General features: G+C 39.1%; 1 protein-coding gene and 3 pseudogenes across 1 annotated transcript; 2 read left to right on the plus strand and 2 right to left on the minus strand.

Annotated features, from left to right (window-relative positions):
- The first annotated feature begins 6,933 nt into the window (after nt 1-6,933).
- LOC102958729 lies at nt 6,934-8,035 on the plus strand (annotated as a pseudogene).
- Nucleotides 8,036-15,001: 6,966 nt separating this feature from the next.
- Nucleotides 15,002-21,875, plus strand: LOC122239491. The gene is given in 6 exon segments (XM_042989205.1): nt 15,002-15,176; nt 16,481-16,552; nt 18,142-18,609; nt 18,612-19,714; nt 19,717-21,271; nt 21,274-21,875. Coding segments are annotated over 6 exon segments (3,975 nt in total).
- A 13,944-nt stretch (nt 21,876-35,819) lies between these two features.
- On the minus strand, nt 35,820-36,572 carry LOC122239203 (annotated as a pseudogene).
- Nucleotides 36,573-39,942: 3,370 nt separating this feature from the next.
- Nucleotides 39,943-41,511, minus strand: LOC122239492 (annotated as a pseudogene).
- Between the last annotated feature and the right edge of the window lie 21,391 nt (nt 41,512-62,902).

Below are 62,902 nucleotides of genomic sequence, written 5' to 3' on the forward strand. Positions count from 1 at the left end.
CTTCATAAACAAATTGAAACATTTATCTTTTCTCCTTACCTCAACCCTCCAGAATTCAGAAAATTTCAGTGAGTGTTCTTATATTTTATGGAAATATATTTTATTACATAAGTTCAATAAGAATATGTCTTCCTCATAACAGTATACATTGGAAATATTGGTTATATTACCAAAACTGGAATGTCATATCTGAGAAAGACTTGCATAGGTTCAGATATAACCAGACAGTTTTAAGGAACTAAGGTTGATTTTATGGGGCAAATAAAGCCACCTTGGAAATATCAGCTTGATACTTTGTTTGCAGAGTTTCAAGCAGTTTTACCATGTGGGTAAAGAAGGTTGCTTCATGGAGGATGCAGGAATCTCAGGGTATTTTGGGGGGTCCTGAGAAGAGAATTCACTCAAATCTATAGGTATTTCAGGCAAAGTCTGATGGCAAATATTGGGCTTGGCTCTGGCCTCAAGAAGTTATTAAAAATTCAATCTAGAGATTCCTCATGAAAAGATACAGCAATGTTTTAAACAGTCTATATAGTCGATCTCTATTCTTTTTTTTTTTAATATGAAATTTATTGTCAAATTAGTTTCCATACAACACCCAGGGCTCATCCTAACAGGTGCCCTTCTCAATACCCATCACCCACCCTCCCCTCCCTCCCACCCCCCATCAACCCTCAGTTTGTTCTCAGTTTTTAAGAGTCTCTTATGTTTTGGATCCCTCACTCGCTAACCTTTTTTCTCTTCCCCTCCCCCATGGACTTTTGTTAAGTTTCTCAGGATCCACATAAGAGTGAAAACATATGGTATCTGTCTTTCTCTGTATGACTTATTTCACTTAGCATAACACTCTCCAGTTCCATCCACATTGCTACAAAAGGCCATATTTCATTCTTTCTCATTGCCATGTAGTATTCCATTGTGTATATAAGCCACAATTTCTTTATCTATTCATCAGCTGATGGACATTTAGGCTCTTTCCATAATTTGGCTATTGTTGAAAGTGCTGCTATAAACATTGGGGTACAAGTGCCCTATGCATAAGCACTCCTGTATCCCTTGGGTAAATCTCTATTCTTTCTATGCCTATGTAAATGATCAGTCCACTTTTTTTTGTTTGTTTGTTTTTAACCAGACTTATTTTGCAAATTAGTGTTAAGTTGGCTATCTTTGGTAAAAAGAGAGGGTGATTATAGAGAGAAATATGTTTCAGTAACATCTTTATAGATATTATAGCTTTTATGTTTATTTTTGAAAGAAAGAGAGAGAGACAGACATAGACCTTGAGCAGGGGAGCAGCAGAGAGTGAGGGAGACACAGGCCCCTCAAAAAACCACCAGAGACATTTGAGCTATAAACAAGGAAGATCTGTCAGATTGCTATTAACTACCATCACTCTCTGAAAATGCTTCAAGTCTGACATCTAGAAGTCTTTGTAACTAGCAGCACTCAGAACTAAGAAACTGGCTATTATTTGACCCAATCATTAGCCATTGATTTTCTTTTGTTTCAGTAGAAAGGCCCCTTATGTAATCCCTAATTACTTGAACCATAGGCCTAACTTTGAAAGTATACCTACATCACTTCCTCCTGAAATGAGTTTCACTAAACTGAACTATTGTCAGGACTACAACCAGATCAATGAGATGAAACAATCTATCAGTTCAACTTTTAATATGTGAAATTTCCAATGAAGTTTCGAATAGAGAAACTGAAGGGTTCAGGACAGGACTACTACCCCCAGAATATGCCACTTAGACGTGTGGATTATTTTGAGCTAAAGGTACTTGAGAGCCTGTGAGAAACTTCCATCTCTTCTTTAATCACAGAGAAAAATCTAACTTGAGGGTCTTTCCCAGAATAGGGTTATTAACAGAGATAAATTTTATCTGATTGACCTGTCTGTATAGTAGAGCAAATATCTCATTACCAAACATCTACTCTCTTATCACCCTGTGAAGTGCATTCTTTCCTCTGAAATCCCAGACCTCTACTCCTTTATTCTTAGTTGAGAATGACATGTATACATCGTTTTGTCTGTGTTTGGAATTTCCATGTCTGTGTGGATTGCCCATATGTACATACACCTATTAAATTCAATTTTCTCCAGTTAATCTGTCTCATATCAACTTGATTCTGAGTCCAGATAGAAGGACCTTTGAGAGGACAGGAATTCTTGCTTCCCAACAAGGGCATATGTGAGACTGGGGATCAAAGCAGTGGGCTATTTTTGATAAGGCAAAAATACTAGTGAATCAGATTAAAGTTCTGGACATATCCCAAGTATGGCTAGCATTTGAGTTAACTATGTCTTTGACTCCAAAAATTATGGGTACCACTACAGCAGAAAAAAAAGAAGGGAAGAATGCCCTTAGGGTTTTAGCCCTAGTTCTGGAATGAGGCCAAAATCTGATCTACTTCCATATAGCAACAGATCCTAGCATTGTACACAGCACTCCACCAGGTAGGGCCTCTCACATAACAGTCAATGCAGAAACCAATGAGCTGATCTCAGAAGCAGTCTGGCTGGTAATTACTCATGAGCCCTTGCAGTTAACCCTTTGCATTGACAACCAGGCTGTTCCAAAGGGATTAATCCTAAGGCTCAGACAATAGAAAGCCAAGAAATGGATGATTACGAATAAGCCCATGTGGGGTCAAGATATGTAGAGAGACATTTGGGCCCATCTGTAAGAACCTACCTAAAGAAGCCCTCACTGTTTTCCATGTTCCAGCTCATGAGTCACTGACACCATGTAGCAATCGGGAAGCTGATACCTTAGGCTTGGATATAAATTTTAGCCATTGACACTTCAGTAGATACAGCAGATGGGTGCAGAGAAGGAATGACCATCTAAGTGCCCTGGTGAGATGGCATATTTCCAAGGATGTCAGATATCCCTTAAGTTTCAGTAATTTGGCTAGTGCAGTTATTCTAAACAACACCCAAAGCAACTGCCAAAAGAATCTGGGGCCATTCTGGCACAAAAACAGACACTTAATTAAATGGAACAGAATAGAGATCCCAGAAATGGATCCACAAACATCTGGCCAACTAATCTTTGACAAAGCAGGAAAGAATATCCAGTGGAATAAAAACAGTCTCTTCAGCAAGTGGTGCTGGGAAAACTGGACAGCAAAATGCAGAAGAATGAACCTGGACCACTTTCTTACACCATACACAAAAATAAACTCAAAATGGATGAAAGACCTAATATAAGACAGGAAGCCATCAAAATCCTTGAGGAGAAAGCAGGAAAAGATATCTTTGACCTCGACTGCAGCAACTTCTTACTCAACACCTCTCCAGAGGCAAGGGAAACAAAAGCAAAAATGAACTATGGGGACTTCAACAAAATAAAAATCTTCTGCACAGTGAAGGAAACAATCAGCAAAACTAAAAGGCAACCAACAGAATGGGAGAAGATATTTGCAAACAACATATCAGATAAAGGGTTAGTATCCAAAATCTATAAAGAACTTACCAAACTCCACACCCAAACAACAAAGAATCCAGTGAAAAAGTGGTCAAAAGACATGAATAGACACTTCTCCAAAGAAGACATCCAGATGGCCAAACGACACATGAAAAAAATGCTCAACATCACTCATCATCAGGGAAATACAAATTAAAAACCACAAGGATATACCACCTCACACCTGTCAGAATGGCTAACATAAACAACTCAGGCAACAACAGATGCTGGTGAGGATGTGGAAAAAGAGGATCCCTTTTGCATTGTTGGTGGCAATGCAAGCTGGTGCAGCCACTCTGGAAAACAGTATGGAGGTTCCTCAAAAACTTAAAAATCGAATTACCCTATGACCCAGCAATTGCACTACTAGGTATTTATCCATGGGATACAGGTGTGGTGGTTCAAAGGGACACATGCACCCCAATGTTAATAGCAGCACTATCAACAATAGCCAAAGTATGGAAAGAGCCAAATGTCAATCAATGGATGAATGGATAAAGAAAATGTGATATATATATATATATATATATGTATATATATACAATGGAGTATTACCCAGCAATCAAAAAGAATTAAATCTTGCCATTTGCAACTATGTGGATGGAGCTAGAGGGTATTATGCTAAGTGAAATTATTCAAAGAAAGATAAATATCATATGACTTCACTCATATGAGGACTTTAATACACAGAACAGCTGAACAAAAGGGAAGGGAAGCAAAAATAATATAAAAACAGGGAGGGGAACGAATCATAAGAGTCTCTTAAAATATGGAGAACAGACAGAGGGTAACTAGAGGGGTTGTGGGAGGAGGGATGGGCTACATGGGTAAGGGGCACTAAGGAATCTACACCTGAAATCACTGTTATGCTATATGCTAACTAACTTGGAAGTAAACTAAAATAAATAAATAAATTAAATTAAATTAAATTAAATTAAATTAAAATATAAAAGTTACACATAGAAAAAAATAAATATAAATAAATAAATAAATAAATAAAAGAATCTGGGGCATTTGCCAGAGCTCCTGACCAGTAAAGAATTAGTAAATTGATTATATTGGCTTCCTGTCCCTGAGTGAGGGTTCTAAATATGCTCTAATCTGTGTGGACACTACATCTGGCCTAACCCAAGCTTTACCTTACTGTTATGTAGACCAGGCTGCCACAATTAGGGGATTGGAGAAATTAAGTACTATGTTTGGATACCCTCATGGCATAGATAGTAATCAGAGTCATATTTCAAAGGTTAGTATATGTAATACTGGGCAAAAAAAAGGCATGACATTAAATAGAGGATTCATCTCCCCTATAACCTACAAGTGACAAGGTTAATAAAAAGAAAAAAAATGGGGCACCTGGGTGGCTCAGTCGGTTAAGCATTCAACCTCAGCTCAGGTCATGATCTCATGGCTTGTGAGTTCAAGCCCTGTGTCAAGCTCTGTGCTGACAACTCACAGCCTGGAGCCTGCTTCAGATTCTGTGTCACCCTCTCTTTGCCCCTCCCCCACTAATGCTCTGTCTCTCTCTCACAAATAAACATTTTTTTAATGTGTATAAATAAATAAATAAATAAATAAAATGTTAAAACAGCAAATTAAATTGTTAACAGGTAAAACCACTTTGGCCAGATGGAGGAAAGTACTGTCCCAGATTTTAATACATTTAAATAATCAGCCATTAGGGCCTGTTGACCCATATGCAGACTGAGGACCCCTGCCAAGGCAACCAACCATGAAAAGGCAGAAGTCATGGGAAATAGCCATTGCCCTGACTCTCACCATGAATCCATGTGCTATGTTGCTGAAAACTCCAAGCCCCATAACACCAGGGAAAGGCATTATTTACTGGAATTTGCAATGGGACATCTTGCCAAGTTGGTAGGTTACTTTACACCATTGTGTGAGGGGGATCTACTCAATCTGCACTGAGTTCCCATTGTCCTGCTGCAATCTGGACTTGTTGAAATGCACTATGCATGATATGGAATATCCACTTTGAGAAAGATGAGAAACTGGGGGTCCTGGTATGGCCTATCCTATCCCCATCTCATCTTCTCATGCCTAATAATGCTTCCTTCCCTGGCCAACGTGCATGATATGTACAACCAAGTAAAGTTCCTAAAGCTGCCAACCTCCCTTTCCTCGAGGCCAAGTAGACATTGCTTTTCCTTGATATAATCATTTGATCACTGCTTTGTTCCCTCCATAGGCCTAGAGGATGCTATAGCACACAAAGAAGCCCTTACTAAATTCACTCAGCAAGCCCTGAATGGTAACCAACAAAGCCCATCCCTACTAAACACTGAAGTTACTCTACTGAGAAAAACTGTCCTCTAAAATAGGATGGCTTTAGACATTATTAGTGCCTCACAAGAAGTCACCTGTACTGTTATCCAAACAGAATACTGTGTGTTCATAACTGATGAGTCTCCTAATGTATTATCTTTATTAAATCGCATGAGGACACAAGTAAACGCCCTGAGTGATTTGACCCCCAGCCTAGGAGATTTAATAAATTAATGTTTGGATCCTTGGATCTTAGTAGAAAAAGTTCTCGCTAATTTAAAAAATTATTCCCTTAATCAGTATTTTCTTTTACATATGACTACTATTGCCATGACATGTGCCTCCAATGCAGCCAGATAGCCACTTCCACACTAATAAAACACCTTGCTGACCACTCATAGCCCATTGCAGAAAAGAGGGGCACATAATATTGTAAGAACCAGTCACAATGGGTGGAATGTTGGGGAATGTGATCAAAAAAGACATGACCACTGATTGACCATGAACTGGACCCAGGAACTTGGAGGCTCCTTCCCATTCCTCTCCCCCTGACCTCAGAATGTGGGTTCCGCTTGCCTTTTCTGCTCCAGAGGCTGCTCCAAGAACATGAGCCTTGAGTTGGTGATATGATGTTGAAAACACCTTCACCTTAAAAGTGACTAAGCCCATAGGGTACCTGGGTGGCTCAGTTTAGCGTCCGACTTCAGCTCAGGTCATGATCTCACAGCTCGTGAATTCAAGCCCACATCAGGCTCTGTGCTGACAGCTCAGACCCTGGAGCCTGCTTCTGCTTCTGTGTCTCCCTCTCTCTCTGCCCCTAACCCACTTGCATTCTGTCTCTGTCTCTCTCAAAAATAAATAAACATTAAAAAAAAAATTTAAGTGACTAAGCCCAGTTAGGGCTCTTTGTAATCTTTTTAAGATTTGGTGAGTGGGTGTGATTATTATATTATTGTTTATTATTATTATTAAATAAAATTACCAGCTGCCAACCTGACGTGGCCTGCATTGTACTTCAGTCTCTCCCTGCCTTCTGCCTATTTCAGTTTCAGATTATACCAGGAAAGCTCCTGAGAGGGTTGTGAACTGATGTGGGAAACAAAGGCAAAAGGAAAAAAATGAAATTTCCTTACTACTTATATCCCATTGACAAATCCTTGAAACAGGCATTCATTTTATCTACACCAGAGAAGGTAGGCAGAATGATGAGGTTTTGTTGAACTTGAATCAGAAGATGATGTAAAAATTGCCCTTACAAAAGATAGGGAAAGCATGGGACACTGGTACATTGAGGTGTTTAAGTCCCACAGAACCGAAATGGATTGGGTGTTGAAGCACAGTGGTCCAAACAGTGCCGACACAGCCATCAATGGCTTTGTTCAGCTTTGAGGACTCCCATTTGGATGCACCATGGAATAAATTGTTCAGTTTTCCTCAGGGTTAAAAATTGTGCCAAATGGAATCACATTGCTTGTGGACTCCGAAGGCAAGACTACAGGGGAAGCCTTTGTGTAGTTTGCCTCACAAGAGTTAGCTGAAAAGGCCCTAGGGAAGCACAAGGACAGAATAGGGCACAGGTATATTGAAGTGTTCAAGAGCCATCAGGAAGAAGTTAGGTCATACCCGGATCCCCCTCTTTAGTTCACGTCTGTACAGCAGCGGGGGCCCTATAACCTCCCCAGCACAACCAGGAGGTATATTGGCACCGTCAAGCAAGCAGGCCTGGAGAGGTTGAGGTCTGGTGCTTACAGTGCAGGCTATGAGGAGTGCAGAGACCTCAGTGATGGCTGCAATTTCACCAATGATCTGCTTGGGAGAGACCTCAGTTATTGTCTCTTGGGCATGTATGGCCACAGAAACGGAGATGGCGAGTTCACTGTCCAGAGTACCACGGACACTGTGTCCACATGAGAGAGCTGCCATACAAAGCCATAGAGAACAACATTTACAACTTCTTCTCTCCAACTTAACCCTGTGAGAGTCCATATTGAGACGAACCCTGATGGAAGAGTGATGGGCAAAGCCAATGTTGAGTTTGCCACTCATGAAGAAGCTGTGGCAGCTATGTCCAAAGACTGGGCCAACATGCAACACAGATAATAGAACTTTTCCTGAATTCCACAACTGGGTCCAGCAATGGGGCGTATAGCAGCCAGATGATGAAATGCATAGGGGTGTCAGCCCAGTCCACTCCCAGAGGCCTCAAGAGCCAGTCTGTGAGTGGCTGTTACAGGGCTAGCTATGGAGGCCAGAACAGCATAGATGGATATGACTAGTTTTGTAGGAGCATTTGGGTTATCGCAATCAAATTTTCACAGGCAGCAACAAGCAGTGAAAGGCAATTATTACTCTAGAGGAAGCTATAGGACCCATGTTACACCAGGAGTTTGTGAAATCTGTATTTAAAAGTTACCTCTTCAGTGTTTTCTCATGCAAACTTTCTTCTATCATGTGATATTGAGAAATTAAAACTATCAGCTTTTCTGAATTAACATTTTGGTAGTGCATATCAGAATGATATTATCCAAGTTAAAGTAGTTCATTAAATGGATCTTTTATACCACATCACTGTGAACACATGGGGAGATGTACTTTTTTGGAAAACTCAAGGTGCTAGATACCTAATTCAAAGAGAAATATTTCTCATGTTTGTTAATTCTAGTTTATTTTCATTTAAAATCTTTCAGGTTGAGTTTAAGCTTTTTTTTAAAAAATAAGTTAGTTTTGAAACTTAAGACACATTACGAATATTGTAGGAATTGGTGAGTCTTTACTTAAAACTTTCTTTGTACTGTGATTTTCTCTTGGGTGTATTTTGCTAAGTGAAACTTGTTAAATTTTTTGTTGTTGTTGTTACCTAAATTTTTCTTAAAATAAAGATTTTTCTACAAAAAAAAAAAAAAGAAAGAAAAGACCGAAAAACTTGATGCCTTCTCCTTTTTCCCATCCTTATACAAAGTTGTCTGTCTTGGGAACAGGACAGAGACTTCAGTGACTAACACAGCTACTGATCCTAACACTCCCATGGGAGGTTTCCTCCTCATTGTTCTAATATTATTCCCTTCACATCTCTGACCTAGGTGCTTCTAGCTGTGAGAACTCCACTGAGAACTGACTGAATTATAACCCAACTAGGGACTTCTTAGGGAAGTTGGCTATAAAAAACATGTGTTACAATGTCACTTAGAGCATGATGGATTTCCAGCTTTTCTGTTTTCTGTCAATGTCCCCTTCTAACCACTTAAACTACAAATTTTCCCCTTATAAAACTATTCTAGTATTTCCCATGGTTAAAAATGACAAGTTCTTCAAGGCAAGGTAAGACATGGAATTCACGGCAGGTGAAAACCCAGGTGAAACAAAATTCATCATTTAAACTAATTTAAATTGGTTTAATCAAAATAGACATGTCTTTAGAGTTATCAGCATTAAATATGAAAATTTTATTCTACCAAGGTTTACTAGAAGTCAAATAAGCTCATGTTATATCTATCTTGCAATTTGTCAGCAAAAACATGACATAAAATGATGGTTAATTTTGTCTCAAAATTTTCATAGGTAATTGTTAAGTTAGCTTTCAAAGTCTTTGGTAACCTGAAACTTTAAAGTTTTGCTTGGAAGATAAATTGGATTGCATTTATCTGGGTCTTTTCCAAATAGGATAAAATACTAAAGCATTTGTTACTAAGCACAAAGTTTATCTGCTTTTGACTTCTTATTGTGAGAAACTAAGGATATTTGGGTCTGTTGGAAACATGCTTTGTGCTTAAATGTATCCATAAATTTGTCACCTAAAGAATTCTGGTGTAACCGTTCACAATTGGCTACTACTTAGTTTTCACTGGGAACTAATGTTTCTAAGAGTTAAAATTCTACTAAGTGTAATTAAGACTAATGGAAATGAGGGAAGGAACTCTGTATGTGTAAGAAAGATATAAGGAATGGACATACATTTTTGTTGAAGGTAAAAGAAGGTAATTTTGTCCTAAATGAGACTGGTAGTTTGGAGAGTAATGGCTTGGGACAAAATATTAAGCAAAGGAATGTTGAAGAAGGTTTGTGAAGGGAAATCTGTGGAAAGGAATTTTATGTGTGGTCAGGATGGACTAAGATTAAAATGAATGGATTTTAAAAGTACACTGGTATATAAGATTGAAATTCTGCTTTCTCTTTGTTAAAAAAGACAAGATTTCTTGGATTGTTGGTCTGCTTTTGATAAGAAAATGTAAACAAAGTTATTTTCTCTTTTCTTTGTCTAGAAAAACCAGTTTCTATGTTTTGCCTTTATCAGGTCTTTGGTAATCTGTAATCCTATTTAGGCATGTGTTTTAAAACTTTCTAAGGTTTTAACAAAATTCCTCAAGATTCAAATCATAAAGAGACCTCTTTGACAAATTAGGCTTGATGATTTGGTATGTTACCTTCTGGTATAAGGCTGTAGAAGGTTTGGTATAAGGTCATCACTTGTTACTATTGAAGTGTTATGTGCCACAGAAATAACTGAATTTCCAACTCTCATATTATATCTTTAACAATGTTCATTTCTGAGTTTTTGTCATTTATAATTGTCCTTATTCTATTGTGAAATGTGTTTTGTCTTCAAGGAGATTAATTAAAAGGACTTTTTTGACAAATACTGGTATTTGATATCTTTAAGATTAAAACTGAAATGGGTAAGAATTTCTAGAACCAAAAAGGTGCATGCAAACTGAGCAAGGGGCACCTGGGTGGCTCAGTTGGTTTAGTGTCCAACTCTTAATTTCAGTTCAGGTCATGATCTCATGCTTCATGAGTTCAAGCCCCATGTAGGGCTTTGCACTGACAGCCCTGAGCCTGCTTGGGATTCTCTGTCTCACTCACTCTCTGTCCCTCCCCCTAGTGCTCTCTCACTCAAAAATGAATAAATAAACATTTGCAAAAAACTGAACAAGAATTAGTAACATGGGACTAAATGAACTGAGAAAAATGATTATAGTTTTTGAGACTCTTGTTTGAAACATTGCTGGTTCTCTAATGTTTGCTCTTCAAGATAAAGAAAACTTCCTATGACTTACAGAAATGTGATAAAGTATTCATTTGTGAACACACTGAAGTGTTTAACTTTTCTCTCTTACCTGAAACCTGTGAAATTCAAAAAGCTCGCTGAGTATTATTTCTTCCACGGCAATCATAACTATTTTTCACAAGTTCAAGAAGAATCTTTTCTCCTTGTAACAGGACACCATTGGAACATTGGTTATTTTACCAAGGATTTCATTCAAATGTCATATTTGAGAGAGACGTGCATCGACTCAGATATGACCAAATACCTTTAATAAACTAAGATTGACTTTATAAAACATGGAGACATTACAGCCCCTTGGTACTGTTGGCCTGATACCTTGCTGACAGAGTTCCATAGCTTTACCAAGGGAGTAAAGAATGTCACTTCCTGACAGGTGCAGAAACTTCAGGATACTTTCAGGAACTCAGGAAGAGGAATTTGCCCAAATCTACAGGTATTGTAGTCATGTCTGATGGCAAGTACTTGGCTTGGCTTCAGAACTGGAAAGGCTACTAAATGATCAATTTAGATTCCTTTTGAAGAGTTCCAGCAAACCTGATTTTGAAAGATATATATGATCAATCACTGTTCTTGCTGAGCTTATGTAAATAATTAGGCCAAGTTTGTTAAAATTGGACCTGTTTTGCAAATTAGTTAGTCTTGATTTGGCTATAAGGGCAATTAGGCTTGATTTGGAAATAAGGGTAATTATAGAGAGAAAAATTGTTTCAACAGCACATCTTTGTGGATGTTAAATTCTAGTTATGATTGTCTTTGAATGTTGTTTGCCTAAGCTAGATAACTTGAGGTAAACTTCGGACATTGACACATTATCTCATGTATAGACAATATTTTTTCTTGTTGTTGTGTGGGGACAATAGCAGGACCCCATGGGCATATGATTATTTGAACAACTGGAAAATAGGATGAATTCTCCAACAATTGTACAACTCAGCTATCACCTTGACCAATTCTGTGTGGCTGGGATGACAAAATTGCAGAGTACTCCACTCCATGAAGTTAACTATGGACTTGTGAAGTTAATGAATAGCTCCACTTACCTTATGCTATCAGGTTGGATGCACTTGGGAATGCTTTTATCTCCTGAGACAAGCCTTCCCCCACTTGCCAGTGATTCCTTGTATTTAGATTAGGCTAAACCTAGACAAAGAGGGTTTCTTGATGGTTTTATTAGACATATCTGTCCCAGGAGCCACTTCTATTGTTGTAAAATTGCAAATAGAGGCTTTGACCAAGCATATAACAGCCATCTTTAACCAGTAACCCAAATATTCAAAAGGTGGCCCTCCATAACCAAATAGCTCTTGATATCCTGACTGTAATGCAAGGAGGTCCAGAATTAGATGACTGGCTCCTAACAAGATCCAATGGCTATGCGGCTCTAACTTGTGTCCATAGTTTCCCCCAGGCTGGATAGGCTCCTATACTCTGGGTTTTGCCTGGATGCATGGACACATTATTAAAACCATTACCAGCCTAGCCAACCTTCCAAATTTAAAACAATAGTGGACATGTCCTATGTTTCATTGGCATGACCACCTAGCATCCATCTTTATTCCCTCTTTAGGAATGGAGGATATAGTTAGGTGCATGGAAGTTCTTACTAAGCACACGGTGAAAGGCTTAAATGACACTTAAAATAGCATTTCTCTATTAAATACTGAAGTAACACAAATATGTAAAGCAGTTTTACAAACTAGAATGGCATTACATGTTTTAACTGTTGCACAAGGTGGAACTTGAGCTATCATAAAAACAGAATGCTGTGTATACATTCTAGATTATCATAAAAATATTTCTGGATTTCTAAATAACATGAATACTCAAATTGGTGCTTTAAATAGTCTCTTTCCTTTAATAATAGGTTAAACTCTTGGATTAGAAGAGGATTTTTGTCAACTGTCAAAAGACTTTTATCTGGGCTTCTTTTTCTTTTTTTTGTCCTAATTATGTTTTGTTGTTTTCTCTCATGTCTCTACACCTGATGCAGAGACTCCTTCACTACCATAGCATCAAGCCTACAGATGACCCTTTCCATTCTGGAAGATCCATACATGCACTCTCTCTTGGATTCAACTACCTCTCAACCCCAAGTGATCAATGTTGACCCATAAGTAAGTAAGGACATCTCTATGCCCCTATTCAGCAGGAAGAAGTTAACAGAAGATAAGACCTTCCACCTTCAGCAACCTTAAATATTTAAGGGTCAAAATTGTTCAGGGGAGAATTATGTGGGGAACAAAGGGAAAAAATGAAATTCCCTTAATACTTGCAGCCCATTGACACATCCTTGAGACTGGCAGAGTAAATTTCCTCTAGGAACTAAACTGTCTCAAGCTGAAACTTTGATGAGGGCAAAAGGCAATCTTAGCCCAACTCCCCAGGATCCTGTGAGTCTACTTTAAACATAAATAATTTCCTTTGGAAGCTTCCTTTATCTCTTCCCACCAAGATGTATGTTAGCAATCATACTCCAAGCCTATGGCCCACTGATATATATCTGAAGGGTCTCATTATAATAGGGAAAAATAGGATAAAATAGGCAGAGAGATAAGGTAGGAAGAGAGGGAAAGGTTAGGACCTGAGGTCCCTGGGTGGGGAAAACACATATTTAAAACAACACTGGGAGTATCTGACCAGGAGCAAACTCCCTCAGGCATAAGGTTTCTCTTAAGAATGTAACAGACACCACCTGCTCCCCCTCAGGTTCCCCTAAGGAATTTGACAATCAAAATACCTAACTAAAATAAATAAACCATAAAACTTATGTTATACAAGGGACAGTACAATCAAAGTCTGACTCCTCACACAATGGAATCAGGCCATTCAGAAATGGACAACCCAGTACCTAGAATTACCAAGCCAATAAGGGTAGAGCCTGAGAAGGAACATGGGGGAAGATTGGGGGTCAACCAAAATTCTATAAAACAAAGTCCCTTGCCTATAGTCCCCAGCATTCACTTTTGAATACCCCCTCTCTGCAATGAGAGCTTTCATACTATTCTTACTTTCTAATCTTATACTCTAAGAAACTTTTGACTGCTGCTCATTTTATTTTGTGTCCACCTCTTCATTCTTCAAAGTGGTGAGACACATAATCCCAGGTATTGAGGCAAAAAAAAAAAAATCCTGCAACATCATGGCTGAGTTTTTACTAAACAGTAATAAATTACCTTTTCCTAACAATATCTAGCCCCACCATGATCCTGGGAACCTTGTTTCCAAAATTCCTTGGAGGCTTGCACTGTCTCTATCCTCCTCCCAACTCAAGAGTACATAATAGTCACCCATCACAACCCCATTACTGTTCTTTCTGCCCACAGGTCTTATCCCTGTGCTTTAATAAAACCTCCTTTTTGCACTGATTAAGACATGTCAAGAATTGTTTCTTGGCCATAGGCTCTGGACTCCAACATATCCACACCATGAACCAACACTTCATCATTGATTTTGAATTAATTAAAATGGAGATTATGTTTTGTGAGCTTTTTCTAATCAGATGAGCCCTTTAAAGGGGATACTAGGCCTTCTCTGATACTACTGCATGTTTGGAGGTGGATTCTAAGGTTGTTATATCAAAGAGGCTAAAATATAACACCTAATTGGGTTGAATTCATGATATCATTACAACTACCAGGGAATCAAGATTTATTGTGTTGTCTTATGCAGCTCGTGAATGGTTAAACAGTTTGTACTTGTGAGAGCTTAATGGCCAAAGAAATCGTGTATGATTTACCCTAAAGTGTGGATATACCAGTAATAAAAATGTTTTAGCACACAGGGATCTATGATCGAGCTGATCAGAGTGTCCCTAGAACTAGTTGGAAAGCCTACTGGAGTATTGCTTGAACTATATGAGTTCAACCACAAAGTTCAACCACAAAGGATTCCTAGCTTCCAGACTTAAGTCAATTCACAGATTCAGAGTGGCACTAAATATACCATGAAAAGAACACTTGAACGTGCCACAAATATTGATTTTGGTGTCACAAATAAATATTAGTAAGTAAATTGGCAAATATTGAATCCACACGTAATGAGGATCAACTTGTACATTAAAATAACAAAAGATGTGAACATTGGTTTCAACACTTCCATTGTGACTCCAATATATTATATATTCTTTACAGAATCAGTTTTAACTTGTTCAGCTATTATTTCTAAGGAGTGGCAAGATATGACTGTTGGTGATGTCATTGGTACTTTGACTGGCTTCTTTACAATCATTGTGGGAGTATTCTTATTGCATGCCTCTAAAGATGTCAGCTTTACTCTAGCAAGTCTCCCTGTGTCTTTTCGACAAGATGAAAAAGCAATGAATGGCAATCTCTCTAACATGTATGAAGTTCTTAGTAATAATGAAGAAAGCTTAACCTGTGGAATTTAACAACACAGTGCTGAAAATATCTCCCAAAGAAATGGAAATCTCACAGCTTTTTAAGAAAAATGTAATTAAAAAGTTAATCTATAAAAAAAATTGTATATAGCGACAGGGCTCAGGATACCACCCTAAAATATGGCACCTTGGCATATTATTTTAAGCTGAAGGAATTTGAGAAAAAGTAGTTGCTAAAAGGACTCCCTAACCTTCTTTCCTGAAGCAAGTGTTAAGACACTCGTGTGAGAGGCGCCCTCCCTATACTTGGAGGAAAGGAGCATACTTGTCTCCTAAGACAAATACCAAGATAAATCTGAATAAACAGACCTTGCCAAATTTCCTCCAGTTTACTATACTTAGGCCCATACCCTTTTGTCCTATTACATTTTTCTATGGTGTTCCATTGTTACCAAACCTTGTATAAAAAACATACAGGTTTAATGTTCCTGTAGGTCCTCTCATTTCGTAATGAAGGCTCCTGTATTACATAAAACTTAAGTAAATTTGTACACTTTTTTCTTGTTAATCTGGCTTTTGTTACAGAATCACAGTGGAGAATGTAGAATGGCAAAAAGAAAATCTTTTTTTTTTTCCCTTTCCTATTGTAGAAAGCTGTGATTTCAGTACTGAAGGATTTCAGAGGTATAGATGAGCATGTAGTTTAGATTTAATTGGTCAGAGAAGGCTCCCTGGAGGAAGTAAATGATGACTAGAGACATAAAAAGTAAGTAGTAGAAACTCAAGGAAAATAGAACAGGGAATACAAAAATAGGATTTCTGTTCCAGGTAGGAAATAGGATATGAACAGATGACAATCTATTTGAGGCACCACAGGTAGAGAATATTTCATCTACCTGAATCAAGTGGAATATACATGTAGAGGCTAAATTTTAAAGGAATGACACTTTGATTACTTGATCGTATGCTGTTCTTTTCTTATACATTGATTACCTACATCTGACATCTTCTCAATAGGAATGCTGTTGGTGTGCCTATAAATTTAAAATTTTGGTTTCTTGTTATCTAAAGGCTTGCTAATGCAAACCCTTGGTTTTAGAGAGAGAGTCTATGCAGGCAAAAGGATAGCATTTAGCAGAGAGAAAAAAAAAATCCTGAAGTCCAAGGGAGAGCTCACAAGGAATTATCCCACCATTTTTTTCATCTACTTAGGCTTTCCTGTGTGAGACTCCAAACCAGTCTGTGAATATTCCATGCACAAATTATTTGCATGCCTTTATTGCTCATGTTTCAGGAATAGAAACTTAATTTCATTTCTAGGATTCAGGATTGCAGCGCCATCTGGCATCAAGAAAATGAGAAGTCAAAGTCAGTCTCATTCAAAAGCTCACAGTAAGTTACCAGCAGCTTCTGGGGATAATGCTGAGTTGTTATGGAAGGGACAAAGTCTCACAAGGCTGAACAGAGAAAGAGTCATAAGGAGGAAAACAGGGACCCAAGAACCAAAAATAACTTCATTCATTTGAGTAGGAACCTTTTTAAAATCTTTATTTCAAAATTGAAACATAATGCTATGTTTTGCTTCCAGGGAAACAACACAACTCAGAATTATTTACAGAAAAAACACAGGGAAACCTGGCTCCATATCTACTTTTTAATGCCACTTTCTATAGTTAACCGTTGTTCAGGTTGGTCTAACCCTATTAGACTGATGGATTTCATTTACAAACATGGATTACAGGAGTGTGCTTCCATGGACACACATACATAGCTGTATTTTATTATAAAACCTGTTCAGTTGTGTTTGTTCTGTGTCAAATTCATCCTTCCATAAATGTGGGTGTGTGTCATTTTCCTAATCATTTGCAATGTTCTTAAGATGGTTCATTAGATGAATGTAATTTCACAGACTAAATCCTTGGTAGGTTGTTTTTAAAAAGTATTCCAGTATGACTGAGAAAAAATTATCACTTTATTTTCACCTTGTTGGAGTTTCTCTAGGTGCATCATATTATTTCTTCTTTTGCCAATTTTTCATTTTAAGGAGTCCAGTTACTAATTTTGAATTTTTCTATTCTTCAAACAAGAAGAAAAAAAATGGATTCTTTATCCACTTTTTTCTATAGTGAGAGGCTAAGAGAAAAATTACCAGGTGTACTCACAACTGCAAAGAAATGATCTTTCCCCTCCCCCCGCCGTTTCTGAAACCAGCCAGGGCGCGCCCAGTCGTAGTCTGACATAAAGGCGGGAACCAATCAAGTTCTGCTGAATGGTTTGAAATAAAGGCGGGAACCAATCAAGTTCTGCTGAGCGTTCAAATTTAAATTTCAACCTATAACAGCTCTGTAACCTCAAAAAAATCCCTAACTTGTTTGTGCCTATCTATAAAAGAAGCTGTAAGATCCTTGCTTGGGGCCTCCTAGCGTCACCGGCAACGAGTGCGCAGAGGACCAGTTTCGAACCTGCAGTAAACGACCCTTGCCGCTTGGCTTTGACTCTGGACACTGGTGGTTTGTTTTCGGGGGGTCTCTCGAATCGGGGCATATCATTTGGGGGCTCGTCCGGGATCCCCCCCAAACCCACCAGACCCCAAGTCAATGGGTCGTCCCTGAGACCGATCGGTAAGTGAGCCGGCTCTGTCCGTTTCTGTTTGTCTGTTCGTTTCTGGCTCTCTCGCACGGGATCTGTATCAATGACTGACACGGCCCTGGCGGACGCACTATAGGGCAGATGGTCGGGTCCAGTAGGAGACGTCCACTGGCACCCGTCTGGGGCACCTTTTTGGGCCCATCGGAATTTTTCTGTTCGGGTGGCAGACACTCAAAACGCGCTAGCGATCTAAGTGTTGTGTTCTCTATTCTATAATCTTTAAGTGTTAAACTCCTTCTCTTTCACAGGTGACCTGGCCTGGCCCAGCCAGAAATCCTCATAACTTTACTGTTTCTCCTTTTAATCCTTTCCTCCACCCCTGCGGGAAATAGGACCCTCCGATGAAACAGGCAACCCCCGACTCCAGTATTGGCCCTTTTCCACCAGTGACCTTTACAACTGGAAAACGCAGAACGCTCGATTCTCTGATAACCCTAAAGATCTAATAGCTCTTTTAGACAGTGTCATGTTCACCCATCAGCCCACCTGGGACTACTGTCAGCAGCTCCTCCGCATCCTATTCACTACAGAGGAGCGAGAGAGGATCCAATTAGAAGCAAGAAAGCTGGTTCCCGGAGACGACGGTCAGCCAACATCTAACACTGATCTCATTAATGCGGCTTTCCCCCTAACCAGACCTCCACAGGATGAATGGGACTACAACACAGCAGAAGGTAGGGGAAGGCTACTCATTTATCGCCAGACTCTAATGGCGGGTCTCCGGGCTGCAGCTCGCAAGCCCACCAATTTGGCTAAGGTATATTCGGTCGTACAGGGAAAGGCAGAGAGTCCAGCTGCTTACTTAGATTAATGGAAGACTTTAGGCAGTTTACCCCCATGGATCCAGAAGTCCCTGAGAACCAGGCTGCTGTCGTTATGTCCTTTGTAAATCAAGCAGCTCCTGACATTAAAAGGAAACTCCAAAGGCTAGAGGATTTAGAAGGTAAACAGATCCAGGATCTACTCCGTATAGCACAATGGGTCTACAACAACAGGGACGCCCCAGAAGAGAGACAGATTAAAGCCACAGAGAAAATGACTAAAGTCCTGGCCGCTATAGTCCAGAAAGAACAGCCACCCCCAGAAGGCATTCAAACAATGCGCCCTCCCAGGCGGCACTTAGATAAAGATCAATGCGCCTATTGTAAAGAGAAAGGCCATTGGATATGAGAATGCCCCAAGAAGAAACAACACCGCCCCAGCCAAGGGCAATGGCAGCCTAAAATAGCCCCCATACTGTTTACCCAAGATACAGAATAGGGAGGACAGGGTTCGGATCCCCTCCCTGAACCTAGGGTAACGTTGCAAGTGGAGGGGACCCCGGTCCAGTTCCTAGTTGATACCGGGGCACAGCACTCAGTTCTGGTCAAGCCCCATGGAAAAGTATCTGAAAAATCATCCTGGGTACAAGGGGCCACCAGAATAAAGAAGTACCCCTGGACAACTCAGAGGACTGTGGACTTAGGAACTGGGAAGGTAACCCACTCCTTCCTGGTCATACCCGACAGCCCCTGGCTCCTGTTGGGGAGGGATTTGCTTACCAAAATGGGGGCCCAAATTCATTTCCAACCGGGGGGGCCCACAGTGACTGACGTCCACAACCAACCCATATCTGTACTTACTGTGAAACTAGAAGATGAATATAGGCTCCATCAGGAACCCACTCCTCGGGATCAGGGCATCGAGCCTTGGCTTCAACGCTTCCCAGATGCGTGGGCAGAAACAGGTGGTATGGGGTTAGCAAAACATTGCCCAGCCCTATTTATAGAGGTTAAGCCTGGGACGGACCCCATCTGCGTGCGCCAATACCCTATGCCCACGGAAGCCAAAAATGGCATCACACCGCACATCCGCCGCCTCCTTGACTTCAGGGTCCTACGCACCTGCCACTCAGCATGGAATACCCCCCCCTGCTGCCCGTGCGCAAACCCAATAGCGGGGAATACAGACCAGTGCAGGACCTGAGAGAAGTCAATAAGCGGGTGATGGACACACATCCAACCATTCCTAACCCCTATACTCTCCTGAGAGCCCTCAGCCCAGAAAAACAATGGTATACTGTTCTGGATCTAAAAGATGCTTTTTTCAGCCTACCACTAGCACCTAAAAGTCAAGAGCTATTTGCATTCGAGTGGACAGATCCAGACAGGGGCATAAATGGCCAGCTCACTTGGACCAGACTGCCACAAGGATTCAAGAACTCTCCGACCCTGTTCGACGAGGCTCTACATGAAGATTTAAGTGAGTACAGACAACAACACCCTAATATAACTCTCCTACAGTATGTTGATGATCTCTTAATAGCTCCCGAGACACCCGAAACCTGCATCCAGGGAACCGAAGGTCTCCTGCGAACTCTGGGAACCTTAGGCTACCGCGCCTCAGCAAAGAAGGTTCAAATCTGCAAGTCAGAGGTAACTTACCTGGGTTACTTACTGAGAGGGGGGCAACACTGGCTAACGGATGCCGGGAAGGAGACTGTCCTTCATATTCCCAGACCGCAGACACCATGACAGGTGAGGGAATTCCTAGGGTCTGCTGGGTTCTGCAGATGATGGATACCAGGGTTTGCTGAATTAGCAAAACCTTTATACCAGGCAACAAAAGATCAACAGCCCTTTAGTTGGACGGAAGAAGCTGAACAGGCCTTCCAACAAATCAAAACTGCTCTGCTATCAGCACCTGCCCTGGGACTCCCCGATGTCTCCAAACCCTTCCACCTATATGTAGATGAAAACCGGGGCATAGCCAAGGCGGTGCTAACCCAGCATTTGGGCCCTTGGCACAGGCCAGTAGCCTATCTGTCTAGAAAGCTAGATCCATTGGCCGCCGGATGGACACCCTGTCTCCGGATGATTGCAGCCACTGCCCTAATGGTAAAGGACACTGATAAGCTGACCATGGGCCAAGAGCTACAAGTCACCACCCCACATGTCATCGAGGGCATCCTCAAGCAGCCGCCTGACTGATGGCTGAGCAATGCCCGACTCACTCATTACCAGGGACTGCTGTTGAACCCCCTCAGGGTCATCTTCACCCCCCCAACGGCCCTGAACCCAGCATCACTGCTGCCAGACCCAGACATGGGAACCCCACTTCATGACTGCGCCAACATACTGGCTCAAGTTTTTGGGGTCCGGGAAGACTTGCAGGATCAGCCATTATCGGACGCAGACGCCATCTGGTTTACCGACGGAAGCAGCTTCGTTCACCAAGGACAAAGGTATGCAGGGGCGGCCGTGACTTCAGAGACCGAGGTGGTGTGGGCAGAAGCTTTATGCCCCGGAACCTCGGCCCAGAAGGCTGAGCTAATAGCCTTAACCCAGGCCCTAAAGTTAGGAAGAGATCGCAAGCTAACCGTGTACACTGATAGCCGATATGCCTTCACCACCGCTCATGTACATGGGGCGATATACAGAGAACGGGGGCTCCTCACAGCTGAAGGGAAAGACATCAGAAATAAGAGATTCTAGCCCTGCTAGCAGCCTTATGGGAACCCAAAAAGCTAGCAATTGTGCATTGCCCAGGACACCAGAAGACAACCGACCCAATTTCCCGGGGCAACAATTTGGCCGATCAGACTGCAAAAAACATAGCTCGGCCCCCAGCGCAATTGCTGACCCTACAGCTGCCAGACCCCGGACCCCGGGAATTGCCCCCCAGCCCTGAGTATTCAGAAAGCGACATTCAATGGATGAGTAAACTTCCTATGACCAGAATCAAAGATGGCTGGTGGAGAGACTCTAAAAGCAGCATTATACTCCCAGATAAACTAGGATGGCAAGTTCTAGACCGGATCCATCGCAGCACCCACTTAGGTTCCCAGCGAATGTTGGACTTACTGAGACAGACTGGACTAAAAATCAGAAATGTCTCTGATAAGGTCGATCAAGTAGTCACTAAATGTACAGTGTGCCAACTCAACAATGCGAGTAGCAATCCTCAGACAACAGGGGTAAGACAAAGAGGGAGCAGACCGGGTACCTATTGGGAAGTAGATTTCACTGAGGTAAAACCAGGAAAATATGGATATAAGTATTTGCTAGTTTTTGTAGATACCTTTTAAGGTATCTGAAAATGGACTGAATGGATATGAAAATATCTGAAATGGACTGAAGCCTTTCCAACCAAGAATGAAACAGATTGTAGCCAAAAAGATCCTAGAAGAAATCTTGCCCAGGTATGGTTTTCCAGTAATGATAGGGTCAGACAATGGACCTGCATTCATCTCTAAGGTAAGTCAGGGACTGGCTTCCATACTTGGGGCTGATTGGAAATTACATTGTGCATACCAACCCCAAAGCTCAGGACAGGTAGAGAGAATGAACAGAACCTTAAAGGAGACCCTAACCAAATTGACCATGGAGACTGGCGCTAATTGGGTGGTCCTTCTTCCCTACGCTCTGTTCAGCGTGCGTAATTCCCCATACAAACTGGGACTCACACCCTATGAAATAATACATGGTAGACCACCCCCCATCATCCCTAACCTAAAAGATAACCTTATCAAAGCTGAAAACGATAATAGTCTTGAATTCTTGTTCTCCCTACAAGCCTTGCAGAGGGTCCATGAAGATGTATGGCCCAAATTAAAAGAACTCTATGAGACTGGACCCCCACCTATTCCACATCAATTCCGGCCGGGGGATTGGGTCCTCGTCAAATGTCATTGGCAGGGAACTCTGGAGCCCAGGTGGAAAGACCCTTGCAGGTCATCCTGACAACACCTACTGCCATCAAAGTAGACAGAATCGCCACCTGGATCCATTTCAGCCACGCCAAACCAGTGGACCCTTCTCAGACCTCATCGACCTTCAAAGACAACCTGGACTGTTGATCGGACTAAGGACAATCCTTTAAAATTGACCCCTATGCTGCCAACGGACTGAGCTGTAACTACGGTACTTACCCTTCTCTTGATTGTTCTGCAAGTTCTGTCTGTAAATTCAAACCCCCAGGACCCCTATAATTTGACATGGGAAATTACTAATTTAGAGACTCATGAAGTCTACAACAAAACCCTAGGAACTGCCCCATTAAATACCTGGTGGCCAGATTTATATTTTAATTTAGAAAAAATTAGTCCATTAAAAGAAATGGAAGGAGGTAAATGGAGGCAACTGCAAAGGACGGTATCAATAAGTAGAAATGGATTTTATGCATGTCCGAGATTTAGGACGGGGGCGATGAGGCACACATGTGGGGGGTTTGAAAACCTCTATTGCGCAGCCTGGAGTTGTGTCACCTCCAATGATGGGGAATGGAAGTGGGAAGTAAAACCCCAATTTATTGAAATGTCCTATGTCCAACCATGTACCCGCACCAGGTATGATGAAAACTGTAACCTTATTCGTGTGAGATTTACAGAGGAGGGAAAAAAAGGACAGGCGGTGGGTCTTAGGACTCACTTGGGGACTCTACTTATATCAATATCCCCTCTTTGGGACTGCCATTCAAATAAAATTAAAAGTCTCCCCTCGTGTACAACCGGTAGGGCCAAATCACGTATTAAAAAAAATAAGGAAAAAAAGAGACGAGTCTATCCCAGAAGGTATAGACTCCCTATGGAAATTGCTAACAGCAGCGTATGAGGCCTTAAACCGATCAGACCCTGAGGCAACAAGGGCCTGCTGGCTATGTTATGATATAAAACCCCCCTTCTACGAAGCCGTAGGACTAGCTGCCCCTTTTTCACAGTCAGACGAAGATTCGCCAGCAGCTTGCAAGTGGAATCGAAAGGGCCCCAGCCTCACACTGCAAGCGGTCACTGGCAATGGGACTTGTATAGGAAAGGTCCCCTCTAGCCATATCCAGCTTTGTGCCCAGACTAGTCGCCCTATAGGTGAATCTAAATGGATGATTCCAGCTCCTGACAGCTGGTGGATTTGTTCTAAGACAGGGATCACCCCATGTGTTAGCAGGGATGTTTTTAATTTGTCACCCGAATATTGTATCATGATATTAATATTTCCAAGGTTTATTTACCACCTAGAAAATGTTATATATGATCTGTGGAAAGAAGGGACGGAAGCAAGAGAGTCAATAAGAACAAAATGGGAACCCTTTACGGCCATAACCTTGGCCACCTTATTTGGCCTCGGTACCATAGGGGCAGGAACAGGGATCTCATCACTAGCCATTCAGCACCGAGGGTTCAATAGCCTAAGGGCAGCCATTGATGAGGATATAGCCAGACTTGAGGACTCAATCTCGCACCTCGAAAAATCTCTGACCTCCCTTTCTGAAGTGGTCCTACAGAACCGAAGGGGGCTAGATCTAGTCTTCCTCCAACAGGGAGGTTTATGTGCAGCCTTAAGAGAAGCATGTTGTTTTTATGCTGACCACACCAGAGTAGTCCCAGAGTCCATGGCTAAAGTTAGAGAAGGCCTGGCCAAACAGAAGCATGAACGAGAACAACAACAAGGCTGGTTTGAGTCTTGGTTCAATCAGTCCCCATGGCTAGCCACCCTGCTTTCTGCTCTAGCTGGGCCCCTTATACTCCTCCTTCTCCTCCTCACCCTCAGGCCTTATATTATTAATAAACTAGTTGCCTTTATCAAAGACTGAGTTAACACGATCCAACTGATGGTCCTTAGGACCCAATACCAACCCGTCATTACCGAAACATTTGAGTCAGACACATAAGATCCAAGATTGGCTCTTAAGGCACCAAAGAGAGGGGGGAATGAGAGGCTAAGAGAAAAATTACCAGGTGTACTCACAACTGCAAAGAAATGATCTTTCCCCTCCCCCCCCCCGCCATTTCTGAAACCAGCCAGGGCGCGCCCGGTCGTAGTCTGACATAAAGGCGGGAACCAATCAAGTTCTGCTGAGCGTTCAAATTTAAATGTCAACCTATAACAGCTCTGTAACCTCAAAAAAATCCCTAACTTGTTTGTGCCTGTCTATAAAACAAGCTGTAAGATCCTTGCTCGTGGCCTCTTAGCATCACCGGCAACGAGTGCACAGAGGACCGGGTTCGAACCTGCAATAAACGACCCTTGCCGCTTGGCTTTGACTCTGGACTCTGGTGGTTTGTTTTCGGGGGGTCTCTCGAATTGGGGCATATCAATAGCTCTTTGAAATCATCGTTATATAGTCAAAATGATCTTGATATCCTATCATGTTTGAAAATGTACTGTTAGGTTAGAATATATTGTCTGTGTATTGGAATTATAACATTAGATTTAAGTTAGCTATTTTATTCTCTAAGAAATAAGTCAGATTTTTTTTTATCCTCCATCCAACCAAATAGACTCCTATACTGAAAATTAGTTGGGATTTAAATTAAAACCTGTTAATATCAAGTCAATTTACCAAGCATTTGAAATTTTAAAACAGGACAAAACTGTCTTGAAGTCTGTGGTTTCCTGATAGAATGTTGCTACATATTGCGTTTTGATTTCTAATGCTTTTTCTGGGGCACCCCTGGGTGGTTCGGTCAGTTAAGTATCGGACTTCAGCTCAGGTCATCTCACAGCTCCTGAGTTTGATCCCTATGTTTAGCTCTGTGCTGACACCTCAGAGCCTGGAGCTGTCCTAAGATTCTGTCCTCTCTTTCTGCCTCTCACCTGGTCACGTGCTTCTCTTTCCTTCAAAATAAATAAACATTAAAATAAATTTTATAATGCTTCTCTGGAAGATTAAATTTTATGGTATGCCAATTTTGAATTTTCTGTATTAATCAGAAGATCTTACTTGTGGACCATCTACAGGGAAGCCGATAGTGGGAAACCAGAAACAATGCCGCCATTGTCCCAAATCCCAGAGTCCAGAAGTTTGTTGTTCCAGGTTCCACCAGTGTGCCAGGACTGGGACCTCCAGCAGAAAATGCGCCACCTTTCCACCCTGTAGAGTTTCTCACAGGGCGCCAGGGATGGTCCAGAATGGAAGGGAGGGCAGTGGCCCACAAGGGAGGATCCCATGAGCAGCTGTATTGCATAGGGGAGAGGCATCCCACGTGACTTCCTTCTGCCTCCTCACTTCTGTCTTCCTGGCTTCTGTTGTATTCTTACCTTAGGGGAATTTCCATCAGTAGTTTACTCCATGGAGAAAAAGACCATCTATGAAGGGGGGGGGAGGGGGGAAGAAGCGGTTTTTCTTGTGTTTTGATTTTGGAATTTATGCATATTGAGGTTATTAGCCTCCAAAAATTAATTCTATGGCTACAGAAAAATAAAGTGGTGTTTTTAGGTCCATAGAATTTTTGTTTTATGATAATCATCTGTAAAACGTGACTTAGAAACATTTATGTTTTTACTTCTCTTTTATCTAATTCCATTGGTCTGAATTTTCAAATACTTTTAAAATTATATTGAAGCTATTATGCTTCATTCATTTATTTAAATGGGAATACCATATTTACTAAAGTGAAATTTTAGGTTTTGTCTTGCATTCTTTGGTACTTTCCTTAAAAAAAAAAATCAAATTAACTCAAGAACATTTGCTTGACTAGGACAAAATTTCATCTATCTTTCAAGATTTCTGTTAAAAATAACAAAATTTTGACTTTTAAAAATGTTCTTTGACAATTTTTTGTGTGTTCTGCAAACTTTTGAAATAAGTAACTCTGAATTCCCTTAAAAGTAGCTACTGAACTTTGTTTATTTTCACCCTTGCTGAATGCATCACTCCTCCCTTTCCTTCCTCTCACTAGCTTGCACTGGAACTCACTTTTCTGCCTTAACATTATTGTCCAATGGACCCATTTCCACAGTACTGGTCTTCACTTTACCATTTCAATATATATTACAAAAATATAGCAGAAACTTTTATCTATTGCATTCCACAATTTTAGCAAATTAATACTCCAAATTACTCTAAAACTATGATTTCTTATTTCCTTTACTCTTAATTATTTGGAAGTTGACTTTTAACTTTTTTAATTCTATTATTTATTTATTAATTTTTATTTATTTTTTAATGTAATGATAGAAAATTTAGGACTACAGAAAAGCTAAGGGGAGGAAGAGAATAATTACAACAGGATAAAACTCCTAGTATCATATTTAGGAATGATCCTCAATTATTTCCAGGGTTTTTTTTTAATTATATATATATATATGTGTATATATATATATATATATATATGATTATATATATACATATATATAAGATTATATAAGATTATATATATACATATATATATAAGATTATATATATATATATATAATAAGGATATATATATGTATATATATGTATATATACATATATATATAATCTTACTTTATATATAAAGCCATGTTGACTTTATTTTTTTAAGAAGGTATGTGCTAGGGCACCTGGGTGGCTCAGTCGGTTGAGTGTCTGACTTTGGCTCAGGTTGTGATCTCGCAGTTTGTGGGTTTGAGCCCAGCATTGGGCTCTGTGCTGACAGTTCAGAGCCTGGAGTCTGCTTCTGTGTCTCCCTCTCTCTCTCTGCCTTTCCCTCATTCATTTTCTGTCTCTCTCAAAAATAAAAATAACCATTAAATAAAAAAAAGAAGGAATGTGTGCTAATGTAAGAAATTGAAACAATAATCAATTCAAAAATTGGTAAATAAAGGTCCACCTCAGTGTTCTGAGTTGTGCAGTTACACCTTGCAACATCGCATTTTGGTTTCTTTCTATTCAGATATCCACTTAAGAAATACAACTTGTGCTTCTATATGTGCTTCACTGTATGTGTGCATATGTATTATATAGGTCATATAATGTTAATATTGTTAAATTTAGTCAGTAGCAGCATGTATTTGTTCAGTATGTAATATATGCCAAGATCGAAATTTTAATTAAGAGCACATTTTTTAAGGTAACAAATCTCTGAAAAATAGGAATGTATAAAAATGAAGGATAATTTCATTTGAAAAAATATGGTGTCCTTTTTTTTGTCAATGAGTTAATTTCTCTGAATCAAACACTTTTTAAAGGAACATATGTTGTATGGTGGTGTGGTGTTATGTTCTCTTAATTACTTAAAACTTGTACTTTCAGAGCATCTTGAGGGAATGAACTTAAGTAGTAATTTTGAAGTTTTTTTTTTCAGACCAATGTAGCCTATTTTGAACATTAAAATCATTTAAAAGTTATGATTATTATACAAATCATTATATTATAAAATATTACTAAAAGTTTCTCTAGGGGTTCCACTACTAAGCTCTTGTGATGCACATTGTTTTCAGCAAACCATTCCAGGACAATCTGCCTGAGGAAAAAAGCCTGCACAGCCAGCTGGTCTCCGCCCCCCATCCCTGAGCACTGCAGGAAGATGACTTAGCCGTTGGAGGCCCATGGGGGTCAATCCTGCCTGCGTCTGTGCTCTTCCACTGCCTGTTTTCCTTTCTGCAACCCTGGGAAACCTACCTGTTTCATATTTGCGTGTTTTCGTGCTTTCGTCATTATGTTTAGGATTTAGATTTCTAAAACATGAGCTTGCAGGGGTGTCTGGGTGGCTCAGTTGGTTAGGCGACTGACTTCAGCTCAGGCCGTGATCTCACAGTTAGTGAGTTTGAGACCCAAGTCGGTCTAGGTACTGACAGCTCAGAGCCTGGAGCCTACTTCAGATTCTGTGTTTCCCCTCTCTCTACCCCTCCCCTGCTCATGCTCTGTCTCTCAATAATAAATAAATGTTAAAAAAAAATTTTAAACATGAATTTGCAGCGACACTCCAAAGAGGTCCCCTATATAATACACACTTTAAATGATCTAATTTTACCCATTTATCTTTTATCTTTTTCATTTAGTTTTAGTTTTACAAATGTGGCCTAAAGAGAGCTTTGAATTTTACACAAAACAATATGAAACTATTTTTGCATTAATTCTATGGCTACAGAAATCATCTGAGAGCAAATTTGTTTAGGTGCCTTCCTTTCAAAACAATTTTTTTGGTTTGGTTCTTAATATATTTCTCAAAATGTTTGGGATATTTTTCAGTAAGTGATGGTAGAATTAATTTTGTTTTTAGTTTAATAAGACTCCGATTATAAGAAATACTCAGTTTTCATTTGATTTCATCACTCTATCACTTTTCTATGAAGTCTGTCTCCTCACATAGGGCAGAAATAGGGGCTTCTTGGAGCAAATTTGCCAAAGTGCCACTTGCTTTATCTTAAAAGATTATGTGGGTATTACACAACATATCAGTATATATTTGTTTGTTTCAGTTTTTTTTGTGTGTGTATGCAGGAAATCAAGTTTTGTGAGTTTTTTAAAGTAATCTCTACACCCAATGTGGGGCTCAAACTCACAACCCCAATATCAAGAGTCACATGCTCTACCAACTGAGCCAGCCATGCACCCTGGATATCAAGTTTTTAATAAAATGTTCCCTCTCTCCCATATGTATCTCCCCCTTCCAAGGGATACAAATCATATTTATGCATTATCTTCAGACTCATATACTTGTATTTTGAACAATATGATACAGCTTTTCTCTTTGTAATTCTCAACTTCAGCCTATATGTAGCTGTCTTAGAATTTGCTGCCCCTTTATCCAGTCACTGAAGGTAATTTCTCTTATGTGAGTAGAAATCTTACATCTTTAGCTTATCACTCTTTACCCTCCACTTGCATGCATACCCTGTCTAGTTCACCACCTCCTGTATCAGTTAGAGATCCTTAGAAAATTTTTCTTAATATCAGAAACATTTTTCATATCAATAAAGTAATTATCTCAATTATAATTTGACCTCATAATTTAGCTCTTTCCTCATTTTTGGATATTTTGTTTTTTCCAGTGGTTCTGCTTGACTCTGCTATATCCCTCTGGCAAAGGCAATGGTTCTCCTACTTGAGTGTTCATGAGCATAATCTGAGGGCTTGTTAAGACACAGGGTGAAACCCCCGCCCAGGTTTCTAATTTACTAGGTCTGCTTTGGGGCATGAGAATTTGTTTCTTACAAGTGCCAGGATTGATCTGAGGACCACACTCTGAGAGAAATGATAGTGTAAGCAGTGCAACTGAAGGTTCACTAACTGGGATAGGGAAAATCACTGAAATGTACCAAATATGAGAGTGCAGAACTGAAGCTCAGTCTAATATGTAAATGAGTGCTTTATACTCAAACTTTATCAAGGCAAATGTGGGAGGGGGGTTAGTCATAAACTCACCTCTGGAGGGAAAGGACTTGTTCAAGATCCCACATAAGTTTAGTTAAAATTAGGATTCTATCGGGGTGCCTGGGTGGCTTGGTCGGTTAAGCGTCCGACTTCGGCTCAGGTCATGATCTCACGGTCCGTGAGTTCGAGCCCCGCGTCGGGCTCTGTGCTGACTGCTCAGAGCCTGCAGCCTGTTTCAGATTCTGTGTCTCCCTCTCTCTCTGCCCCTCCCCTGTTCATGCTCTGTCTCTCTCTGTCTCAAAAATAAATAAACGTTAAAAAAAATAAAAAAAAATTAGGATTCTATCAACATACATGTCCCTGACAAGTACAACCTTAAGCAGGATGCTAAACCTTTGTTACTCTAAGTGAACAAACACCATTGGCATCAGCTGGAGTCTTGTTAGAAATGCAAATCTGAGCTCTCATCCCAGACCTACTGAATCAGAATCCAAATGGTAATATTGTCTCCAGCGATTCCTATGCTCCTTATAGTTTGAAAAACACTGGACTAGGCTCTCCTCCAAAGCTCAAGTCTCTGAAGCAGAGCTCAGCTCAGAGAGCATTTAGATAGCAAATGCTTTGTGGTTATGTTGTAAGTCAGCTGCTGTTTAAGATTTGTTTGGGAGTATTACCCAGGTGTGGCACCCTTCCAGGTAGGGATTTAACAAGCATGCCCTAAAGGTATACTATCTTCCCTTCCTATCTCAGAACAGCTTCTAACTGACAGCAGATACATCCCACAAGTTGGCTGGTGGGGACATTCACAAGTTCTGGGATTGGCATAGATACAAAGACAGTTACAGTATTACAACTGTCAACTATTAGTCTCTTCTGACAGGATTGCCTTAGTGCAGGACTGGATGTGATCCAAAGTCAATGGAACTGGAACTACAAGTTCAGCTTGTGAAGGTTCCTGATGCAGCCATGTTTAAGAAGATTGACATTAGCAGGTGATCAGAGTTTTTCCCTGAGGCTTATATAGGGAATTAAAAAGAAGCAGGTGAATGTTTTTATATGCTTTAAAAACACTGATCCTAGAGGAGTTGTATTCCCTTCCAGAAAGTATTGCTCCAGAGCAAGCTGGGAATCACTTCTATTTGCACTCAAGAAGAGTCTTTTTTCTATTAGTCTGAGGAGAACCCAGCTAAGTTTCCAGGTAAGGGAGTGAGAGAGTAACTTGATGTAGAATCTTAAGGCATGGTGTTTATTGCAACAGGCAACAAGCAGGGTCAATTTCTCCAAGTCATGCTGTGGTTAAAGACCTCCAGCCAGAGATATGAGTTGAATGCCAAGGTAAGTGAACAGCCTAGGACTTGGTAAACGACGTTTATGTTCTGCCCTGGTCCTGTCAGCATGTCAGAAGGAGGGTTCAAGACTTGCTTCGTGCTTTGCATTTCTAAGTGGCCAGTGCAGAAAAGGGGACAGCCATTCAGGCCAACTCACAACAGTTCTCTTTCATCAATTAAAAGAATTTTGCTTTTGAACAGAACCTAGGATTGTCAGGCGTTGCATTTAACAGATGATGTGAATATAACCACTATCAGCCAGCGTCTATAGAATACTTTTCTTTATTGGCCAGTGTTCTTCTTGCTTTCCATAGAATATTCCGTTTTAAAGGTAAAAATATCATAGAGGCTTATTCAGGCTCATAACCAAGTGAAGGAAGATCCCTGGCTTTCTCATAACTATTGGGTATCCCTTCTTTTTTTTTTTTAAATATATGAAATTTATTGTCAAATTAGTTTCCATACAACACCCAGTGCTCATCCCAAAAGGTGCCCTCCTCAATATCCATCACCCACCCCCCCATTAGCCCGCAGTTTGTTCTCAATTTTTAAGAGTCTCTTATGCTTTGGCTCTCTCCCACTTTAACCTCTTTTTTTTTTCCTTCCCCTCCCCCATGGGTTCCTGTTAAGTTTCTCAGGATCCACATAAGGGTGAACACATATGGTATCTGTCTTTCTCTGTATGGCTTATTTCACTTAGCATAACACTCTCCAGTTCCATACACGTAGCTACAAAGGGCCATATTTCATTCTTTCTCATTGCTGCGTAGTACTCCATTGTGTATATAAACCACAATTTCTTTATCCATTCATCAGTTGATGGACATTTAGGCTCTTTCCATAATTTGGCTATTGTTGAAAGTGCTGCTCTAAACATTGGAGTACAAGTGCCCCTATGCATCAGTACTCTTGTATCCCTTGGGTAAATTCCTAGCAGTGCTATTGCTGGGTCATAGGGTAGGTCTATTTTTAATTTTTTGAGGAACCTCCACACTGCTTTCCAGAGCGGCTGCACCAATTTGCATTCCCACCAACAGTGCAAGAGGGTTCCTGTTTCTCCACATCCTCGCCAGCATCTATAGTCTCCTGATTTGTTCATTTTGGCCACTCTGACTGGCGGGGGGTGGTATCTGAGTGTGGTTTTGATTTGTATTTCCCTGATGAGGAGCGACGTTGAGCATCTATGGGTATCCCTTCTTTTTTGTTTTTGTTTTTGTTTTTATTTTTGTTTTTGCAGGGTGGGGAGGAACAATTTACAGCATTTATTGAAGATCTGTATATAGTATGAAACAGTAAAAACATGATATAAATGCAAAGCAAGATTTTTCAGCAAAAGTTCTCTGATATTTCTTATGAGGACTAGGAAATTTCCAAGACTATTTAGAACACATTTGTTAAAACATTAACAATTGTGGTACATGTAGGGAAATTTCTCCTCATAAAAAGATTTATTGCATTCTTCCTCCTTCCCTTCCCAATCTTGATGTCATCTTCCAATGGAGATGAATCCTCCAAGCTGCTCTTTATAGTTTTATTCCTTGTGATTACATATATAAGCTATACAGTTTATAGAGTTTACTTGCTCTTAACTGCCTGTTTTATTGGTTTGTTTTTAGCTTAATATAAGTATACTACATTTTATTGTGCCTCACAGACACTGCATTTTTTAAAAGTTTATTTTATTTATTTATTTTTAAATGTTTGTTTGTTTGTTTTGAGAGAGAGTGTGTAAGCTGGGGAGGGACAAAGAGAGGGGGAGAGAAAATCTGACAGTGCAGAGCCTGACGTGGGGCTCAAATTCATGAACCATGAGATCATGACCTGAGCCAAAATCAAGAGTTGGACGCTTAACCAACTGAGCCACCCAGGTGCCCCTTTTTATTTATTTATTTGTTTTTAGTAATCTACATCCCTGGAGCTTGAACTCACAACGCCAAGATCAAGAGTCACATGCTCTTCTAAGCCAGACAGGAGCCCCAAATATTGCATTTTTTTACAGTATGAATGTTTACAACAATCCTGAATTAACCAAGTGTACCTGTGCCATTTTCTGACAGCACTTGCTTATTTCATGTCTCTGTGTCACATCCACAATATTTTAAACTTTTAAATTTATTTATTATAAAGATTTATAACAGTGATAATGATTCACCAAAAGCTAAGATGATGGGTAGCATTTTTTAGCAATAAAGTATGTTTAAAATAAGGTATGTTCTTTTTTTTTTTTTAAGACATAATGCTATTGCACACATAATAAACTACAGTAGCACAGTAGAGTGTAAACATGACTTGTATATGCACTGGAAAACCAAAAAATTCATTTGACTCACTTTGTTGCAATAGTCACTTTATTGCAGTATTCTGGAACTGAACCCACAGTATCTCCAGAATATGGCTGTGTTATGTTTTCAATATTTATCTATGCTGTATGTATGTAGTTCCAGTTGTTCATTTTCATCTCCAGATAATTCTATTAATCTCTATGTCTATCACTACTGTATATCTAATACTAACACTTGTGCATACTTGTGTACATTAAATATATGTACATATGTATGAGTGATACCATTTTATATGGTATACAAAAAAATCCACAAGATAGGGCCCTTCTATACCTGATGATTGTCTGAGTCATGTGTAGTGTTCAATTATCACCAACACTGCTGCCATGAACTTTTAAGTGTGTATATCCTTAGATCCTTACACTTAAAAGTAGGAGTAAACCAGATTCTTATATTCAGCAATATGAAAAGTGATAAATGGATATTGTGAATAGATATGTGCATGTCTAGCTAGAGGTTTGGGTGGGGAATGAGGGACTAAGACCTCTTGTTTATCTGTAGTTATTTTCTTACTACTTAAATCCAAATTTCAGTGGTGCCTGAATGGTTTAGTCACCACTGGACCTAAGAGTCTGACTTCAGCTTAGGTCATGATCTCACGGTTCATGGATTCAAGACCCGCATTGGGCTCTGTGCTGACATCTTGGAGCCTGGAGCCTGATTTGGATTCTGTTTCTCCCTCTCCCTCTCTCTCTGCCTGTCCCCTGCTTGTGCTCGCTCACTTGCTAGCTCGCTCACTCTCTCTCTCTCTCTCAAAAATAAATAAACAAGAAAATTTTAATTCCATTAAATAGTTCTAATTCTTTATTGGACTGTGAACATGATAAGGGAAAAATCCACATGATTATTCCTTTTATTGACTTACATGGAATTGTGTATGAAGGCTTGCACTGAAGTTATTCAGGAGTGAGGTAGGAAAAATTAAAATTTCAGTCATTTATTTATTTAGGCCTATGCTACCATGGTGTATGTGTTAGTCATTAAGTTTATAAAGGGCTGCTGGGAGAAAGGATATTTTCAGTGTTTTATGTCAATCACAGATAAGTCAGGAGGTACATAGATGCTTTTGTAATTCTTTGATTCTCAAAATTAGGATTGCAAGCCTTCCTTATGTGCCCCCACCCCCCACTCTACTGCTTTAACACTCCCTTTCCTCTTCTATCATTTCTGCCAGTGTCCTACTCCATAAAGTTTTCAATATTATCCTCTTGGAGTTTTCTTTTGTGTATTAATTTTCCCAAATAATTTAAAAGGTTGAGAAAGGAAGGGGCTGGAAACTGCAATCCAGGTGAAAATGATAGTAGCTCAAAACGTGACAAACCAAATATGGCAAAATATTTAAAATTAGTGAGTTGCCATTTCTATATACTATGTAAATTTGCTTCAAAATAAAGTTAACAGTAGCCATTTCTTTAAAATATATATATACATATATATATATATACACATATATATATATACATATATATATTTATATATGTATTTACTTATATATGCATAAAATTCTTCCAGAAGTATACATAGACACTGATAACACAGGTGATTCTGTATGTCTTAGAGTGACAGCATGGCAAAGGAAGAGGGATCCAACTAGAGTGTCTATATAACTTATCCAAAATAACATACTTCTGAGAGGAAGAAGGGACTATTCATCATCATGCCAGGACAGTGGTTGTAAACTGAGTCTTCACCAGGCAAATACAGCTATATGGCCATCAGGGATGGAAGGCAGACTTGCCATTACATGTCATTTTGTACATTATGATTTTTCAACATGTGAATATATTAACCATTCAAATTCATAAATTAAAAATAGGCATGGGGAAAGGTGTTTAGAAATCAAGGTCTTGGTGCTATTAAAATTGATTTTAGGTCCTTTCAGATAAAAAAAAGTATAGATATTGGGGCACCTGAGTGGCTCAGTTGACTCTTGATTTCAGCTCATGATTCATGAGATAGATAGAGCCCTGTATCAGGCCCTGCACTGACAGTGTGAAGCCTGCTTGGGATTTTATCTCTCCCTCTCTCTCTCTCTGCCTCTTCCTCACTTGTGCTCTCTCTCTCTCTAAATAAATAAACTTAAAAAATATGTAGTTCTATATAACTATGATAGTCCCCAATTTATAATGGTTCAAGTTATGATTTTTCAGCTTTACAATGGTGCAAATGCAATACTCATTTCGTAGAAATTATGCTTCAAATTTTTTTTAAGTATAAACTCCATGTTTGTTTGTTTGTTTGTTTGTTTGTTTGTTTGTTTTTTCCAGAGAACAATTTCTCTTCAGTACTTAAGGACTTACTTCCTTACATGGACTTCAGTGGAGGTTGTAGGGAAGCACCAGCTGGTCTAAATGTAGGGTTTGGGGATATTTGGGAGCCTCAGTTGGTTAAGCATCTAACCCTTGATTTTGGCTCAGGTCATGATCTCATGGTTTGTGGGATGGAACTCCATGTCCAGCTCTGGGCTGAGCATGGAGCCTGCTTAAGATTCTTTCTCTTTCTCTGCTCCTCTCCCATGCACACACACATTCTCTCTCTCCCTCTCTAAAAGAAAAATAGAAAAGAAAATTTTAATCTGGGTAGGGGTGTTTGGTCTTTTTGTGCTTCACCAGAGCAATTCCTGACCATTTTTCTATGAATGGCACAACTCCCACAGTAATGTAGCTTCACATACAGCTTGGGAAGCACATAGGCAACTAAGATATTCACTTTGGAAATGTCCCTGGCAGTGTTGGCCTCTACTATGTTCTGAATAAAAGGAACTTTTTTTGTTTTAATGTTTTTTTTTCTTTTTCTTTTTGAGAGAGTGTGTATGTGAACAGGGGAGGGGAAGAGAGGAAGATACAGGATTTGAAGTGGGCTATGCGCTGACAGCCTGATCTGGGGCTGCAACTCATGAACCATGAGAACATGACCTGAGCCAACAGAGCCACCCACATAAAAGGAACTTCTTAATGGCCCTGTCCTTGGGCATGCAGTGGGCATAGCTGGTGCCACAAATAGGCTACATGTGACCCTTTTTGCAACATGGCCATTATTTCTTCTTTTCTTGGTCATCTTGGAAGCAAGGACCCAAGAGAGCAATACTGCAAATTTAATTTTTTTTTTTTATGTTTTCTCAGGCTAGTGATCTGAGGCATGATACTCTTTCTTGATGCTGGACAATAGCAGGGTGCCACAGCTACCAGTCAGCCATGCAGTCTGTGCCCATGCAACCATTATATTTTTCACTTTCAGTACAGTATTCAATAAATTGCATGAGATATTCAACACTTTATTATAAGATAGGCTTTGTGTTTGATTTTGCCCAACTGTAGGCTAATGTAAGATTTCTGAACATATTTAAGGTAGGCTAGGCTAAGCTATGATGTTTGGTAGGTTAGGTGTATTAAACATTTTTGACTTTTAATATTTTCAACTCAGGCTTATCAGAACATAACTCCATCATAAGTTGTGGAGGATCTGTGTATAGATATATAGATCCATAAAAACTGTGTGTGCATGTATTTTTCACATGTAATTATAATGATACTTGCAATCCCAATCTAGTCACACAGGGTTTGATTTGCTTTCCTCCATTCCCTATCTGTATCACCTTCCTCCACATTGAGAACCCTCTTTCCCAGAGTCTCCCTGTTTTGTCTTCTCCTCTCCTCCTCTCTTTTCCCCTCCCATTGTTCATTCTTCTGTTCTTCCTTCCTTCCCATTGGTTGACAGAGGAACACAATGTAGGCATCATAGGTTTAATATCAAAATTTCAAAAATGTCACAGAAAATTCAAGCAGTGTTCTGGAAAGAGAAAGGGCTTTTGATCTAGGGGAATGAGGAATATTTGTAGGTACACAGGGCCTGAATTGACAGTGGCTTAGGGAAGCTGTAGGGACCCTGTCAAGTGGGTGTCCCCTCATGAGTGTGGCAACTTATCTGTTTGAGCCTTGGGTGACAGAAGAAGCCCAGGGCCATGGCCAATCCCAGACAACCTTCCGTGGGGCTGCCACACAATTTCCTATAAAAGGCATATGTGAATTTTTTTCCAAGATGGGTCCAACATTTCTTTTCCTATGGAATAGTGAACATGAGGTCAAAGTCCATGTGATACTTTTTATGTTAGTAACCAGTCTCTGCCACAGGAGAAAAATACATGTTTTCAAGTAAAATTGAATAAAGGAGGTAATAAGTTATATTGTTATATTGTTTTCTTTAAGGGGGCAAAGGATATTTTATGCATAAATATTTTTCTTTCATTCTGCTTATGTCCTCACTTTAAATACTCAGAAGATACTCCAGAAATCTCTGAATCTGTGTCCTGTTCCATCTGCACATTATTAGTAATGAGTTTTTAAATTTAATTTACAATTAGTTAACACAGTGTAATATTAGTTTCAGGTGTACAATATAGTGATTCAACACTTCCATACATCATCCGATGCTCATTTCAAGTGTACTCCTTAATCCCCGTCATCTATTTCACCAATCCCTCCATCCACCCACCTCCCCTCTGGTAACCATCAGTTTGTTGTCTACAGTTAAGAGTCTATTTCTTGCTTCATCTCTCTTTCTTATTTTTTCCCTTTGCTTTCTTGTTTTGTTTCTTAAATTCCACTATGAATGAAATCCTGTGGTATTTGTCTTTCTCTGACTTGTTTCACCTAGCATTATACTCTCTAGGTCCATCTATATCATTGCAAATGGAAATATTTCATTATTTTTTTTTCGTAATGTTTATTTTTGACAGAGGGAGAACATGAGCAGTGGAGGAACAGAAAGAGCGAGAGAGGGATAGATGGTGCTGACAATGGAGAGCCTGATGCAGGCTCAAGCTCAGGAACTGTGAGATGGTGACCTGAGCCAAAGTCAGATGCTTAACTCATTGAGCCACCCAGGTGCGCTGACTTCATTCTTTTTCACTATTGAGGAATATTCCATTCTATACATATACCACTTCTTCTTTATTCATTCAACAGTTGGTAGACAGTTAGGCTTTTCCCATAATTTGGCTATTGTAGAAAATGTTGCTATAAACATTGGGGTGCATATATCCCTTCAAATTAGTATTTTTGTAATCTTTGCATAAATACCTAGTGGTATAATTACTGAATTGTAGGGTAGTTCTATTTTTAACTTTCTGGGGAAACTCCATACTGTTTTCCAGAGCAGATGTACCAATTTGCATTCCCAAGAGCAAACAGTGCAAGAGGGTTTCCCTTTCTTCACATCCTTACCAACACCTGTTGTTCCCTGTGTTTGTGATTTTAGCCATTCTGACCAGTGTGAGGTGATCTCTCATTGCAGTTTTGATTTGCATTTCCCTCATGATGAGTGATGTTGAGCACCTTTTTATCTATTGGTCATTTATATATACATAAATTATAATATTATAATTCCTAAGTATAAAAGGATTAAGCACTAAATGGAAGTCAAATGCGTTAAAAAAAACTATTGAAATTTAAATGGAAAATATTACATTAGCAATATCATAAATTATTTTCCAAAGAATATTGTAGGAAGTAAGGTACATTAAATATTATATAGTGACTAAGTCTAGAATATTTTTACTTGCATTCTTGTCCATATAGTTTAAAACTCTAGAGCACTGACTGAATGAGAAGATCATTTTAAAATAAATAATAGAGGAGCATGTGAATACCTTAGGCCTCCAACTCTTGATTTTGGCTCAGGTAATGATCTCAGGGTTTGTAGGTTTGAGCCCCACATTGGGCTCTGTGCTAATAGTGCAGAGCCTTCTTGGGATTCTCTCTCTTTCCCTCACTCTCTGATCCTCCCCCCAGTTGTGTATGATTGCTCTCTCTCTCACTCTCTCTCTCAAAATAAACAAAGGTAAATTCTTTAAACAATAGATTGTGGCATATGCCTTCTTTTTATTCAGAAAAAAAATTTAAGATTATTTATTTTGAGAGAAATAGAGCAAGAGAGAATGAGCAGGGGAGGGGCAGAATAGAAGGAGACAGAGAGAGAGAGAGAGAGAGAGAGAGAGAGAATCTCAAGCAGGCTCCATGCCATCAGTGCAAGCCCAATATGTGGCTCCGTCTCACAAACTGTGAAATCACAAGCTGAGCTGAAACCAAGACTCAGATGCTTAACTGACTGAAACCAAGACTCAGATGCTTAACTGACTGAGCCACCCAGGGGCCTCACAGTTTTGTTTTTTTTTTTTTTTTTTTTTAATGTAATGTCTATACTCAAGGGGGGCGGGCTTGAATTTACAACCAGGAGATCAAAGACTCATATGCTCTACTGAACTTAGCCAGCCAGGGCCCCCGGGGTATATGCAATTTTAAGGATAAAAGGAAGATGGCCTTTGTGCTTTTATGTGCAAATAATGTTCTTATGGAGATAGTCCTCAGAGTTTCCATTAGCCTTGAGTGACAAGATTCTTTAAGTATTGTGTGAAAAAGAGACAATCCTTTTACTGATAGGAGGTTTCCAATTCTATCTGGGTTGGATCTTCTAGATATCTCCAGGAGTAACAGCAATTCATTATAAGGTGGCCAAAGGGAGTCACTAATTTTGAACTGGATCCTGTGGAACATCAAATAGTTTATTTATATGAATCTGTAACGTTTTATGTAGTGCTATCAGCTATGCAGTTGATTCTTTTTTTTTTAAATTTTTTAGAAAGAGTGTGAGAGGCACAGAGAGAGAGGGAGAGAGAGAAGCTTAAGCAGGCTCCTTGCTCAGTGTGGAGCCATATGTGGGACTTGATCTCAGGACCCTGAAATCATGACCTGAGTCAAAATCAAAAGTCAGATGCCTGAACAACTGAGCCACCCAGGCGCCCCCAGTTGATTCTTTTTGTTTGTTTGTTTGTTTGTTTTTTAGTAATCTCTACACCCAATGTGAGGCTTGCATGACACCAAGATCAAGAGTCACACGCTCTTCTGAGTGAGCCAACCTGTTGCCCCTATGCAGTTGATTCTTGAATTTTTTTTTTCTTTTTGCTATATCAGGTAGAGGGAAATGGTCTCATAGATACTCAAATGGTCTCATAGATACTCATGAGATACTCTCATATACTTTTTTTTTTTTTTTTGAGGCATTTTTTTAAGTAGGCTCTATGCCCAACCTGGGTCTTGAACTCATCACCCTGAGGTTAAGAGTCACATGCTCTACTAACTGAGACAGCAGGGCACCCTCTTTTAACCATTTTTGTTTTCAGCTTATCAAACTCTCCATTCAGAAAATGTCACTATGTGATGCTTAAATTCATTGTGTATTACATGAAGAGATTCAGTATCTGTTGTTGTTTATCCAACCCTTTATTCTCTTTCCAAGTCTCCGTTTAACCTTTTGTTCTTTGACTAAATGGTAGAGTATCATTTCAAGATCAGGTATCAATTTTTGGAACACTTCCTTATGTTACCAGATCATCTTCATTCAGTGGAATTATTTCAGGAGTTTCTGCCATTAACTGAGTTCAGTGGCCAAACATTTCATCTGCATAACTAATGTTTATTGAGCATTTGAATTGGTGACTATCTCCATTCCAACAAGTGATAATGTATTCTAACATTCTGTCATATCATTACATGTTCCTTCATATTCTTTTTTTTATTTTAAGTAATCTCTATACCCAATGTGGGACTCAAACTCACAACCCTGAGATCAAGAGTGGCATGATGTTCTACCAGCCAAGCCAGCCAGGTGCCTCTCTTCACATTCTTTAATAAGTTCTACTTACCCATCTTTAAAAAAAAAAAAAGTTTATTTATTTTAAGAGAGAGGGAGAGAAAGCACAAGTGGGGGAGAGGCAGAGAGAGGGAGAGAGAGAGAATCTCAAGCAGACTCCACATTGTCAGCACAGAGCCCAACATGGGGCTTGATTTCATGAACAATGAGATCATGACCTGAGCAGAGATCAAGAGTCGGATACTCAACTGACTAAACCACCCAGGTGCCCCATATTCTTCTTAAGCATCTTAACATCTTCCACATCTGTTATACTATCTGGATCTAGATCTTGCCAATTCACTGGCATATGCTTGTGATCTTCTTAGCCTTATGATGAAAATAATAATAATAAAAAAATGGTGTGGGAACTTCAGTCACATTATCTGTGCATCAGTTTTCTTACTCTTTTCAGAGAATGTTATAGAAAATAAAGAAGCTCATATATTAAAAAAAAAAAAACAAAAAAAAAAACGTTTTGAGTACTTGAAGGGAAGCCCACAAGTTAACTAGTTCTTTTGTCTTTCTCTCCTAACCAGTGGGGTCTGGAGCTGGCATTGGTGTGGGAGCTAGAGAAGAGTGGTACTCAAGGCTAGCTGAATATGGAGTATTAAGTTTTCTGAACACGATTCCAATGTGTGGGGAGTTTTTCCCCATACCATCAAGCAATTCTTAGAGACCATCTGGGTGACCTATAATTGAACTCCATTCTGACACCATCTATCCACAGATAAAATCAGATTCCACAGGTTAAGGATTCAGACCCACAAAACTACCCCCTCATTCATATGCCAATTTCCAAATTCAGGTTGTTACCTGTGCTTCTTACCAACTGGCTGTAATTCAGATTCATATGGCTTCCTCCTTAGGTGGGATTAATTTGCTAGAGTGACTCCTAGGACTCAAGTAACCAGTTTATTCACAGATTACAAGTTTATTACAAAAGATATAATGAATAGCTAGATGGAAAGACACACATGGCAAAGTCCCAAACAAAGGAACTTGTTTCTCCATGGAGTTTGGGTCCAGAACGTTGCACATGGAACCATTGTTTCAGCAACCTGGAAGCTCTCCTAACCCTAACTTTGTGGGGTTTTATGGAGGTTTTATTACATACGAATGGTTGATTGGATCAGTTTACAATGGCTAATAATTTAATCTTCAGCCCATCTCCCCCTCCCACAATATCAGGGACATAGGACTGAAAATTCCAACCCTCTAATCACCTGCTTCTGGCAACCAAACCAGACCCCTTCTTTCCAGACCTTCTAATGTTACCTCATTAACATAACCAAAGGTAATTTTAGCACTCTCATCACAGGAAATTCCAAGAATTTTAGGAGCTCTGTGCCAGAAAGGGGGTGAAGATATATATTATAAATCACAGTACAAAGGTAGCAAGTTCCCCAGAGGTAAGGGTCTCACCTTTAGGGTTGCGGCTCAATATTCTGTGAGCCATGAGCCAGCCCTGGTAGCAAGTTTCAACCATTGTGGTACTCTCCCCAGCCTATCTCTTACCACCACAGAGCCACTGCTACTTATATATTTTTTTAGTTTTGCCTGGTGACAATCCTCTCATAAGCTTACTATACCGTACTTATCCCTGTCTTTACTAGCAATGATGTCGCATATACCAAACGATTTCAAGTTTGTTTCAGTTTTTTTTTTTTTGAGTATAATGTGTTTCCCAGCAGTGAGAGTCATTGATTCTAAAATGATGATTGAAAATTTACTTTTTGCCAGCTCACTTGTGGAATTGTTGGTAAGAAATCTATGGCTCTTATGGGGAGCTGATTTGGAAAAGAGAGAAGGCAAGCAGTCAGACAATCTACTGTTTATGAAAGGATGATGAGCTAAGTACAGTGTGTTTGTGAATGTCCTGTTTGAGACCCTAGCAGAAGACTCCCAGGTAGGGATTCTTAGGGAAGACATGATTGGGTTAGGGCTCCAGGGTATGGAAAGGGGGTGGATTTTATCGAGGTTCCTAGGCCAGGAGACTAAGCTTGGAGATACTTCCAAAAAGGGAAAATATCTGTTTCACAGACATAGGGAGTGAGAAGAGAGAGACAATGTATGGGGTTTGATGGGTTATTAGGCCCCATGGAATGGAGGATACATGGCATGCATTGAAGGATTGTTACTGGGCTAGTCCTCTGGTAAGATACGGAGAAGTCTGCAGGATAACTGGAAAAACAGAAAGAATTGGATCATAAAGACACATTTGGAACTGGTTCAAACTGTATTCATTTATACTAGCGGTCAGTAAGTACAACCTGTGGCCAAATCCAGACTTCTACCTGTATGTATGTGGCATGTGGGCTAAAATTGATTATGTTTTCAAGTAGCTGGGAAAAATCAAGAGGATACTATTTCTTCAAATTTCAGTGTCCATAAGTAGAATTTTATTGGAATACGATTATGTCCATTTGGTTATGCGTTGTCTTTGGCAGCTTTTGCACTGTAGCAGCAAAGTAGTTGCAACAGAGACCTATGGCTCTTAAAGCCTAAAATATTTCCTACCTGGCTCTTTACGGAAGAAGGTTGCTGACCCCTGATTTATATAATTAAACTATTGTTGAATGTCCATGTAGGTGTAGTCATTCAATTACTTGTGTGTATGTTATGGGAGATCACAAGTTAGGAACATAAGACCCCTTTAATCTTAGAGGTTACATTCTGATGGACATTAGATTAATGTTTAATTGGTGTGTTTATTTGAAATGCAGATAGAAGTACTGGCATATAAAATGTGCTTTGTGTTAAGGTGTCTCTACCTCTGAAAACCTCCTGAAAGGCTTCCTGAAGTTTGTACTGTCCAAACTAAAATAAGGGAGATAAAAGTCCTAGGCTAGACGCAAGAGTCTGACCTGAGATTCAGATGTGACAGGACCATGGAGGAATGGGGACTGTTTCTTGTCTTTAATGTGAAGTAGGGAGTGTTTTGAGGACAGTATTGGGAAGAGAGAGAAGTCATGAAACATCTCAAGGAGAGTGACCTATACCAAGTCATTTGGATTGGAGGTTGCTTTGCTCCCATACATGAACATGTGGCTTGTTCGGTGCAAATGTAATCAAGGGAAACTTCAAACAGGAGAGCTTTCAGACCAATGGAATCTGAAAAGTTGCCCCCAAATAAGGTGAAGTATGAGAATGTTCCTCCTGCTTTTAGGAAAAGTGAACTGTAGATGTTCATTCTTTGTGTTGGTTATATTATTTCTCCATTTTGCAGCCTTCCTGCTTCTTCTGACTGAAAATGTCCGTGACTATCTTGTGAATTGTGTAATAATGAGTCAGTCTCCTCCTAAAACATATACTTATTTATATTCTGTTATTTTTTGCTTAAAACTTGTCTCTAAGAATCAGGGATAGCTTAACATGCCCTTTGTCATCAAGACCAAGCTTGATGACATATTAACTTTCAGGGAGCCCAGATTCCTGATATCTGGTAAAAACGGTGAGAGGGTTGGAAACCAGAATCTCAGTGGAAACAGTCAGATTTGAGTGTAGCATAAGTTTGGATCAATGTATTAGTGACGATTAAGGCCAGGGGAGTAGGGACCAAAACAACTTTACTTAGTATTAATAATCAATAGAATTAGTTTTTTTTTCAGAATTGTTGATAAAAAAATAAATGTTTTACCAGTCACTTATAAAGTAAAATCCAAAACAATGTCCCTGGAAATGTATGACACAGTGACATTTTTTAATACTTTAAAATTTGCATCTGGACTTGATTTTCATGAATCTCCTAACTTTCTAATTTGTAATAATGCTTTGTACTATCTGTGTGTGTGTGGTCAAATGCGTATAAGATAAAATTTACCATCTTAATCACTTTTAAGTATATAGCTCAGTAGCATTAAATGTGTTACATTGCTCTGCAATCATCAACCATACATCTCCAGAACTCTTCATCTTGCAAAACTAAAACTCTGTACCCATTAAACAATAATTCTCCTTCCTGTCTATCCTGAGCCCCTGGAAATGAGTATTTTATTTTTTTGTCTTTATAAATTTGACTACTCTAGATACTTCATATAAGTGGAATCATACAACATTGTCCTTTGCTATCTGGCATATTTCACTGACATAATGTCTTCACGGTTCATCCATATTGAAGCATATGACAGAATTTTCTTCCTTTCTATATATATATATACACACACACACATACATGCAGTTGTCTCCCCAAAGGGCTGAGTGGAAGGCACAAGGGAGGGTGCCGTTCAGGATTAGTATTTGGGATCCAAGGCCAGACAACTGTATGGGCCACTGGTCAGGTAGGCCTCAGGAATCCTCTCCGGCAGCTACAGCTGGGCCTTGAAAATAACATGGTGATGTTCCAGGTTCTATGCCGAGTGATCCTGCACCACTTCTGGACCCCAGGCATGTGGTGTTGTCAGACTTTGGTATTGGGTCCCCATGGGGAGAGAGCCTTAGCTAGGGTTAGGGTGTGTGTGTATGTATGTGTGTATATATATATATATATATATATATATACACATTAGGAAACACTATTACCCATAGCAGATGTATCATTATACATTTCTTTTTTTTAAATATGAAATTTATTGTCAAATTGGTTTCCATATAACACCAGTGCTCATCCCAACAGGTGCCCTTCTCAAAACCCATCACCCACCCTCCTTCCCACCCCCCATCAACCCTCAGTTTGTTCTCAGTTTTTAAGAGTCTCTTATGCTTTGGCTCCCTCCCTCTCTAACCTCTTTTTTTTTTTTCTTTTCTTCCCCTCCCCCATGGTCTTCTGTTAAGTTTCTCAGGATCCACATAAGAGTGAACACATATGGTATCTGTCTTTCTCTGTATGACTTATTTCACTTAGCATAACACTCTCCAGTTCCATCCACGTTGCTACAAAAGGCCATATTTCATTCTTATTGCCACGTAGTATTCCATTGTGTATATAAAGCACAATTTATCCATTCATCAGTTGATGGACATTTAGGCGCTGTCCATAATTTAGCCACTGTTGAAAGTGCTGCTCTAAACATTGGGGTACAAGTACCCCTATGCCTCAGCACTCCTGTATCACTTGGGTAAATTTCTAGCAGTGCTATTGCTGGATCACAGGGTAGATCTATTTTTAATTTTTCGAGGAACCTCCACACTGTTTTCCAGAGCGGCTGCACCAGTTTGCATTCACACTGACAGTGCAAGAGGATCCTGTTTCTCCACATTCTCACCAGCATCTATAGTCTCCTGATTTGCTCATTTTAGCCACTCTGACTGGTGTGAGGTGGTATCTGAGTGTGGTTTTGATTTGTATTTTCCTGGTGAGGAGCGACATTAAGCATCTTTTCATGTGCCTGTTGGCCATCCGGATGTCTTCTTTAGAGAAGTGTCTGTTCATGTTTTCTGCCCATTTCTTCACGGGATTATTTGTTTTTCGGGTGTGCAGTTTGGTGAGCTCTTTATAGATTTTGGATACTAGCCCTTTGTCCGATATGTCATTTGCAAATATCTTTTCCCATTCCATTGGTTGCCTCTTAGTTTTGTTCATGGTTTCCTTTGCTGTGCAGAAGCTTTTTATCTTCATGAGGTCCCAATAGTTCATTTTTGTTTTTAATTCCCTTGCCTTTGGGGATGTGTCAAGTAAGAAATTGCTGCGGCTGAAGTCAGGTTTTTTCCTGCTTTCTCCTCTAGGGTTTTGATAGTTTCCTGTCTCACATTCAGGTCCTTTATCCATTTTGAGTTTATTTTTGTGAAGGGTATAAGAAAGTGGTCTAGTTTCATCCTTCTGCATGTTGTTGTCCAGTTCTCCCAGTACCATTTAAAGTTCTCCCAGTTAAAGAGACTGTCTTTTTTCCATTAGATATTCTTTCCTGCTTTGTCAAAGATTAGTTGGCTATACTTTTGTGGGTCTAATTCTGGGGTTTCTATTCTATTCCATTGGTCTATGTGTCTGTTTTTGGGCCACTACCATGCGGTCTTGATGATTACAGCTTTGTAGTAGAAGCTAAAGTCTGGGATCGTGATGCCTCCCGCTTTGGTCTTCTTCAATATTACTTTGGCTATTCGGGGCCATTTGTGGTTCCATATGAATTTTACGATTGCTTGTTCTAGCTTCAAGAAGAATGCTGGTGCAATTTTGATTGGGATTGCGTTGAATGTGTAGATTGCTTTGAGTAGTATTGACATTTTAACAATATTTATTCTTTAATCCATGAGTACAGAATGTTTATCCGTTTCTTTATATCTTCTTCAATTTCCTTCATAAGCTTTCTTTAGTTTTCAGCATACAGATCTCTTACAAGTTTGGTTAGGTTTATTCCTCGGTATTTTATGCTTCTTGGTGCAATTGTGAATGGGATCAGTTTCTTTGTCTTTCTGTTGCTTCATTATTAGTGTATAAGAATGCAACCGATTTCTGTACATTAATTTTGTATCCTGCGACTTTGCTGAATTCATGTATCAGTTCTAGCAGACTTTTGGTGGAGTCTATCTGGTTTTCCATGTATAATATCATGTCATCTGCAAAAAGTGAAAGCTTGACTTCATCTTTGCCAATTTTGATGCCTTTGATTTCCTTTTGTTGTCTAATTGCTGATGCTAGCACTTCCAACGCTATGTTAAACAACAGCGCTGACACTGGACATCCCTGTCGTGTCCCTGATCTCAAGGGGAAAGCTCTCATTTTTCCCCACTGAGGATGATATTAGCTGTGGGATTTTCATAAATGACTGTTATGATGTTGAAGTATGTTCCTTCTATCCCGACTTTCTCGAGGCTTTTTATTAAGAAAGGATGCTGAATTTTGTCAAATGCTTTTTCTGCATCAATTGACAGGATCATATGGTTCTTTTCTTTTATTAATGTGATGTATTACATTGATTTGCGAATGTTGAACCAGGCCTGCAGCACAAGAATGAATCCCACTTGATCATGGTGTATAATTCTTTTTATATGCTGTTGAATTTGATTTGCTAGTATCTTATTGAGAATTTTTGCATCCATATTCATCAGGGATATTGGCCTGTAGTTCTCTTTTTTTGCTGGGTCTCTGTCTGGTTTAGGAATCAAAGCAATACTGGTTTCATAGAATGAGTCTGGAAGTTTTCCATCCCTTTCTATTTTTTGGAACAGCTTGAGAAGGATAGGTATTATCTCTGCTTTAAACGTCTAGTAGAACTCCCCTGGGTAGCCATCTGGTCCTGGACTGTTATTTGTTGGGAGATTTTTGATGACTGATTCAACTTCTTCACTGGTTATGGGTCTGTTCAAGTTTTCTATTTCTTCCTGTTTGAGTTTTGGAATTGTGTGGGTGCTTAAGAATTTGTCCATTTCTTCTAGGCTGTCCATTTTTTTGGCATATAAGTTTTCATATTATTCCCTGATAATTGCTTGTATTTCTGAGGGATTGGTTGTAATAATTCCATTTTCATTCATGATTGTATCTATTTGGGGCATCTCCCTTTTCTTTTTGAGAAGCCTGAATAGAGGTTTATCAATTTTGTTTATTTTTTCAAAAACGAACTCTTGGTTTCATTGATCTGCTCTACAGTTTTTTTTACATTCTATATTGTTTATTTCTGCTCTGATCTTTATTATTTCTCTTCTTCTGTTGGGTTTGGTTCTGCTTCTATTTCCTTTAAGTGTGCTGTTAGATTTATTGGGATTTTTCTTGTTTCTTGTGATAGGCCTGGATTGCAATGTATTTTCCTCTCAGGACTGCCTTCACTGTATCCCAAAGCATTTGGATTGTTGTATTTTCATTTTAATTTGTTTCCATGTATTTTTTTAATTTCTTCTCTAATTTCCTGGTTGACCCATTCATTCTTTAGTAAGGTGTTCTCTAACATCCATGCTTTTGGAGGTTTTCCAGACTTTTTCCTGTGGTTGATTTCAAGTTTCATTGCATTGTGGTCTGAAAGTATGCATGGTATGATCTCAATTCTTGTATACATATGAAGGGCTGTTTTGTGACCCAGTATGTGATCTATCTTGGAGAATGTTCCATGTGCATTTGAAAAGAAAGTATATTCTGTTTCTTTGGGATACAGAGTCCTAAATATATCCGCCAAGTCCATCTGATCCAATGTATCATTCAGGACCCTTGTTTCTTTATTGATCCTGTGTTTAGATGATCTATCCATTACTGTAAGTGGAGTACTAAAGTCCCCTGCAATTACCATATTCTTATCAATAAGGTTGCTTATGTTTGTGATTAATTGTTTTATATATTTGGGGGCTCCTGTATTCGGCACATAGACATTTATAATTGTTAGCTCTTCCTGATGGATAGACCCTGTAATTATTATACAATCTGCTTCTTCATCTGCTGTTACACTCTTTAAAGTCTGTTTTCTCTGATATAAGAATGGCTACTCCAGCTTTCTTTTGAGTTCCACTAGCATGATAGATAGTTCTCTATCCCCTCACTTTCAATCTGAAGGTGCCCTCAGGTCTAAAATGAGTGTCTTTTAGACAGCAAATAGATGGGTCTTGTATTTTTTATTTCCATTCTGATACCCTATGTCTTTTGGTTGGAGCATTTAGTCCTTTACATTCAGTGTTATTCTAGAAAGATATGGGTTTAGAGTCATTGTGATGTCTATAGGTTTCCTGCTTGTAGTAATGTCTTTGGTACTTTGTGTTCCTTGCAACATTTCACTCACAGAATCCCCCTTAGGATCTCTTGTAGGGCTGGTTTAGTGGTGATGAATTCCTTCAGTTTTTGTTTGCTTGGGAAGACATTTATTGCTCCTTCTATTCTATTTTTTTTTAATTTTTTTTTAACGTTTATTTATTTTTGAGACAGAGAGAGACAGAGCATGAACGGGGAAGGGTCAGAGAGAGGGAGACACAGAATCCGAAACAGGCTCCAGGCTCTGAGCTGTCAGCACAGAGCCCAACGCGGGGCTCGAACTCACGGACCACGAGATCATGACCTGAGCCGAAGTCGGCCACTTAACCGACTGAGCCACCCAGGCGCCCCTGCTCCTTCTATTCTAAATGGCAGACTTGCTGTATAAAGGATTCTCGGCTGCATATTTTTTCTGTTCATCACATTGAAGATTTCCAGCCATTCCTTTCTGGCCTGCCAAGTTTCAGTAGATAGCTATGCCACTAGTCTTATCAGTCTCCCTTTATATGTTAGAGCATGTTTATCCTTAGCTGCTTTCAGAATTTTTCTTTATCCTTGTATTTTGCCAGTTTCACTATGATGTGTCATGCAGAAGATTGATTCGAGTTATGTCTGAAGGGAGTTCTTTGTGCCTCTTGGATTTCAATGCCTTTTTCCTTCCCCGGATCAGAGAAGTTCTCAGCTATGATTTGTTCAAGTATACCTTCAGCCCCTTTCTCTCTCTTCCTCCTCTGGAATCCCTATTATATGGATATTGTTGCGTTTCATTGCATCACTTAGTTCTCTAATTCTCCCCTCATACTCCTGGATTTTTCTCTTTTTCTCAGCTTCCTCTTTTTCCATGATTTTATCTTCTAATTCATCTATTCTCTCCTCTGCCTCTTCATTCCGAGCTGTGGCCACGTCCATTTTATTTTGTACTTCATTTATAGCATTTTTTTAGCTCCTCATGACTGTTTTTTAGTCCCTTGATCTCTGTTGCAATAGATTCTATGCTGTCCTCTATACTTTTTTCAAGCCCAGTGATTAATTTTACGACTATTATTCTAAATTCGTGTTCCGTTATCTTGCTTAAGTCGTTTTTGATCAATTCGTTAGCTGTCGCTACTTCCTGGAGTTTCTTTTAAGGAGATTTCTTCTGTTTTGTCATTTTGTGTAGTCCCTGGGGTGGCTCCCAACTGCAGGGCACTTCCCTTGTGCTGTCTGGAGTAACTTGTGTTGGTGGGCAGGGCTGTAGTCAGACCCAATGTCTGCTCCCAGCCCACTGCTGGGGCCACAGTCAGACAGGTGTGTACCTTATCTTCCCCTCTCCCAGGGGCAGGACTCACTGTGGAGTGGTGTGGCCCCTGTCTGGGCTACTTGCATACTGCCAGGCTTGTGGTGCTGCTTTGATGGGATCTGGCGTATTAACCGGGGTGGATCAGCAAGGTGCACAGGGGCAGGAGGTGCAGGCTTAGCTCCCTTTGCCATCTGGGTCCCCAGATGGCACCAGGAGGGAGGCAGGCAGACCCGTAAGAGGGATGGATCCACAGAAGCACAGAGTTAGGTGTTTGTGTGGTGCAAGCAAGTTTGGTGAACTGGTTCCCTTTGGGGTTTTGGCTGGGGGATGGGAGAGGGAGATGGCGCTGGCAATCACCTTTGATCTTCTCTGAGCTGAGCTCTGTCTTCCAGGGCTTAACACCTCTCTCTCCTGGTGTCTTCTTGCCCTCCTGCTCTCCAAGCAGAGCTGTTGACTCATAACATTCCAGATGTTAAGTCCTGCTGGCTGTCAGAACTCACTCTGTCCGGCCCCTCCGGTTTTGCAAGCCAGACTCGGGGGATCCACCTTGCCAGGCAGGCTGCCCCTCCACTGCCCTGGCTCCCTCCCACCAGTCCATGTAGCACGCACCGCCTCTCTGCCCTTCCTACCCCTCTTCCGTGGGCCTTTTGTCTACACTTGGCTCTGGAGAGTCCATTCTGCCAGTCCTCTAGCCTTTTTCTGTGTTATTTAGGCAGGTGTGGGTGGAAACTAAGTGATCAGCAGGATGCTATGAGCCCAGTGTCCTCCTACCCCACCATCTTCTCTCCCACACTCGAAAAACCCATTTTACATTTCTAACAGCAAAGCACAAGAGTTCTAATTTCTCTGTATCCTTACCAATACTTATCATTCTGTTTCTGTTGTTGCTGTTGAATATCATAGCCGTTTTAATGGGTGTAAAGTGGTATCTCATTGTATACTGGTTTTTACTGATTGGTATATCTTCTTTGAAGATATGTCTATTCCAGTCCTTACCCATGTCTCAATCAGGTTATTTTTGTTGTTGTTGGGTTGTAGGAATTCTTATATATTATGCAAATTAACCCCATATCAGTGTATAATTTGCAAATGTTTTATCCCATTCTGGATTTTTTCACACTGTTGATACACAAAAGTTTTTAATTTTGGTGTATTCCCATTTAATCCAGTTTTCTGTTGATTTCTGTGCCCCTGGTGTCCTATCAAAGGAATCATTGCCAAAGCTAATGTCATGAAGCATTTACCCATGAGATTTATAATGTTAGCTTGTGGATATTCAATTTTCCCAGCACTGTGTATTGAACAGAATGTCCTCTCTCCCATTGAATGATTTTTGCACTCTTGTTAAAATCATTTGACCTACATGCAAAGGTTTATTTCTAGATTTGCTATTCAATTAATCTATGGGTTTTGCATTTTCTAAAAAAATATATTTTTTAGGGTTTACATTTCAAAATTAGCATTCCTAATAAAACTTATAAGAATAAATACAGTGAGGAAGATTTTAAATCACACTATTCTGACCAGGAATCCCTGACAACTTTTGTGATATAGGCCAAGTGACTAGGATACAGATCTGTAAACCTTTTCTCTAAAGGGCCAGTTTATTAAGGACAGAGAGATTTATTTTAAGAAACTGACTTGTGATTATGGGGGCTGGCAAGTCCAAAGTCTACAGGTTAGGCTGGTAGACTGGAGATACAAAAGAGTTAAGTACTTTAGTTCAAAACCAGGCTGATGACAGAATTCTCTATTCCTTAGGAGACGTGAGTCTGTTCTCTATCAAGACCCTCAACTGATTAGATGAGACCCACCCACATTAAGGAGGTTAATCCACTTTACCAAAGGTCTATTTAGATGTTGATCTCCTCTAAAAAACACCTTCATGGTTGCATCCAGGCTGGTGTTTTACCAAATGTATGAGCACTGTGGCCCATACAAGTTAACACATAAAATTACCATCATAAGTCCACCCCTTGTCAATTTGGCACTCATAGGTTTCCTTAAACCACACTTAATTTCCTTAAACCACACTTAATCTCCAAATAAAGATATTAACAATGTCCTACTTGTGTGTAACATGATGTAGCTATTTTGGGTAAAAGTAAAATCTCATCAGGGCACCTGGGTGGCTCAGTGGTTAAGCTTCTGACTTAGGCTCAGGTCATGATCTCACAGTTTGAGTTCGAGCCCCCACGCCTTCAGGCTCTGCTGACAGCTCAGAGCCTGGAGCCTGCTTCAAATTCTGTGTCTGTCTGTCACTGCTCCTCCCCCACTCATGCTATCTCTCTCTCTCTCTCTCTCTCTCTCTCTCTCTCTCTCTCTCTCTCTCCAAAAATGAATAAACATTAAAGAAAAATACAAAAAAAAAAAAAAACCTCCTTAAGCCTTCCCCCAGGAAAGGATACAAAGTCTTTGGGCAATGTTCACTTTTTCCTTGATCTCATGCAACTGAAGTACTATGATGAAAAGTTAATGATACCTAAATAAAACAAATACCCATACACCCACAGAAACATATCACAAAGAGAAAATACTTATCACTATTACAGTCCTCCTAACTATCACATGGTGACTATCATGTGGTTATAGCTGGTATTTATAACTACCTTCTTCCACTACACATTCTATATCCCCTTTGCCTTCAGCAAGCACTTCTGGTTCTTTAACTTGTGGGGTGGCCAAACCTTCATTACTAATTGTCCAGACTCTTTAGAAATCTTTACTGGTTGTTGTAGTTTTTTATTGGCTTTCATTATAGGGTATAGTAATACTAAGAGATGTCCTAAGGGATATCCTATAGTCCAGAGTGTTCTTCCTTACCTCTCTTGTGGTTAGTAGTCCAATTGCCCATTGGTAATTAGGGTCAGTTACCCACAGTTGCTTCCATATTTGTTTTGGAGACATGAGAAGCCCAGACTGGCTGGGTGCCAGTCTTCCAGTTCAGTAGAATCACTCTTGTGTCTTCCTTTTAAGTATCCTTCCCTTTGGAACTAAAATCTTCAGGCCAACAAATCATAGGTCATAAGACAGGAAGTAAAACTTTGCTAGTAAGTCACTGAGATTAATAATGAATGGTGCCACTCCCATTTATACCCTTTAATTCCTGGGCCCATGAATTATGACTATCAGAGAAACTGTACCATATATTGAATGCTGATTCAGAGCATATACATCCTCCTGGAAAACCTAGCCCCATTCCTTTAAGATATTGCCACTACTTGGCACTGTACCTGAGTCTTTCAGTCTTAGCCTATTTTTACCATTCTATCAAGCCAGCAGCTTTAGGATGGTGGGATGCATGGTAAAATGGGTGGATTCCATGGGAATGGCTCCATTTTTGTACTTCATTTTCTGTTGTTGGGAAGGAAAAAGTTTTCCTTGACCCCCTAGAGTCTCTGTCTGGATCTGAAAATTAAAATTATTTTTTTATTATTTTATTTTATTTTCAAATGTTTTATTTATTTTTAAGAGAGAGAGTGAGAGTGGGGGAAGTGTGAGAGGGAGACAGAGGATCAGAAGCTGGCTCTGGACTGACAACAGCGACCCATTGTGGGGTTCAAACTCAGAAACCATGAGATCATGACCTGGGCAGAAGTTGGATGCTTAAATGACTGAGCCTCCCAGGCACCCCCGAAAATTAAAATTCTAAAGGCAGATGAACGAGAGAAAATCATATAAAGTTATTTAATATAAATTTTGTGCAACATGGGAGCCTTAATAAAGAAATGAAGACCTAAAGAACAAAACAAAGATGATTATTTTTTGCCAGATTTGATGAATGATGGGCAGTTGTGGAAGAATATGATAGGTCAGAGAGTATGTGGTTAGTATAGTAAACCGGGAGAAATTTAGCAAGGTCTGTTTGTTCAGATTCTTGGCATCCATTTGTCTTGGAAAATAAGGATGCACCTTCCCTCCAGGTATAAGGAGGGTACTTCTCCCATGAGAATTTTACATCCTATTTCAGAAGAGGGGTGGGGAGAGAGCAAAGTAATTTTTTTTCTTCTGCTATTTTCTCAAACTCCATCAGTTTAAATACTCAATATGCCAACATGACATATTTTGAAGTATTGTGGCCTGAATCCCATCAATTTTAACTATATCAAATGTGAAGTTGTAGCCAAAGGTAAATATATAAACAAATGAGCATGGCTGTTGTGATATGATAGAAAAAATATATATAAATATAAATATAAATATATATACACACACTTCAGTGAAGGAATACATATACTCCTAGTTCCTGGCACAGAGTTCCCTTGTTATTTTTTAATAAGAATACTAGAAACAAGTCTTGTTTTAATTGTTGGTCTTTGATCCCATCCCTGACCCAGGGCTCTTAAAACCCTTGTAAATTCCTAAGCGATAAGAACCTTAGGAGCATCTTTTGTTCTAATGAGGCAACTCTGAGTGGGTTCCTAGATGTCTCCTGAATGAGAGCTGACCACCAGAAAGATGAAGCCATGATTATAATTTCAGATTTTTTCACTTCTCTAAAGAGGTGGAATTAACTATGGAATTAATAATTGCTTATGCCTCCCTAACGACGTTTCCATAAAAATCCCCAAAGTATGGTACTCACAGAGCTTCCACATTGGTGAACACATCCATGTACTTAGAGAATAATACATCCAAACTCCATGGGGCAAATGCTCTTGCTCTTAGGACCCTCTCAGACTTTGGCCTATATATATCCTCATCTGGTGTTCATCTGTATCCTTTTATCATATCCTTTAATAAACTGTAAGTGTAAGTACAGTTGATCCTGAACAATATGGGGATTAGGGGTACCGACTCCTGCACAGTTGAAAATCTATGTATAACATTTTTTAATGTTCATTTATTTTTGAGAGAGAGGAGAGAGAGAAAGCTGGGGAGGGGCAGAAAGAGGGGAACAGAGGATCTGAAGCAAGCTCTGCACTGACAGCAGAGAGACCAGTGAGGGGCTTGAACCCATGAGCTGTGAGATCATGACCTGAGCAGAAGTTGGATGCTCAACCAACTAAGCCACCTAGGTTCCCCTATGTATAACTTTTAATTCTCCCCAAACTTAACTAATAGCCTACTGTTGACCAGAAGCCTTACAGATAAAAATAGTTGATTCACACCTATTTTGTATGTTACATGTATTATATACTATATTCTTATATTAGCACTTAGTTTTTACTCAATTTTTTGAGTATTTCTAATCTACATGGCTCACCTTAAAGTTTTTTCGAATTGTCACAAATCTCCAAAATTTTTTCCAATATATTTATTTAAAAAAATCCACATATAAGCGGACCGATACAGTTCAAATTTGTGTTGTTCAAGGGTCAACTGTAAACATTTCCCTGAGTTCTACTCTAGCACATTAATTAAACCAAAAGGCACAGAAGATCACAGGAACTTTTTGATTTGTAGCCATACCAAACAGAAGTTGTGGGTAACCTGTGGCCCTGTTCCTTGCAATTGGTATCTGAAGTGGGTGACAGCAGTCTTCTGGGACTGAGCCCTTAACTATAGGATATGACACTACCTCCAGGTAGGATAGTATCAGAATTGAGTTAATTATGTAACATCCAGCTGGTGTCATGGAGAATTACTTGGTGTGGAGAAAACACCCTACAAATTTGGTTATAGAAATATCAGAAGTAAAGTGTTCTGTGTGAACATAGTGGTAGTGTGAGAGTAAAGGAGAAACACATAGGAGTGGAAAACTGGATTTTTTCCCATTCAGGAAGAAAAGACTGGGTCTTTCTATTCAGTTATGTTCTAATTATACTTTATTTATATACTTTATTTATGAAACTTGAACTTTATATAATTTTCACGTGTCACAAAATTGCCTTTCTGATTCCCTCTCAACCATGTTAAAAAAATGTACAGGCAGTAGGTGAGATTTGGTGTAGTTTGCTGACCATCTAGGGTGTTCTTGCCCAAAGCCTGGATACAGTGAGAATGTGTGCAAAAGCTGTGGTTGGAAGAATGTCTTTTTTGTTACTTGTGACCTGTTTGAGTATTTTCAGAGAGTTAGGCACTTCCTTCCCCTGCTCAGCCTCTTCTAAAGCTGATCTTGGGATTTTACAAGAATCCTGTTCCCCAGATTGGGGGAGGGAGCCTACAGCAAAAATATCTCCTGGTCAGTTTTCCTGTGAATAGATTGTACCTGTAGTGAAAGGCTGCCACCCAGCGCCTTGAGCAATGAGCCTATAGGGGCTGTCCTGGGTTTTTGTGCAGCAAGTATGTGTTCTGTTTCGTTTTTTCACCCAGCTTTCTGCTCAGGCTTTAAGTTTGCATGTATAGATTTATAAAAACTTTTAAGAGCAGAGGCACGGTGACCAGAATGCTGGGCTTGAATCTGGGTTCAAACACTTGTGAACTGTGTGTGACTTTGGGTGTGGTTCTAGACCTCTCGGAGCCTCAGTTTCCTAAAATGTAAGAGGGATGGAAATAGGAAACAACTCATATGGTTGTTATTTGGGTTAATGATAAAGTACCTGGAAAATTACCTGATACATAGGAAGCAGAATATGTGTTTATTAAATTAATTAATTAATTAATAAAAAATAGCTGCTCACATAGAATGCAGACTTCAAACCATGTAGTCTTCATAGTTCTATTGTCTTGAATTTCTGCTTCTGAATTTTAAATTTTATCATAAAAAGGACTTTAGTCTCTCTGCAATATCATTTCAAATATTGTCCACGTTCCACAAATGTCTAAGGTATTAAATCATTTTACCTCTATCTCAAATTGTTTACATCTTTTTTTTAATGTTTATTTTTGAGAGAGACAGAGAGAGAGTGTGAGTGGGGGAGGGACAGAGAGAAAGGGAGACAGAATCTGAAACCAGCTCCAGACTTGGAGCTCCTAGCTGTCAGCAGAGAGCCCCATTCAGGGCTTAAACTCAATAACTGTGAGATTGTGACCTGAGTGGAAGTCAGATGCTTAATCGACTGAGCCACCCAGATACCCCTAATTGTTTACATCTTATTTTATATGTTTCCTTTGTATTTGTTTTAGTTCTGATGCTTTGGGATAAAAATTTCACTAACGTTTTAGTGGGTATGACTTTTAATACTAGCAAAAATGCTTTTTATTTAAGCCAAATGTCATATTTTAAAGACTTCTTCCACAAAAGTCCTCCTGAAGGCACAAAAGATAGACTGGGGATTGTCGAGTGGTCACACAAACGGAACTTCACAGTATCTTGTTTTATATTTAAAAATTGGCCTGATTTTATATCTTGTTCTGTACTATATTTGTATTATATTTGTTTTATTTTAAAGTTGTTTTGTTTTGTTTTGTTTTTTTACCCCCTACAAGGGACTTTTATCCAAGTAGCAGCACATCTTATTTTGAAGCCTTGGTAGGATTTTTATAGTTTCCTCAAATTCAGGAAATGCAAAACAATTTATGTTAGTCAAAACAATCACAATCTACCATTCACTTTTCTATAATTTTGCAACATAACAAACTCAAAATAGAAATCTGCTTTCAAAACAAACTTAAAACAATTTTTTTAATTTATTTTTTTATTTTTTTTAAGTAATCTCTACACCCGGCGTGGGGCTCAAACCCACAACCCTGAGGTCAAGAGTTGCGTGCTTTGCTAACTGAGCCAGCCAGGTGCCCCCAAAACAAATGTTTTTCTCTGTTCCTCCTTGTCCTCAGACTTTTCCTCTAAGATTGAGTTATTAAGAAAACATCAAGTCTGTATATTTGAAGTTATCAGTGTTTATTTGGATTATTTAAAAAAGCAAAAAATTCAGAATAATGCTGTTGGGATTTGTGTAGATGTTGCCCAAGCATCTTATTATCCAAGGATAAGAATGTGTGGGTATAAATTATCAAGACCTCATGGTTAGCATCTAACCATTTTCTTTTCACTGGCTGCCTGTTGATCTCTTCCAGTATTTACTTAATTGCCCCCATTCTTACTGATGGTGGGTTTGGGTTTTGTAGTGGCTGTGATGTGGGTTCCACTGCTAGGGAGGAAGCCTGGTGTTCTTTGTCCTGCCAGAGGAATAGTGGTGGGAGTCTGTGTGCTGTGTAGGTTTGAGTGTGACAAAAGCAGAAGGTGGGAGGACCACCTAGGTGGAGAGATCTTCAGCAGGTGCAGAGTAGAGAGATCACAAAGAGCAAGTACTTCATAATGACCAAAGACTCTTGCACTTTTTTCTTAGAAATCAATAAGGAAAAGAGAATTTCAGTGAGTTCTTGATATAGCGGGTATATATTTGGTGTATATTGCAAATGTCTTCTCCTTTCTTTTTTAACATTATTATATTCTTTTGACAGACAAGTGTCCTTGAACAACGTTGTCTGTATCATTTGATTGTCTTTTATTTGGTACAGTTTACAAATTCAAATGAAAGACAATTAAAAAAATAGAATTGTAGAGATTCTTTAGTGGTATGTCTCCTTTTTACCCTTGCCCACCAACCTTCTCCTTTGAAGGTGACCATGTTAGGACCTTTTTGCATATAATTTTCTGATCAAATTTTTTCTCTTAATTTTTTTTTTATTTCAGAACAGCTTTATATTTACATAATTATTTCAAAGATAGTCCAGAGAATTATTCTACATCTCACATATATATTCCTCTATTGTCAAAATCTTGCATTAGTATGGTTCATTTGTTATAATTAATGAACCAATATCAAAGTCCAGACTTTATTCATATGTCCTCAGTTTCTACATAATGTCTTTTTTCTGTTCCCATATCTCATCCAGGACAACATATTACATTTAGTACTCCTGTCTCAAGGCTCTTCTTGGTGTGGCAAGACTCAGAAAGCTTCTCAGACTTTCTTTGTTTTTGATGTCCTTGACAGTTTTCAGATTACTAGTCAGGTATTTTATAAAATTTCCCTTAATTGGAATTTCAAAAAAATATATAATGCCCACACCATTATAACCACCTTTCTTAAATCACACAAGTCAGTGATTTTTAGATATTCACAATGCTTTACAACCATCCCTACTATTTAATTCCAGAACATTTCATCATCCTATAATGAAACCCAATAACCATTAGCAGTCACTCCCTATTCATCCTTCCCCCCCCCCCCCCCCATTCTCTGACAATCACTGCTCAGGTTTCTGTCTCTATGGATTTGGGTATTTTGTACATTTCATATAAATGGACTCATATAAAATGTGGCCTTTTATGTTTGGATTTTTTTTTCCATATAGCATAACATTTTTCAGAGTTCATCTATTTTACAGCATGAATCAACCCTTCATTCCTTTTTATACTAAATGACATTGTAGTATAGATATGCCATACCATATAATGTTTTGTTTATCCATTTATCAGTCGATAAAGAGTTATTTCCTCTCTCCAACTATTATATAGTAAGGCTGCTATGAAAATTCATGTACAAATTTTTGCATAGATGTGCGTTTTCATTTATTTTGGGTTATGCACTTAAAAGTAGAATTGTGGATCATAGGATAGCTTTATGGTTAAATTCTTAGGTACTCCTGACCTTTCTTCTAAAGTGGCTGCACTAATTTACATTTCTATCAGCAAAGTATGAAGGTTCCAATTTGTCCACATCCTCCTTAACACTTGTTATTGTCTTTTTGATTATAGCCCTCCTAGTGAGTGTGAAAAGTCACCTCATTGAGCTATTCTTTTGCATTTCCCTATTGACTAAGAATTTTGAATATCTTTTCATGTGTTGATTGGCCATTTGTTTATCATTTTTTGGTGAATTATTTATTCAAATCTTTTTCCCATTAATTTTTTTTATCCTTTTATTGTTGAGTTTTAAGACTTCCTTTATATGATATTTGCAAATATTTTCTACCATTCTGCTGGTTGTCTTTTTACTTCCTTTATAGTGTCCTTTGAAGCAAAAACTTTTATGTAATTGTGATGAAGTCCACTTTATTATTATTATTATATTATTATTATTATTAGGTTGCTTGTACAGTAGGTACATCATATCTAAGTAAACATGATTTACTTAAGGTCACACAGATTTACACCTATGTTTTCATCTAAAAGTTTTATATTTTAAATGCTTACATTTATGTCTTTAATCCCTTTTGATTTAATTTTTATATATGATACAGGAGTTATGATCAGTTTTGCAAATTCTTCAGCTTTCATTTTATATAGAATAGTTGTTTTGTTAGTTTTATTCCAGATTTGATGTACCTTAAGCTCATACCTTGGGTTTATGACTTGGAGATAGGTCTAGACTTTGGAAAAGATAGAATTGTTGAAAGACATATGTGGGTCTAGCAACATAGTCCTTATAGCAAAGCTTATTGGTAAAGTCTTCTTTTCTGTATATTCACTTCCCAATTGCAGGGTATGCTTAGTCAGGGTTGTAAACTGATATAAATTATACTCTATAAGTATATGAGTGATCAAATATGGAAGTTTGGATTGTGTGTAAGGCTCAGGGAGTTCATCATACCATTTCTGGTATCTAAAGCCAGCTTCTTAACGCAGTATAGAAACCAGAAAATTATGAGGAGAATAGTTAGAGTTGTCAAAAAGAGTAGGCTGGAAAGGGTTTGGAAGGGGGGGTTAATAAACTAGATAATCAAGTACATTAGAGTTGAGAATTAAGTATAATTTTATTTTATCTTAATATTTAGTTTTTAATTCTAAAAGTAATTAATGATCACTATAAAAAGTATAAGCATGGTAAAAACAAAAAAAATTGTCATGGCCAAGAGAAGCCTAAGGGGACATGACTACTGAACATATATGTGGTATCTTACAACAAGAAAATGACATTAGGAAAAATCTGAGGAAATATGAATAAGGTATGGATTTTAATTAACAACAATCACATATATACCCAATTCTCATTCCCCAGTGGAAGTTACTTTGTAATATTTGGGGCAATTCTAAGAGCTAACACTTCTATAGAGTTTTTGGTCTGAATCAAACCCTGTTCTAAAGATGTATATTAACTCACTTAGCTGTCAAATCATTGTATAAGTACAATTCCTCCATATTTTACAGACTAAAGAAACAAGGCACAGGAAGTTAGATAAATTGCCTAAAGTAACATTGCTATCAAGCATCAAAACTAGAATTTGAATCCAATGAGTCTGAGTCCAAGGCATGGTTTCCATTACTAACTATAGTGGTATGTGTGTTATTTCATATATTTTTTCAGTGTGCATGTAAACATATATTTACATAAAATATCCACCTAGCATTAATTTTACATAATATTTTGCTATTCGCTCCCATGATCAGAGTTGACTTTCTATGTGTAGGGGGGTAACTAAAAATAGTCAATATGCCAGATGCCATATTTTTGGGGTAGTATGTTATGAACTTCTTCATATGTTACTTCACTTGAATGTGTAAAAATGAACCATTAGTGCAATTTTGTAGATCAAAAACCTACAAACCTATATTGATAATTTCACATGATGCAGCACAAAACTTCATTCTTTCTATCAGCCAGATTATATTTATATATAATATCAGTCTATTATTCTTTATATAAATAGATAACAATTTACTAAGTCTGTCTTTCATGAGGCAGATTACATAGTTTCCAAGATTTTATTATGATAGATGTCTCCACTGAGATGTCTCTTCACACTTGTTTGTATAGTGTATGTATATGATTGGGAACAGAGCACTAGCTTAGGAGAATGGGGAGGGGATTTTAGCCATTTAGATGCCATTAGCCCACCTTCAGCCTCAGTTTTTTTGATGTGGAGAATTGAGAAAATGGAAAAGCTATGTAAAATACTATGCAAATACAGCTTCAGGATTCTTTCCTTAGCTTTCTCATCTTAGCATTGTCTTTTCCATGTTATACATACGTAGCAATTTTGGAGTTA

Source organism: Panthera tigris, chromosome B3 (assembly GCF_018350195.1).
Source record: "Panthera tigris isolate Pti1 chromosome B3, P.tigris_Pti1_mat1.1, whole genome shotgun sequence".
NCBI lineage: Eukaryota > Metazoa > Chordata > Mammalia > Carnivora > Felidae > Panthera > Panthera tigris.